This window comes from Phalangium opilio, unplaced genomic scaffold, assembly GCF_054372755.1.
Source record: "Phalangium opilio isolate 3A_F unplaced genomic scaffold, DU_Popi_V2 ptg000060l_1, whole genome shotgun sequence".
Lineage (NCBI taxonomy): Eukaryota > Metazoa > Arthropoda > Arachnida > Opiliones > Phalangiidae > Phalangium > Phalangium opilio.
In genome coordinates, this window is record NW_028324177.1 from 3,141,215 (window position 1) to 3,213,040 (window position 71,826).

Below are 71,826 nucleotides of genomic sequence, written 5' to 3' on the forward strand. Positions count from 1 at the left end.
AAAAAGGGTATGTTTCACTTTGCATTATAACAATATCGATATTTTAGTCAATATTCGTGTGTACTTTAGTATTATTCGTATGAAGTTCAGTATTAATTTCTAATAAGGAACTTGTGCATGGTAAAATTGGTGTTTTTTAGGTAGTATTAAGTAAATACCAGTATTTTAATCAATATTCATGTGCATTTTAGAAGTATTCTGCTATAACTTTTGCATGTATCATATATAAATCAAGTGTGATTTAGTATTGTTGATATGAAATTCGGTATTAATTTCTAATAATCCACTTGTGCATGGTAGAATTGTTGTTTTTTTAGCTTGTGTTATATAAATGCCAGTATTTTAATCAATAGTCATGTGTATTTTAGCCAGTATTTTAATCAATAGTCATGTGTATTTTAGCCAGTATTCAGCTATAACTTTTGCATGTATCGTATATAAATCAAGTGTGACTTAGTATTGTTCGTATGAAATTCGGTATTAGTCTCTAATAAGTAACTTGTGCAAGGGTAAAATTGGTGTTTTTTAGGTAGTAATTCCAGTATTTTAATGAATATTCATATGTATTTTAGTAGTTTTCTGGTATAACTTTTGCATGTATTGTATATAAATCAAGTGTGATTTAGTATTATTCGTATGAAAAAACCGGTAGTAATTTCTAATAAACCACTTGTGGTTGGTGAAATTGGTGATTTTTTAAGATAGTATTATGGAAATGCAAGTATTTTAAGCAATATTCATGTGCATTTTAGTAGTATTCTGCTATAACTTTTGTATGTATCGTATATAAATCAAGTGTGATTTAGTATTGTTCGTATGAAATTCAGTATTAATTTCTAATAAGGAACTTTTTCATGGTGAAATTGGGTTTTTAAGATAGTATTATGGAAATGTTACTATTTTAATCAATATTAATGTGTATTTTAGTAGTGTTCAATGTTCTAAACCTAATACAAACTTTGATTCTTCCGCCTATACAACTAGAATAAACTAGCATAAACCTCTCTTTCAGGATCTATCATAGAATAACCTAGCATAAGCCCATCTTTTACAGGATCTAACATAATAAGCTTACATTAGCATAAACCTATCTTTCAAGATCTATTATAGCATAAACCTACCAGGATCTATCATCGATTAAGCCTAATATAACATAAACCTACTCGGATCTACTATAGAATAAGCCTAGCATAAACCTACCAGGATCTACCATAGAATAACCTAACATAAACTTACCAGTAACATAGAATAGCCTAGCATAAACCTATCTTTCAAGAACGAGTATAGCATAAACCTACCACGATATATCATAGAATAAGCATACATGAGCATAAACCTATATTTTTCAGGATCTACAATAGCATAAGCCTTTGAATTTTAGTCAATTAGTATTGTATTTATTCACCAAATCGTATCAAAACTAGTGTAATTCTTAGGTTCTGAGTTTTTTTAGTAATATTTGTTCATTTTAACTAATTATCGGCTACCGATTAGAGTAAAAAATGCCGTAATTCCCCTTTTATGATATTGAAATGTGCTATCGTTTTAACCCTGTAGCTCGATAACCAATACAAAACAGGTGTACACCTAGAACATCATCGTAACTTAATTTGTATCTTTTTCAATGTAAACCATATCTCAATTAAAACTGGTTCTTTAATATAAGAGAAACATAAGCATACATGGAGACCTCAAAATCATACACAGAATAACATTACGGGAAGGGTGTGTGAAGAAAGGGTTTATTGAACCTATGGAATTACCAATAAAGCATACCCTAAATGTACACAATATCCTAAAGATACACCAAAATAATAACAATACAAAACATGAGTACACCTAGAACCGCGTCGTAGCTAAATTTATAAATGTATTTTGCAATGTAAACCATATCTCAATTAAAACTAGTTGTTTGGTATAACATAAGCATACATAGAGACCTCAAAATCATACAGAGAATAGCATTACAGGATGGGTGGGTGTAGAAAGGGTCTACTGAGCCTATAGAATTACCAATAAATTATCCCCTAAATGTACACAATATCCTACAATACCTCTAGAGTTAAGTGACACTGAATGTCGTAATAAGATTACATTGGCATAAACCTATCTTTCAAACTCTAATATAGCATAAACTTACCAGGAACATAGAATAGCCTAGCATAAGACTATATTTTTCAGCATCTACCAAAGAATAAACCTAGCAAAAGCCTATCTTTTAAGAACTAATACAGCATAAGCCTAAAATAACCTAAGACTATCTTTAAGGATCAAACATAGAACGTCTGAACGTGGTTACGTATAAATAAAAAACAGATGGAATGTCTTAACACGTTTGTGTGAGTCATAAATCAATCTAAATACAGATCCATTGATAATACAAATGGTTTAGCCTCGCCCCCTTTTAAGGCCCTTAACCACCTGGTGTGTAGCCAATAAAGGACGATAAAAAAGCATCAGTCAATATACCCTCAGGGGTAATTATCGTTACTTGAACTTGAAAATAAAAATAACCGTTATGGAGGGGAGATAGTATTCAACGAGGGTAGAGTCTTCACTCTAACAAAGGCTGAGGCAGGGAAACTGAACGAGAAATTTCACTACAACCTTTTGAATGATCAAGTTATAAAATGCATGTACGAAGCTATTTTAAAAACGCCTAGGATCTACCATAGAATAAGATAGCATTAGAGTATATTTTTGCAGCAATTACCAAAGAATGTAATACAGCATAAGCCTGCCAGGATCTAACATAGAATAAGGCTAAAATACCAAAAGCCTATCTTTTTCAGCATTTACCAAAGAATAAACCTAGCATAAGCCTATCTTTCACGACCTAATATAGCATAAACCTACCATTATCTACCATAAAATAAGCCTGCAATAGCATAAACCTATCTTTTTCGGCATTTACCATAGACTAGGCCTCTCATAAACCTATCCTTCATGATCTAATATAGCATAAACCTACCCGGATCTACCATAGAATAAGCATCCAATAGCATAAAACTATCTTACAATATCTAATATAGCATAAACCAACCAGAATCTACCATAGAAAAAGCCTACAAATTGTGTGAAAACAGCCGTAATTCCTTTTTTATGATATTAAAATGTACTATTGTTTTAACCCTGTAACTCAATAACCAGTATAAAACAGGAGAACACCCGACTGTAGAACCGCATCGTAGCTTAAACTACGTAAACCATACCTCAATTAAAACTAGATCTTTAGTATAACATAAGCATACATAGAGACCTTAATAAAAAATAATAAAAAATGTACACAATATCCTCAAAATACGCCTAAATAATACCACTATGGTCACTGAATGCCTTCAACACCAATAAATTACGTGACGTCATACCAATACACTAAAAATAAATTCAAAATTCCCGCACACCATCACGTGACACGTGACGTTATCAATTCCTCCCAACCCCCACCCCCTCAGGCACGATACACAATTGGCAGATAGTAATAATCAACCAGATCACCCTCCACCACCAGGGGGTATGACAATGGTTATGCCCCCCTCCTTCCCACCATATTTTCCCCCTAAGGCACGGCACGACCTAGAGAGAGAAGAACGAAAAGGGGGAAGAAATGACCCCCCTCCACCTCACAGGACCACCGTATACCGAGAATCTCATCGGTATACGGTGGGCTATACTCTCTGTCCACCAATGACGAAAGGTATTTTGAAATTTAGAAGGTTCTAAATGTTTTTCTTATTGCTTTGTACTAACTATTCGCGAATATTAGGGTTACTACCTGATTAATCGCGAATAGTTAAGTCTAGTATTCGCGAATATTAGGGTTACCTATTAGCGAATACTACTTAGAATTATTCGTGATTAATTGGGTAGTATAACATTTACCAAGGCCTAACTATTCGGTATTCGATTTGGAATAAACTATTGGATTCGGTATTTGATAAGGAAAATTTTATGGTATTCGATAACCGGTTTGATTCGCACACCCTTACCTTGAAGTAAAGGACATTCTGCCTTCAATTTTTGATTCTCTTCAAAAACTTTGTCGTTAAGTTCCCATCCTCGTAGAGATATGTCACAAAAATTACATTTAACAGCGTCTGTCCCCGAACTTAAATAGTAAAACCCATGACGGGTTAATTCTGACGGTTTTACAAACGTACTCAAAATCCGGCAAACGTTTCGAGACGAGTCGTTTTTAATTCAACTTATCCTTTCGGAGTCTAACAATCCAATGCGGTTTCTGAACAAATCAGACACAATTTATACCCCCAATAAGTCGATGAATGAAAGGTAGGATTAATATAGACGATGTTACTAAGCAGACGTTAATCCTCGAAGCTGTTTCAAAGCCTGGGAAAAGTGTGGTTGGCAATGCAACAACATCTTAAACTTGTTGAAACTTGTTCGGACAATGCATTTGGGGCCGGTCCGCGACAATTTGGTCTCGCCGTTATGGTCTTGCCGATTTGGTCTCGCCGTTTTGGTCTCGGGACAAATGGGTCTTTGGCCAAAAACGACGTCAAAGTCATATTTTCTGACCTATTGACGGTACTCAGTCTATCGGTTCTCTAGTAAAAATAATACGCTACAACCATAAAATATGAACTTTAGAACCGAGTGTGTTCGCTTACTAGATAACTGTTAATATGTAAATATTTTGGAAAAGGTGGCAGCTAATTAATAGGACAATATTTTGGATAAGGTGGGAAATAATATTGGGACCATTGATTTGGAAAAGGTGGGAAATAATATTGGGACCATTGTTTTGGAAAAGGTGGCAACAAATTATTGGGACCATTGTTTTGGAAAAGGTGGCAACTAATTATTGGAACCATTGTTTTGGAAAAGGTGCCCACTAATTAGGTAATTAAATAATGACGAGACCAAACCGTCCCGAGACCAAATAATCACGATGCCAAATAATCACGATAACAAATAGTCCCGAGACCAAATAATCACGGTACCAAATTGTCCCGAGACCAAAAAATCACGAGACCAAATAAATCTGTGAGACCAATTAGTCCCGCGACCAAATCGGCGAGACCATATTTTCCTGTTCCGTTCGGGGCAAACACCTGGAATCAATAAAATGTTTGACCCCTTAGGTTGAATGAATCACCACCCCCCAATTAATAAAGCAATAAATCACTCTAAAAATAAATTCTATTGATAACATAGCAGTCAAAAAGCCAGTAAATTAGGCACGCTTGAACGTGTTTACGTAAAAATAGAAAACAGATGGGAATAAACTCTTTTGTTAAGGTTCAGCCCCGCCCCCTTATTGTCCATAACTAGCTGGAATGTTTACGGGAAATAAAAAAGATGAAACTCGTAACATAAATCAATATACCCTCAGGCTAAATGTCAACCCCGCTCTCAAGAAAACCCCTCGACGATGATCACTCGATCATCAACTTTTAAACTGTTAAGAACACTCGTACCAATGTTGGAGGCCGAGAGTCAGACTAGAAAAAAATGCGATGCCGTTATCGGGGTGAAAGGATACGAGCCTAGCCTATTTCTACAAAAAAGGATGGAACCATTATAACCATCTCGGGGTAATTACGACTGGGGTAATTATCGTTACTTAAATTTGAAAATAAAAGTAAACGTTATGGAGGGGAAGAGGGAAACGTTTTCACGCTAACAACGTCCGAGGGTAGAAAACTGAACGAGAAATTTGGTTTTATAAAATTTCTGTACAATCTTTTGAATGATCAAGCCGAAGTTATTAAATGTATGTACGAAGCTATTGTACCGTGTTAAAAATTTCATAGCCGCTTGTTTTGATCCTTTTAGCATTTTCGAAGATTTTTGTAACTAAGTTCGTGACAAAAATCCGACACGTAAACTACAATTATATAATTTATTCTATATTTGCTTAAATAACGATGCGTACATTCCCAATACTATTGGAATTGCTTGTGCTCATTAATTTTTTTGGAATAAAAAACCAAATCTGATTCTTTTACAACTAGTATAAGCCTATCTTTTTCAGGATCTACCATAGCATAAAATTTGCCATGTGACGTCATCATCAAAAATCCACCACTAGTTGGCGCAACAATGGACAACATTCACCAAGGACGCTAAAATTCAAATTTTTCGCCAACACCGTCAAGTGATACGTGACTTCATCAGCCCCCGCCCCCTCCCAACGCGAGGGTTGTCCCTTTAACCCTAGTTTTACCGTCTAAAAGGGGGAGAAGGAAGGGGGTAAAACTGGGGTTATAGGAATATCCTTACTTTCTGACGCTAGCTCGGGCTTCAAAGTTACCAGTCAACCTAAGTCCTTTTCCATATTTTACGTCTTTGAATCTAAATACCGGATGTCCGATCTGAAGAAAATAAGGTGGTCAAACAAAGAGGCTCTGTTGGCCCTTCTTTTTTGGAACGGATTTATATTATGTCTAATATAACGCTGTTGAATAGTAGCGAATGCTGTTTAACATGTAGGTTGAAAAGCATAATTTCAAGTTAACGTTTAGGCTTCCTGCTTTGTAGTATTGGAGAAAATAATTCCCAAAGTGTTCTACTTATGAAATCCATGTTCCTTTTTAACCAGTGGAAAGTTTTACCTCGTGTTTATGACGTTTCTGATTAAGGCCGATGCGTTACTTGACATTAACAAACTATCGAAGATCAATAAGAAAGGGTCTTTCCCGTAATGCAATGCCTTTTTCTGTTTGTAACCATGAAGACAAAAATATTCCAGGTGAGTTAGAGTGCTCATTAAAACTGCGTTTCCCTTGTTGAAGATAGGATCAAAGTTATTATTCTCCACCTTTTCCAATTCCTTCAATCTTCTTCTGTATTCTTTGAAGATATTCTGACGAGTAGCCTGTTAATGGGGATTTTTTTGTTATCATCATTGAATTTTCCAAATTCATTTCAAGGTAGTTGGACATGATAATGTTTTATGGGCTCGGTCTATGCTCCCTAACCCCAGTAGGCGAGTTTGTCCTTTACCACTGAAGCCTTACTATTGGGGAATTTAAAAATGAGGATGGCAGGCATTATGATTCCTTCATACCCTCACTTCCAAGAAACACAGAATTTAACATGGTACTAAACTTGAAGTCACTTTCTACCTCAACATATCTGGCTACGTCACCATGTAAAAGGAGACTCAAGTCTGGGTATTTCAAAATATCGTCGAAGTTATTTATGTTGCGATCAATGTGCACCGTCAATTTTGTCGACAGGTTGGCCTTGAAGTTTTCTACCAGAAAAAAACAACTGACGAAATAGATCGCAAATACAAACTTCTTTGTAGTTTCGCATTTGTAAGCCAAAATAAGAGAAACCAGTCTTAGACCAGGCACGAATCGACTGGCATACGCAAACACGACATTCCAAAGTTTGAAGTTAAACAAGATGAGGAAAAGATTGACAAAAACCCACACCTAAAAAGTAAAAAATAATTAAATGTGAAATGTTTCGCCTGTTTTTCTATGAAATGTAAAATTCTAGTAATTTTCATCCACCTGATGAAGAGTAATATTAAATTAGAGAACAAACATGCCTTAGGATCAAAGACTTGAAGGACTCCGGTCAATGATATTTGGTATTCGGCTTCGCGGAAATACGACAGCATGTTGTGCTCTGTGTACCAAAATGGGTGCGTGCATGTTTCTTTATGTTTTTCAAAGCAATTAGTGTCAAGTCTATGATAGCCAATTTGAAGATCGAAGAACTAAAACGAAACATAAAATTAATATAATGTTCCACAAGTGTGTGATGAAGAAAAAATTACCTGCGGGTAGTTTTTATTCATCACAGGAATGAACGTAACATTTACCCTGAAATACAGAAAATGTAAGTCCTCTGGTTAAAATTATTAATGTAAACGCTGGAGAAACTTACCTCCCTGCCGCAAACACGAGGAACTCAATGATTAGTTTGCTCCCCGGAGGATAATGATTCAATTCGTACGTTCTCGTAATATAGTTGTACTGGTGCTAAGGAAAGAGACGCATTATAGTATATTGTAAAATATAGCTTATTTCTTGTGATTAAGCCTATCTGTTTAGTAGCGAACGATATTGCAGACAAAAATCGAAATAAAAACAAGGTAAGAAATTACTATAGGGTTGACATAGGCGACACGCATTTAGGCGTATTTCCTAGGTCGTTTGACTCCTATCTTTCGTTGAACGGACTATATAGGTTTTCTGTCGCTTTCCCATTTAGAACACTACGTTTTTATCTGTGAAATATCGGAGACGCCACCACAGGGGCTTTCCAACCACGGGTGCAGAAAGGGCGAAGGCCCTGGTGACTGAGTCAAATTAGTACAATATTTCATTGAAAGCGAAATTTTTCATTACCCAGTGTACAATTGTTGTATAAGTGAGAGAAAGTCAGTTTTAGGAAGTGATTAATAACTTACAGGTCAAAATCGTTGACATGCTTGTATTCTTCAATTTTTACTCTATGTAGTTATGTAATAACCAATGGAGTTATGTTCTGATGCCTAGTTATTTAGTGCTATGCACGCGAATAGGCAGTGCGATTCCATAGATATTGCAATCGTAAAGGGACTGGTAAAAGTGACACCATTGAAGGATTAAAAATCGTCGCGCGAGGACGGTTTTGAAGTGAAGTATAAAGCTCAAGCTGTAAAACGAGTTATGAAACGTATGTTAAAGGAGTGTAGAATCATTTTTAAATTCGTCCTGGAAACGAAAAATTTCGCATTGTGTGATAGTCGTGTATGTGAATATATCGTCCCTGACTTCCACCAGTTTTCCTTTCAATATACATGTATAGACAATGCTATAGCAACCACAGTTTTCTGTGCAGTATACAGTGTTGCATTTCTGTCACATATAACCGTGGCTAATCATAAAGTTGATTGAGAGAAAGGGTGTTGCCGGTAGCGCTTAAAACTATTATAGCTATCAACTTTGAGAAAGAATAGGTTGGCTAAAGACATATTTACTATTTTCTACGATTTACGAAAAGAGAAAAACTATATGCTGAACTAGAAATAACACGTTATAATATCATGGCTACTGTATGCCACGAGTATTGAATTGATCAGGCATCAACTCTCAAGTTTATGCGGCCCTCTTCGTAACTTTATAGTGTATGCGAGACCTTGTACAGCCTTAGGTTATTGTTGGGTACTTAACAACCTTAGCACATTGGTGTATGTACTTCAAAACTAGTATGAGTTTGGAAGGAGTTTGAAGTTGTATACACAAGTAAAAAATATTTTACACAACTTTCTCTACCAGTGTGGGATTTTGAACACGCTCTTGTAGAAAGGTTCGCACGCCCTTGGGAGTCGTAAATCCGGTAATGCATTATGTTTTACACCCGTTATCCCTATTCTTGAAGACATGCACTCAGAAGTAAAGACCAATTTTAACTTGAACCTTTAAATCACCTCGCTTAATTGAGCACTACAATATCTAGCAAAATTTGAAAAATAACTATTTATTTTTGAACAAACAATTATCTTCTAAGGCTCCTTCGAGTGTGCGCACGTATGTGTTTTGCTCCTGAAAACCTCGCGTAATCCTAGGCTTAGCATTAAAGTTACAATAAGAGTGAAGTAATTATAACTTAGTCCAAATTATACCTTGTACTGACTGAATATTGGTTGAATATTCTACTCGAATGGACAATTACTCCCTCAAAAACTGTATTTTTGGCCAGAAAGATGAAAATGCTGGAGTAATGGCTATCTGCGATATATGCCTTGGGTGCTACCACATAGCTTGTGTTGGTATCAAGGCATCTGAAGCAAAACGCTTCTACTGCTGCCCGATATGTAGAAACCGAATGAAACAAGCTTTCAAAACCACCAAGGAATTGGATCAAACAACGGACCAGACTATTAACCCTTAAAATTGAAATACAACAACTCAGAACGGAACATGCCAAAAATAAATGTCAATGCGGAGACCGAATTAATGTTATGGAAGACAAATTTGAGAAAATCTCCCATAATTTTGCCAGTTTACAAAAGATAGTATCCGACACCGACATAAATGGTAAAACCTCGGACGCTCCAGCGTCACCATGGTTTCTTGGTTTATCTGCAAGAATATCAACCCTTGAGGCCCAACAAAACCACAACCCAATCGATGCTAGAATCTCTATTATATCCCGACCACGGCTCCCTGCTGTCCTGGGAAGGATGGAGATGGATAAAAATTAAGGTGTAATACTATCGTGGAACCAGGATAATATATCAACTACAACCACAAACCCCATAAGACTCTTCTCCCAGGCACTACGAGCAGAATTTACCCCGCAACCAGCTGAACTCGTTCCACCAAAGAAGAAGGGGAAAGTGAAAATTATGGGCCAAATGCCACCGGAAATGGCTAACTACTGCGAATTAAGGTCCGCAGAAGAACTTGACGAGTATTTTATTTCGAATTTCTGAATCAAAGCCACGGAGGAAAACATCACTAACTATATAATGAAACACGAGAAGGACACGCAGTTACAACACCGACTGGAGATCCTTCATAGTCAAGTACACGAATGACACACCAATTATATGTGAAGCAAACCTCTGGCCGGCCGGACTTACCGGCTCGAAATTTGGATCTAATCACCGGGTAAAAATCTGGGAACTCGATGCATACTCAATGACCTTGGTCTTATCCTACGTGCCTAACTCGAGGTTCGTGGTCTTGAAATGTCACAAAACTCAATCAACAGCAGACTTAGAAAACCATCTAATGACCTTGGCATAGATTGTGTTAACGTCAAGATCAAGGTACACACCGTTCTACTTCGAGTTTAGCACGAAGTTCGATTCAACTGTCCTTGACATGCTAAATTGGCCACGCCCTATAAGGATAGCAAGGTTTATTTCAAGGATAATTAACGGTGGGCGTGGGATTGCACAAGGTAGGAAGTTTCACAGAGGAAACCCGCTACCACTCAACAATCCAGTTCAATGACGCGATTCAACTGACCCTTCAATTTTACCAACTGTTAATGCAAACCCAAAGGACTGAGAATTTCCCAATAATCATCAGAAGCCTACTTCAATGTGTCACCGATATTGCGCACATACTGACTGAATACCTACTGGACATACTATGTATTTCAGAGACATGGCTGACAGACTCGATTCCGGATGTAGGTGTAAATATTCCAAATTATACTCTTATACGCCGCCAGGACAGATTGGTAAGAAAGGGTGCAGGTCTTGGTGTTTTACTACAAGGATAAATTTAACCGTCGTCTTAGCACCGTCAGACGGCTCCCTTCCAGAATGCATGTGGTGCACCCTGGAAGCAACCAAGTACAAAACACTAGTTATAGGAACCCTGTTACCTTCCCTCAAATTTGAGCCATGCTAACAGCTGCCATGACCTTCAATCTCAAATACAAAGCCTCACTCTGGATGTCAACAATGACGAAATTTTAATCCTTGGTCATTTTTACACCGATCTACTAGTCACAAATAACGTAACAATCAGGAACTTGAAATCTCCTACTTTTGTATTTAACTAGCTAATAACGAACCCTTCTAGAACTACACTAACTATCAAAACTATCTTGGACCAAATATAATATTCCGACACGAATATCATTGACAACCAACATAGCGCTTGGGATATCAGATTACGACATGATACACTGCGTTCACAAAAGAAAGTGTCCTAAAATTCCCAAAATCCTAACTGCATTCAGATTGACACACTAGCACCTAAGATAACAAGAAATATCAGTCATAAGGACCAACCATGGCTTAATAGAGAAATTAAGCATTTGATGCATCTTCGCTATGTCTGTTATTGAAAAGCCGTACTCCGAGTCCAGGCCGACGTCGTCTTGAGACCCAGTACAGAAACCAAGTGACAGTGAACAAAGAAAATTGTTTCATAAAAATATGCCTATTGGGAAACACGGATCAGGATCCGCATGGAAAATATTAAAGCCCTTCTTGAAAATGAAGAGCCCAGCAATAAATACCATAGATCTTTAAGGAAATACTATCGACTCACGTAATGATATTTCTACTGAATTCAATCGCTACTTTTCATCAAGTCATCAAATTACTATCCCTACTAATCTCAATGTCGAACCGGAAAATCCAGAACGTTTTAAGTTATATCACATTCAAAATATCTCGGAGGAATTCGTTTTCAATTACCTTAAGAAAACAAAACCCAAGAATGCCACGGGTTCCAGCAAAGATTGTTCAGTCCCTGGCATGAATTGCCTCACCTTTCATAACTAAAATAATAAATGCATCCTTTAAAGAAGGAACATTCCCAGCGGCATGGAAAACTGCGAAGGTGTAACCCAGTTATAAAAAAAGACGATACAACGAAGATGTAAAACTACAGATAAGTTTCTGTCCTCCCTTGCCTCTCAAAATCACTCGCACACTTTGCGCACAAACAACTTTACGAACTTGTTTCTGACAATAACCATCTACACAGACTACAATCTGGTTTCTGACCAGGTTACTTGACTGTTTCGAGCATCCTCTATCTTCTCGAAACTACAATTAAGCGACTAAGTATGGGCCATTACTTTGGTATTATATTCACGGATCTTAGCAAGGCATTTGATACGTTGATTCACGGACTCTAATTAACAACTCTACAAAGAAAGAATTTTTCTGAAAAATCAGTACAATGGTTCCGATCCTACCTATGCAACCGGAAACAGGCGAGAGCCATTAATGGCCTTGTCTCATTACCAGGAGAGGTCACTAGTGATGTCCTTCAATCTGTTTTACTTAATATAATCTGTTTGTCTTTTGTTTTTGTACTGGTAGCCAAGCTCGTATTGGGAGTTTCTCCTTTACTTGGCTGCCACCATGTTCAAATGGGAAATAAATTTATTATTATTATTATTATTATTATAAGGAAGTATATTGCAAGCAATATTGTTTAATATCTACACCAGCATCATCCATGGGCGACTGAAATCGAGCATCTCCACCGAAAACGCGGATGACAGCGCGCTTATAAATACATCAGAGTGCTTTGGAAAGTTAATGAAAGAAATGAGCTCGGAAGTGGCCATTTTGAAATGGGCACTAGAAAAATGGAATCTTATCTTGAACGAATTTAAGACTGAATATATGATATTATGAACGAATAGTAAATCGCTGCCCACTGACTTGGCTCGCTTGATCCCGTGGATTTCTACTAAACGGGTGTCAACCTAAAAATACCTAGGGTTAATAATCGATCTTGGAAGGATCACATTGACTATGTTTTGAAGAAAAGCACATGTAGGATGGCAATTCTTCGAGCCCTCTATAAATCATTAACTCCAAAAATATAAAATCACCTCTACAAAGCTTTATTACAGCAGATGTTTAATTTTGTTGACCTATTTTATAACTCTGCTAATAATTCCTGCTTAAGCTAGCTTCAAGTAGCCCATAATAGAACGGGGCCCGTTTCGCCGCAAAAAAAATGAAAACGCACCTCGGCCACTGACACTCTGAAATACAACCTGCTAATGTTCATGTTTAAAATTTCTATAGAAAACTGCCTTGAGTACCTACTGGACCACTTCATTAAGCCAGATAATAAACATACTTATACCACCTGAGGGAGCGACTTGAAATTCTGGGTAAACCATTTTCAGAACTCACTACGAAAAAACAGTGTTAAGCATAGTGATATTACACTATGGAACTCGCTAAATAAAGATATCAAACAGTTGGAATCTAGTAAGCTTTTTAAAAAAGAACTTTTGAAAGTCGTTATATTAAAACAGCCCTTTTAATCATAATTGTTTTAACTAAGTTCTTAGATTTCAATTTTCAATTTCTGACAATTTATTCAACGTAATACATAATTTTACTCGTTTAGTTTCTTAATTACAAATAGCGACCGCTTTATAAGTTAGATTTATCTGAATGTGTTAGCTCCCGAATAAAAGAGCCTTTAATTATTATTAAGTTTTTAACAAATTCCAACCTAACATTTAAGTATGATGGAAAGACAAACTAAACAACTTACGTATAGCAACATGACGTTCATTACAGTTTTATTATCCATGAGGTAGGCTATTGTTTATATATCAAACGTCTCGAAGCAAATTCCATACAAGCAACACGTGACTCTGGATTTGGAAAGAAAAAAATGGAAGTTATAAAAAAAGTTCATATATATGAAGTATAGAGCAGTGTCAGCACTACCACTACCCACAAACCTCCGGTTTCATTGGCAGACCAACATTTTAAGTTTCCCCCATAATTTTACGAATGATTTTAAACATAAATCTAAGATAAATTATACTAGACCGAAAATGTTCGTTCTATCCCTTAACACTTTTAACCATCAATCCAATAGTATTTTGAAGTTCCCGAACTTTTCAAAGCGTGAAAATGCTGTCGTTAACTTCAACGCCTTAACAATTTGGATAACCTCAACTTCAGCAGGAGCCCAGCGGTCCTATAATTTCTATAGTTTTGAACCAGTCCTATATTATCCTATAATTTCATGAAAGGTCCTATATTTTTGACGTGTTCGAAGTTTTCGTATAGATTATCTTCAAATTTATCAAAATTAAGCATTTTTTATCGAGATCACATTTAAATAGACACCGAAATGGCGGAACTCGCGTAGGATTTTTATATGTTATATTATATTATATTTAATAATTAAAATCCTCTGAATTTTCGAAGTGAAATCCAATATTTTATTTCTTTTTTTTTCTTTATTGAGATTTTTCTACATAGTTGAAGCCCCAAATTTGTATTATATATGAGGATTTTAGCTCTATATTTTCCTATAAAAACACATTTTTTCTCCTATAGAATCCTATAATTTAGGAAAAAGATTCCCATTTTTCCTATGAGGAATTTAAATTTCTGACTGGGTCCCATGGGATAAATATGCCATTTTTACTTCAAATTGGAAATACCAATATATTTTGAACATGAAATGATGAAATGAATGCAGTGTTTACCAAGGATAAGGATGAGCAAGCTTGTAGCAGGAAACGAAGCAGGCCAAATTTACAATTCCACAAACTAGTAAATAGGTAAATTGACCTGGTAATTAGCTTAGCTTAATAATCTTTAAAGAGCCAAGACACTATAGAGACAATATTACTTAGACTAACTAAAATATATCTTAAGCCTTGGCCGTATAGAACGTCGAAAAACATACTTCAAATGGTATAAAAACCTCTATTAGCAGTAATTATTTAACTGAATTACTTTTTAGACGAAAATTCGACCTGATAGAGAATTTTTTGTTATAAGGGGTGTTATAGTTAAATAGAAAATCCATATAAAGGTGATCAAGCTCGGATGAAATTAATAAGCGTTGCCTTACTATCGTCTACTATAAAATAAGTTATTTTCGGCTTCAAAGCAAACCTTTGAACTTTTTCAACGTAACTTGTTAGCACGCTCAAACCCAGGCTATTCTAGTTATCAAGAACGAAAATGGAGAAATAGTTTTAAGCACGCTATCAGGTTAGACTGACTTCTGACCTGAAAGTAATATTATGACTTACTTTCTTGATTAGTTGAAGTACAACACTTAGACTTCATTAATGTAAAAACAATACAGATCTGGGAGCACGGCAGTGCTCCCCGCTAAGTCGAGCACTGATATCCTTTTCTCGAAGCAACTCACGGCACTTTTAAGACCACTGTAACTTCGTGATGGGTATAGGTAAAAGTCTGAAATTCTGGGTGCCGTGAGGACTGTCAATCCTAGCAATAGTTGCCAAATTTCAAGTTCCTACTATATATACTTTTCGAAATATTGATATTGAAATCTACCTTATTTTGTCACTCACTCACTCACTCACTCACCGATCATCAAAATTCTAAGGTTCTTCTAGGGTAGATAGAAACTTAAAATTCAGGATTTAGTTTTCATTTATTCTATAAAGCACAGAAAAATTGAAACATCCCGAAATGTTTATAACATTGTTCTTTAGTTCTTTATTTTAAAACTAGATGGCGCTGTCGTCTTTTCAACATAAATAGTGTGTGTTCTTGTTGAAAGGACGTAAAGGTCGTAACTGATGCTACATTCTTATATTAGGATATAGCGTACTATATTTTTTGTATATTCTCTAGGGGTCGAAAGGGGTAATTCAGCGTAAATATGGACAAGCGTTAGCAATTATATTGGCAAACGAAGTACAGCGAGAGGGTCTTGTTTTAATATAACTAACGAAGTATAACGAGAGAGTCTACAAAAAGAAGTGAGATCCTATGAAAAACATTAACATGTTAAAAACTGGGCCAAGCCTCGCCTCGTGCCCTTTCCGCCGTAAAACGTTCTAAGATCCCATGTAGAGCCAAGTCTGCCTTTTTGTTCTTATTCAATAGCTAATTGAACAATTATGTTATAAATTAAGTCCTTTTCCTAATTAATAACCAATATTCTTTGACTCTATCATTATTATACATCTTTGTTCGTATCAAAAATATCGTGACTTGGCAATCGCATGTAATTACCTTATAAAATTTCTTATCTTAGTTTTTTTCACCAAAGTTCCTTAAGTAAAATATTTTATCCTTAAACATGTGAATCATTTTAAAAATAGAAAACGTATGCATTTTATTTTGTTTTTAAAATTTAGAGCTAGTTTGAGTATTCGGGCCTATAAGGAGAATAAAATGGGCAGAAAATTGTTGATAGCAGACAAAATAAAACAAGCATGAAAACTTAACAAAACGTGTTCGTTTATTTTAAAGTTTTCGAGGTTTCAAAAATTGACGTGTTGTATATCGCTCAAAGCTACAGATATTTTGACTCTAATAACTACATCACAGTCGAAGGGCGAATGTAATTTTCGGTTCGCAATATTTTCAATTTTGATATATAAAAATAAATACTTCTAGCTCTATTTTTCAGATATCCGAGTATTTGAACTTCCTCGATGCAAATGTTTCTCGAAAATAAACAGTAGTATCAAGGTAGTTTCTCTGAAATTTTTGTGAAAAAAACTAAGATAAGAAATTTTTTCAAATAATTGATGTTTTATAATCACGTCTTCAAAAATGAAAACTTGAATATCTGTTACTTCAAACAATTAATTTTGTACACTTATCTCTTACTTTTTCGCGTCTTTGTGTACAAAGACATATTTTATTAATATCTGTCACTTCAGTCTTAATATGAATTAAAACTTTTTAGAAACTAGTATTTTAAAACTTATACCAGGAGTTCATAATAACCCGAAGTACGAAACTGGTTAAAAAGCCCGTAACAACAAAGTTAACTCCCAAAGAAATAGTTACCCATTTTTTAGCGCCCACGCGCATTAACTTACACACTTCCGGTTTAGCACTATTTTTATCTTGTGATTTTGGGATTGAAAATGGCTCACGTCTGCTTCTGTCGGAACGATGTAATAAGAGGTTGGCTTTTAGTCGGGGTTTCTAGTTTTCTACAAAACATTTAAAGGATCGTCAATGATGTTTTGTTGTGATATGTGTGAGTGAGAATTCCGTGGTCAAATTAAAACGGTTTGGACAAATTTATTCCCAGTATCTTTAATATAAGAATTGCAACGTGTTTCTAGGTCCACCATATCGCCATTTTTCTTTTCGACGGAGATCTCAGCCAACGAAAACCAAGGAGCATAGATACCACTACGATATACTGTAAGGTTGTATGCCCATAAACAGGCTAATCCTTTATATGCGCAACGACAGAATCTTGTTGTTCGCGATTTTTACCATTATCTCTATGGCCAGTTTCATACTCCCCCCCGAAGGGGGGTTATTATGAACTCCTGCTTATACTGAAAAGCAGGCGCTCCATTTAAGTCTTGTGGTGTTGCTCGTTCAATAGTTACCGCGTTTGAACTAACAAGGCCCTAACAAGAAGAAATTTACTATAAGAAGGCCTAAAAAGGCGTCCGGTGTGCGCGTGATGGTCGACAATCTCCCCTCATGGGTGGGGGGGAGGCTGGAAACCAAGGCGGGGCTTAATATTTTATTATTACTCTATGTTTTCCACCATCTCTTTTACCTTCTCGTTAAGCCTTGGTTTGGTTTTTGGAACTCACGAAATCATAAGTATAGTACACTTGATTCGATTTTGAAACAATTATAGAACGAACGATTTTCACGTATTCAAAATCCATTAAGTTAGGTTCAAAACCTTCAACTAACTTGTTAATGGCAATTTAAAACCATTCCCTAACCGTTTCAGCACCGCTGGCAGCCTCCATTTTCTGTTTACTTTTGCTCGAGGTTATTTTTTCTCTATTCGGAATACGTCAATCGCGTGTGTATGACCTATCCCCACGGGATCCAATAGGAAAGCGCAGAGCAATGACGGACACGAAAGGGGTGGGGCTTACTTGTTCACTAACACCGGCGTAAGAGTAGAAGCGTAAAATCTAGTGACTTAGGCATTCTTATAGTAAATACATTCTTGGCCCTAACCATCAATTATAGAAGTATTAATCTTGATTGCTTCAACGCCCAGTCCAACTCAAATTGCCTTCCCGTCGTTTTCACGTGCAAAGCACAGTGGATGCAATAATACAAATAGATTCCGAAGACTTAGGCTAAAAAATTATTACGTGGACCTGTGTACAAAAACAATCTATACACCTGTGCACAAACATATTCCATAGACCTGTGCTGGGTGACCACATTTCCTAAATTTTATAATTTTTCCTATTTTTGGATGTCTTCCTATTAGTTCCTATAATTTCGATAATTTTCCTATATTTTCCAATTTTTTGAAATTGTAGATATTTTGCGCGCTCTCACTTTTGGTTTTGTTATATATCACTCAAAACAGAAAGTAATGCCGATTTCCACTAGCTAATAGCAATCAGCCACCGTGGATTTACAATACAGGCTAACGCTACTGTGATTCAGATATTCCGATCGTGTTTTAAGTTTAAGTTTATCTATATAAACATGAGTGAATCATATACTAGCTTGTATATGATTCACTCATGATATAAATCAAAGTCCTGACTGACTGACAGACTGACTGATAATAATCGCCCAGCCCAAACCGCTGGCCCCAGAAGGCTGAAAATTTGGAGGAATGTTACTCGTAAGTAGTAGGCGCGTACTAAGAAAGATTTTTCCAATCCGCCACCATCTTAATAAATGGCGCCCAGAAATGTAGCAAATCTTCTCTTTGTAAGAAAGTCCGCGCGTTTCAACCGATTTCACAAATATTTAGTACACTGGATTCCTTTAACCTATAGACGGGCTGAATGGTCTTTAGGGATCGATTTGTTGCCATCATTTTAAATGGCGGTCAGATATTAAAAACCCTTCTTTATAGAATGTCTGCGTGTAAATAATAAAAAATGTCCCGACGAGCTGATGGGCGACGCCGAGTGCCTTCGCTCCTAGGATGCTACAAAAAGATTAGTCGAATCAGTAAAATGTACCCATACATGATGGAAGTTCTCACTACACTCAAGCGATGCCGCGGGTAACAGCTAGTCTCCTATAATTTCCTGTAAATCAATTGTAGATTTCTTATTTTCCTATAACTATTACCAGGCTTTGTTGTGGTCGCCCTGCCTGTGCACAAACAAATTTCGTAGAGCTGTACACATACAGATACCATACACTTGTGAAAACACATGTCATATAATTGTGTACAAACAGAGCCCGTAGACTTGTGCACAAACAGATCCCGTAGACTTGTGCACAAACAGATCCCTTAGAATTGAGCACAAACTGATGTCATAGACTTGCGCACAAACTGATGTCATAGACTTGCGCACATACCGATGTCATAGACTTGCGCACATACTGATGTCATAGACTTGCGCACATACTGATGTCATAGACTTGCGCACAAACAGATGTCATAAACTTGTGCAAAAAGAGATGTTATATACCTGTACACAAAAATATTCCATGGACCTCTGCACAAAAACATTCCATACCCCTATGCTCAAAAATATGCTCAAGAATATCTCGTACACCAGTGCACAAAAATACTGCATATCCATTTGCACAAAAATATCCCGTATCTATTTGCAGAAAAATGCTCTTTAGACCTGTGCACAAACAGATGCAATGGCCTTTGCAGAAACAGATTCCTTAGGCCTCTGCACAAACCTATTCAGTGAGCCTGTGCACAAAAATATTCCGTAGATCATAGACTTGCGCAAAAAGAGATGTCATGGATATGTGCACATTAGATTCCATGGACTAGTGCAAAAACAGAAGTTTTAGACTTGTTTACAAACAGAAGTCATAGACCTGTTTACATAAAGATTCCATAGACCGGTTTACATAAAGATTCCATAGACCTGTTTACATAAAGATTCCATAGACCTGTTTACAAAACGATTCCATACCCATTTGCACAAAACAATTCCATACCCATTTGCACAAAACGATTCCATAGACCTGTGCACAAAAATATTCCATAGACCTGTGCCCAAAGAGATTCCATAAAACTGTGCACAAAAAGATTCCTAGCCCTGTGCTCAAAAAATATGCCGTAGGCCTGTGCTCAAAAAATATGCCGTAGACCTGTGCACAAACAGATGCCGTAGACCTATAAAGAAACAGATTCCGTAAACCTGTGCACAAACAGATGCCGTAGGCCTGTGTACAAACAGATTCCGGAGATCTGTGTACAGATTCCGTAGCCATGTGCACAAACAATTTCCGTAGACTTGTACACAAGTGGAGTCACAGGCTTGTGCACAAGTGGAAGTCACAGGTTTGTGCACAAGTGGAAGTCACAGGCTTGGGCACAACAGATGTCATAGAGATGTTCAAACCAGATTCCAAAGTTTTGTGCACAAACAGAAGTCATAGACCTGTGCACAAAAAACATTGTATAGACTGGTGCACATCAAGTTTCCATAGACCTGTGCACAAAAGATCTCATGGAGATGTGCACAAAAGATTTCATGGAACTGTGCACAAAACATTATATAGGCTTGTGCACAAAAAGATTCCTTGTGTACATAAAGATTTCATACCCATAGCACAAAACTATTCCATAACCATTTGCACAGAAATATTCCCTAGACCTGCGCACAAAAATATTTCATAAAACTGTGCACAAAAAGATTCCATTGACCTATGCACAAAATATTCTATTGGATTTTGTATAAACATGTGACATAGACCTGTGTACAAAAATATTCCATGGACCTGTGCACAAAAACATGCCTTGGACCTGTTCAGAAATATTCCATACCCTATATGCTCAAAAATATTCCACACCCATTTGCACAAACATTTTCCGTAGACCCGTGCACAAACAGATGCCGTAGACTAGCGCATAAACAGATTCCATAGATTTGCGCACAAATATATTACGTAGACTCGTGCACAAATAGATTCCACAGACTTGTACACAAACATAAGTCACACGGTTTTGCACAATACGATGTTATAGACTTGTGCACAGACAGATATCATATGCTTGTGTAAAAACTGATTTCATAGACTTGCTCAAAAAGAGATGTCATCGACATTTGCACAATTGATTCCGTAGACTTGTGCACATAAAGATTCTTCAGACTTGTGCACAAACATATTTTGTAAACCTGTACACACACAAATACCATAGACTTGTGCAAAAATAGATGTCAAATATTTGTGCAAAAACACATCCCTTAGACTTATGCAAAAACTGATGCCATAGACTTGTGCAGAATCATATGTCCTAGACCGGTGTACAAAACATTCTATAGATTTGTGCACAAACATGAGTCATATACCTGACACAAAAAATATTTCACAGACTTCTGCGCAAAAACATTCCATATACCTGTACACAAAAATATTCCATTGACCTCTGCACAAAAACATTCTGTAACCCTATGCTCAAAACTTTTCCTTACCCATTTGCACAAAAATATCACGTTCACCTGTGCACAAAAATATTCGGTATCCATTTTCACAAAAATATTCGGTATCCATTTTCACAAAAATATTCGGTATCCATTTTCACAAAAATATTCGGTATCCATTTTCACAAAAATATTCCGTACACCTGTGCACTAAAATATTCCAAATCCATTTTCACCATAATATTCCGTACACCTGTGAACAAAAATATTCCAAATCCATTTTCACCATAATATTCCGTACACCTGTGAACAAAAACAGTTCGTACACCTGTGCACAAAAATATTCCGTACAATTGTGCATAAAAATATTCCGTATACCTATGCATAAAAATATTTCGTACACTTGTGCACAAATAGAAATCACAGGCTTGTGCACAAAGAAATGTCGTAGACTCGCGCAAAAAGAGATGTTATAGACATGTGCTCATCAGATTCCATAGAGCTATGCACAAACATTTTCAATACCCCTATGCTCAAACAGATTTCAGACCCTTATGCTCAAAAAGATTCCATACCCATTTGCACAAAAATAACCCGTAGACCCGTGCTCAAAAATATTCCGTAGACCCTTTCTCAGACAGGTCACTCGCGTGTGCACAAACAGATGTCATAGACTTGTGAATAAACAGATGTTATAGACTTGTGCACAAAGAGATGTTATAGACTTGTTCATACACAGGTGTTATAGACTTGTTCACAAGCAGGTGTTATAGAATTGCTCACAAACAGGTGTTATAGAATTGCTCACAAACAGATGATTTAGACTTGTGCACAAACAGATGTTTTAGACTTGTGCACAAACAGATGTTTTAGACTTGTGTACAAACAGATGTTTTAGACTTGTGCACAAACAGATGTTTTAGTCTTGTGTACAAACAGATGTTTTAGACTCGTGCATAGACAAATGTTATTGACTTGCGCAAAAAGAGATGTCATAGAAATGAGCAAATCAGATTCCAAAGGCCTGTGCACAAACAGAAGTCGCAGACCTGTGCAAATAAAGATTTTTCACTTGGGCACATAAAGATTCTTCAGACTTGTGTGCACATAAAGATTCTTCAGACTTGTGTGCACATAAAGATTCTTCAGACTTGTGTGCACATAAAGATTCTTCAGACTTGTGTGCACATAAAGATTCTTCAGACTTGTGTGTACATAAAGATTCTTCAGACTTGTGTGCACATAAAGATTCTTCAGACTTGTGTGCACATAAAGATTCTTCAGACTTGTGTGCACATAAAGGTTCTTCAGACTTGTGTGCACATAAAGATTCTTCAAACTTGTGCACATAAATATACCATAGACCCATGAACAAAAAAATCCATAGACCTGTGCACAGAAGATTCCATACTCCTATACACAAAAGGATTCCATGCAGATTTGCACAAAAACATTCCGTAGACCTGTGTAAAACAATATTCCATAGGCCTGTGCACGAAAAGATTCCATAGACCTGGAAACAAAAATATTCCACAGACCTGTGCACAAAAAGATTGCATACGCCTCTGCACAAAGAGATTTTATACCCCTTTGCACAAAAATATTCTGTAGGTCTGCGCTTAAACCGATTCCGTAGACTTGTACACAAACAGATGTTATAGTTTAGACTCGTGTAAAAATTTAATTACCTATAATTGGTTATTATCTTCAATTCCTTATTTTGTTTATTTAAGTTCGCAATTAAATTGGTTGGACGCGCAAAAGTTATAATGACAATTGAGCTAGCTAATTGCCCTACTATTTTGATTATCCGCAGTAAAACGACGTAAGTCCTAGAATGCCTTTCTTTATTACTTAACCCAAGCAAAAAAGTCTTAAGTTCCACAGTTTAAAGGTAAACCACGTAATTCGGAGCAGGTACTTAAAACTATTAAAAACAATACTTAAACTTTGTTTTTCTTAATGAAACAAAAATTGGCGCCCACTTTAAAAATGGGGCTTTCATTTAAGACCGTTTTCAAATCTATCAAACGTATAGTTATTTTTGTAAGGGTAGTTACAAAATGGGTAAGTTTGGAAAATTTCCCATGTTATTTCTATGGAGATTCTCTAGTTTTTCGCCAAAATCTGTGATTAATTTTATGGAAATGAAAACCACCCTTAGCAACTTTATGCTTTATAAAATAAACTGTTAGGTGGATCATCTTGAAATTTTTACCACATACTAAGGGCCCGGATTTTAGTTCAGTAGAAAAATTTCGAAACAATAAACTTAATACGAAAAAAGTTAAAACCAATCCAAAAACCTTCCTTATACATTAAAGCCGTCATCAGGCCTTATCTAAGGGAGCTACCGCTCCCTTAGAATTCCTATAAATGTGTCTTTAAGTTTATTCTTCAAAAGCGGTACAAAAGCACTCGCTCCGGTACCGGGAATCGAACCCGGGCCTTCTGGGTGAAAGCCAGATATCTTAGCCACTAGACCATATCGGACTGGTTTAAGCAACCCTAGATATTATTCCTATAAATGTGTCTTTAAATTTATTCTTTAAAAGCTGTACAAAGAACAGTCTCCGATACCGGGAATCGAACCCGGGCGTTCTAGGTGAAAGTCAGGTATCCTAGCCCCTAGACCATATCGTATTTGCTCAGCCAAGTCTTAATTCTATTCATAAACCTATATCCTTAAGTCTATTCTTAAAAAGCGGTACAAAAGCACCAACTCCTTTACCGGGAATCGAACCCGGGCCTTCTGGGTGAGAGCCAGATATCCTAGCCACCAGACCATATCGGACTTGCTTAACCAAGTCTTAATTCTATTCATAAACCTATATCCTTAAGTCTATTCTTCAAAAGCGGTACAAAAGCACTCGCCCCGATACCGGGAATCGAAATCGTGCCTTCTGGGTGAAAGTCAGGTATCCTAGCCACTAGACCATATCGTATTTGCTCACTCAAGTCTTAATTCTGTTCATAAACCTATATCCTTAAGTCTATTCTTGAAAAGCGGTACAAAAGCACTCAATCCGATACCGGAAATCGAACTTGAGCCTTCTGGTTGAGAGCCAGATATCCTAGCAAGTAGACCATATCGGACTGGTTGGAACAATTCTAAATATTATTCCTATAAATGTGTCTTTAAGTTTATTCTTCAAAACCGGTACAAAAGCACTCGCTCCGATACCGGGAATCGAACCCGGGTCTTCTGGGTGAAAGTCAGGTATCCTAGCCCCTAGACCATATCGTATTTGCTCAGCCAAGTCTTAATTCTATTCATAAACCTATATCCTTAAGTCTATTCTTCAAAAGCGGTACAAAAGCACTCGCTCCGATACCGGGAATCGAATCCGTGCCTTCTGGGTGAAAGCCAGATATCCTAGCCACTAGACCATATCGGACTGGTTTCAGCAACCCTAGATATTATTCCTATAAATGTGTCTTTAAGTTTATTCTTCAAAAGCGGTACAAAAGCACTCGCTCCGACACCGGGAATCGAACCCGGGCCTTCTGGGTGAAAGCCAGATATCCTAGCCACTAGACCATATCGGACTGGTTTCAGCAACCCTAGATATTATTCCTATAAATGTGTCTTTCAATTTATTCTTTAAAAGCTGTATAAAGAACAGTCTCCGATACCGGGAATCGAACCCGGGCCTTCTGGATGAAAGCCAGATATCCTAGCAACTAGACCATATCTGACTTGCTCAACCAAGTTTTATTTCTATTCATAAAGCAATATCCTTAAGTCTATTCTTCAAAAGCTGTACAAAAGCACTCGCTAAGATACCGGGAATCGAACCCTAGCCTTCCGGGTGAAAGCCAGATATCCTAGCCACTAGACCATATCGTATTTGCTCACCCAAGTTTTAATTCTAATCATAAACCTATATCCTTAAGTCTATTCTTGAAAAGCGGTACAAAATTACTCGCTCCGATACCGGAAATCGAACTTGAGCCTTCTGGGTGAGAGCCAGATATCCTAGCAAGTAGAAAATATCGGACTGGTTGGAACAATTCTAAATATTATTCCTATAAATGTGTCTTTAAGTTTATTCTTCAAAAGCGGTACAAAAGCAATGGCTCCGATACCGGGAATCGAACCCGGGCCTTCTGGGTGAAAGCCAGATATCCTAGCCACTAGACCATCTCGGACTGGTTTAAGCAACCCTAGATATTATTCCTATAAATGTGTCTTTAAATTTATTCTTGAAAAGCTGTACAAAGAACAGTCTCCGATGCCGGGAATCGAACCCGGGCCTTCTGGGTGAAAGCCATGTATCCTACCCACTAAACGATATCGGACTGGTTGGCACAACCCTAAATATTATTCCTATAAATGTGTCTTTAAGTTTATTCTTCAAATGCGGTACATAAGCAGTCGCTCCGATACCGGGAATCGAACCCGGGCCTTCTGGGTGAAAGCCAGATATCCTAGCCACTAGACCATATCGGACTGGTTTCAGCAACCCTAGATATTATTCCTATAAATGTGTCTTTCAATTTATTCTTTAAAAGCTGTACAAAGCACAGTCTCCGATACCGGGAATCGAACCCGGTCCTTCTGGATGAAAGCCACGTATCCTACCCACTAGACCATATCGGACTTGATCAATCAAGTCTTAATTCTATTCATAAACCTATATTCTTAAGTCTATCCTTCAAAAGCGGTACAAAAGCACTCGCTCCGATACCGGGAATCGAACCCGGGCCTTTAGACTTGGTTGAGCAAGTACGATATGGTCTAGTGGCTAGGATACCTGACTTTCACCCAGAAGGCCTGGGTTCGATTCCCGGTATCGGAGCGAGTGATTTGTACCGCTTTTGAAGAATAGACTTAAGGATATAGGTTTATGAATAGAATTAAGACTTGGCTAAGCAAGTCCGGTATGGTCTAGTGGCTAGGATATCTGGCTTTCAACCAGAATGCCCGGGTTCGATGCCCGGTATCGGAGCGAGTGCTTTTGTACCGCATTTCAAGAATAGACTTAAAGACACATTTATAGGAATAATATTTAGGGTTGTGCCAACCAGTCCGATATGGTCTAGTGGTACCTGGCTTTCACCCAGAAGGTCCGGTTTCGATTCCCGGTATCGGAGCGACTGCTTTTGTACCGCATTTGAAGAATAAACTTAAAGACACATTTATAGGAATAATATTTAGCGTTGTTCCAACCAGTCCGGTATGGTCTAGTGGCTAGGATATCTGGCTCTCACCCAGAAGGCCCGGGTTCGATTCCCGGTATCGGAGCGAGTGCTTTTGTACCGCTTTTGAAGAATAGACTTAAGGATATATGTTTACGAATAGAATTAAGACTTGGTTGAGCAAGTCCGATATGGTACAGTGGCTAGGATACCTGGCATTCACCCAGAAGGCCCGGGCTCGTCTCCCGGTATCGGAGCGAGTGCTTTTGTACCGCATTTCAAGAATAGACTTAAGGATATAGGTTTATGAATAGAATTAAGACTTTGTTGAGCAAGTCCGATATGGTCTAGAGGCTAGGATACCTGGCTTTCACCCAGAAGGCCCGGGTTCTAATCCCGGTATCGGAGACTGTGCTCTGTACAGCTTTCAAAGAATAAATTTAAAGACACATTTTTAGGAATAATATTTAAGGTTGTTCCAACCACTCTGATATGGTCTAGTGGGTAGGATACCTGGCTTTCACCCAGGAGGCCCGGGTTTGATTCCCGGTATCGGAGCCTGCTTTGTACCGCTTTTAAAGAATACATTTAAAGACACATTTATAGGAATAGTGTCTAGGGTTGCTCAAACCAGTCCGATATGGTCTAGTGGCTAGGATATCTGGCTCTCACCCAGAAGGCCCGGGTTCGATTCCCGGTATCGGAGTTAGTACCTTTGTACCGCTTTTGAAGAATAGACTTAAGGATATAGGTTTATTAATAGAATTAAGACTTAGTTAAGCAAGTCCGATATGGTCTAGTGGCTAGGACATCTGGCTTCCACCCAGACGGCCCGGGTTCCATTCCCGGTATCGGAGCGAGTTCTTTTGTACCGCATTTCAAGAATATAATTTAGGATATAGATTTATGAAAAGAATTAAGACTTGGTTAAGCAAGGCCGATATGTTAAAGTGGCTAGGGTATCTGGCTTTCACTTAGAAGGCCTGGGTTCGTTTCCCGGTATCGGAGCGAGTGCTTTTGTACCGCATTTCAAGAATAGACTTAAGGATATAGGTTTATGAATAGAATTAAGACTTGGTTAAGCAACTTCGATATGTTCTAGTGGCTATGATATCTGGCTTTCGCCCAGAAGGCCCGGGTTCGATTCCCGGTATCGGAGCGAGTGCTTTTGTACCGCATTTCAAGAATAGACTTAAGGATATAGGTTTATGAATAGAATTAAGACTTGGTTAAGCAACGCCGATATGTTCTAGTGGCTATTCTAAGGGAGCGGTAGCTCCCTTAGATAAGGCCTGATGACGGCTTTAATGTATAAGGAAGGTTTTTGGATTGGTTTTAACTTTTTTCGTATTAAGTTTATTGTTTCGAAATTTTTCTACTGAACTAAAATCCGGGCCCTTAGTATGTGGTAAAAATTTCAAGATGATCCACCTAACAGTTTATTTTATAAAGCATAAAGTTGCTAAGGGTGGTTTTCATTTCCATAAAATTAATCACAGATTTTGGCGAAAAACTAGAGAATCTCCATAGAAATAACATGGGAAATTTTCCAAACTTACCCATTTTGTAACTACCCTTACAAAAATAACTATACGTTTGATAGATTTGAAAACGGTCTTAAATGAAAGCCCCATTTTTAAAGTGGGCGCCAATTTTTGTTTCATTACGAAAAACAAAGTTTAAGTATTGTTTTTAATAGTTTTAAGTACCTGCTCCGAATTACGTGGTTTACCTTTAAACTGTGGAACTTAAGACTTTTTTGCTTGGGTTAAGTAATAAAGAAAGTCATTCTAGGACTTACGTCGTTTTACTGCGGATAATCAAATTGGTAGGGCAATTAGCTAACTTAATTGTCATTATAACTATTGCGCGTCCAACTAATTTAGTTGCGAAGTACGGATTAAACTTAATTAAACAAAATAAGCAATTAAAGATAATTAAACAAAATAAGCAATTAAAGATAATTACCAATAATGGGTAATTAAATTTTTACACGAGTCTAAACTATAACATCTGTTTGTGTACAAGTCTACGGAATCTGTTTAAGCGCAGACCTACAGAATATTTTTGTGCAAAGGAGTATAAAATCTCTTTGTGCAGAGGCCTATGCAATCATTTCGTGCACAGGCCTATGGAATATTGTTTTACACAGGCCTCTGGAATATTGTTTTACACAGGCCTATGGAATATTGTTTTACACAGGCCTATGGAATATTGTTTTACACAGGTCTACGGAATGTTTTTGTGCAAATCTGCATGGAATCCTTTTGAGTATAGGAGTATGGAATCTTCTGTGCACAGGTCTATGGAATTTTTTGTTCATGGGTCTATGGTATATTTATGTGCACAAGTTTGAAGAATCTTTATTTGCACAAGTTTGAAGAATCTTTATGTGCACACTAGTCTGAAGAATCTTTATGTACACACAAGTCTGAAGAATCTTTATGTGCACACAAGTCTGAAGAATCATTATGTGCACACAGTCTGAAGAATCTTTAGTTGCACACAAGTCTGAAGAATCAATATGTGCACACAAGTCTGAAGAATCTTTATGTGCACACAAGTCTGAAGAATCTTTATGTGCACATAAGTCTTAAGAATCTTTATGTGCACACAAGTCTGAAGAATCATTATGTGCACACAAAAGTCTGAAGAATCTTTATTTGTCCAAGTGAAAAATCTTTATTTGTCCAAGTGAAAAATCTTTATTTGCACAGGTCTACAACTTCTGTTTGTGCACAGGTCTACGACTTCTGTTTGTTCACAGGTCTACGACCTCTGTTTGTGCACAGGTCTATGGAATCTGATTTGCTCATTTCTATGACATCTGATTTGCTCATTTCTATGACATCTCTTTTTGCGCAAGTCAATAACATTTGTTTATGCTCAAGTCTAAAACATCTGTTTGTACACAAGCCTAAAACATCTGTTTGTGCACAAGTCTAAAACATCTGTTTGTACACAAGACTAAAACATCTGTTTGTACACAAGACTAAAATATCTGTTTGTGCACAAGACTAAAACATCTGTTTGTGCACAAGTCTAAAGCATCTGTTTGTGCACAAGTCTAAAGCATCTGTTTGTGCACAAGTCTAAATCATCTGTTTGTGAACAAGTCTATAACACCTGTTTGTGATCAATTCTATAACACCTGCTTGTGATCAATTCTATAACACCTGCTTGTGAACAAGTCTATAACATCTCTTTGTGCACAAGTCTATGACATCTGTTTGTGCACACGCGAGTGACTTCTGTCTGAGCAAAGGTCTACGGAATATTTTTGAGCACGGGTCTACGTATCATTTTTGTGCAAATGGGTATGGAATCTTTTTGAGCATAAGGGTTTGAAATCTGTTTGAGCATAAGGGTTTGAAATCTGTTTGAGCATAGGGGCATTGAAAATGTTTGTGCATAACTCTATGGAATCTGATGTGCACATGTCTATAACATCTCTTTTTGCGCGAGTCTCCGACATTTCTTTGTGCACAAGCCTGTGATTCTATTTGTGCACAAGTGTACGAAATATTTTTATGCATTGGTGTACGGAATATTTTTATGCACAATAGTACGGAATTTTTTTGTGCACAGGTGGACGGAATATTTTTGTGTATAGGTGTATGGAATATTATGGTGAAAATGGATTTGGAATATTTTTGTGCACAGGTATACGGAATATTTTTGTGAAAATGGATACCGAATATTTTTGTGCACAGGTGTACGTGATAGTTTTGTGCACAGGTGAACGTGATATTTTTGTGCAAATGGGTAAGGAACATTTTTGAGCATAGGGATATGCAATGTTTTTGTGCAGAGGTCCATTGATTTTTTTGTGTACAGGTATATGGAATGTTTTTGTGCAGAAGTCCGTGGAATATTTTTGTGTACAGGTATATGACTCATGTTTGTGCACAAATCTATAGAATGTTTTGTACACCGGTCTAGGACATATGATTGTGCACAAGTCTATGGCATCAGTTTGTGCAAAAGTCTAAGGTATGTGTTTTTGCACAAATATTTGACATCTATTTTTGCACAAGTCCATGGTATCTGTGTGTACAGGTCTACAAAATATGTTTGTGCACAAGTCTGAAGAATCTTTATGTGCACAAGTCTACGGAATGTCTTGTGCAAATGTCGATGACATCTCTTTTTGAGGAAGTCTATGAAATCAGTTTTTTACACAAGCATATGACATCTGTTTGTGCACAAGTCTATAACATCGGATTGTGCAAAACCGTGTGACTTCTGTTTGTGTACAAGTCTGTGGAATCTATTTGTGCACGAGTCTACGTAATATATTTGTGCGCAAATCTATGGAATCTGTTTATGCGCTAGTCTACGGCATCTGTTTGTGCACGGGTCTACGGAAAATGTTTGTGCAAATGGGTGTGGAATATTTTTGAGCATATAGGGGTATGGAATGTTTCTGAACAGGTCCAAGGCATGTTTTTGTGCACAGGTCCATGGAATATTTTTGTACACAGGTCTATGTCACATGTTTATACAAAAGCCAATAGAATATTTTGTGCATAGGTCAATGGAATCTTTTTGTGCACAGCACAGTTTTATGAAATGTTTTGTGCGCAGGTCTAGGAAATATTTCTGTGCAAATGGTTATGGAATAGTTTTGTGCTATGGGTATGAAATCTTTATGTACACAGGTCTATGGAATCTTTATGTGCACAAGCATATATAATGTTTTGTGCACAGTTCCATGAAATATTTTGTGCACATCTTCATGAAATCTTTTGTGCACAGGGCTATGGAAACTTGATGTGCACAAGTCTATAGAATGTTTTTGTGCACATGTCTATGACTTCTGTTTGTGCACAAAACTATGGAATCTGGTTTGAACATGTCTATGACATCTGTTGTGCACAAGCCTGTGACTTCCACAAGTCTACGCAATTTGTTTGTGCACATGGCTACGGAATCTGTGCACAGATCTCCGGAATCTGTTTGTACACAGGCCTACGACATCTGTTTGTGCACAGGTTTACGGAATCTGTTTCCTTACAGGTCTACGGCATCTGTTTGTGCACAGGCCTACGACATAGTTTTTTGAGCACAGGTCTAGGGAATCTTTTGTGCACAGTTTTATGGAATCTCTTTGGGCCCAGGTCTATGGAATATTTTTGTGCACAGGTCTATGGAATCGTTTTGTGCAAATGGGTATGGAATCGTTTCGTGCAAATGGGTATGAAATTGTTTTGTGCAAATGGGTATGGAATCTTTATGGAAACAGGTCTATGACTTCTGTTTGTAAACAAGTCTAAGACTTCTGTTTGTGCACTAGTCCGTGGAATCTGATGTGCACATATCCTTGACATCTCTTATTGCGCAAGTCTATGATGTATTTTTTGTGCAAGTCTATGACATCTGTTTGTGCACAACCCTGTGACTTCCGTTTGTGTCCAAGTATCCAGAATCTGTTTGTGCACATGAACGTAATCTTAGAAACATATGCTATAACTTTAAAACATCACAGACTTCCCCGACAAATATTTTTAGAGGCTTCCATAGCTTTGGTGATATATAACAAAACCAAAAGTGAGAGCGCACAAAATATCTACAATTTCAAAAAATCGGAAAATATAGGAAAATTATCGAAATTATAGGAACTAATAGGAAGACATCCGAAAATAGGAAAAATTATAAAATTTAGGAAATGTGGTCACCCAGCGCAGGTCTACGGAATATGTTTGTGCACAGGTGTATAGATTGTTTTTGTACACAGGTCTACGTAATATTTTTTTAGCCTAAGTCTTCGGAATCTATTTGTATTATTGCATCCACTGTGCTTTGCACGTGAAAACGACGGGAAGGCAATTTGAGTTGGACTGGGCGTTGAAGCAATCAAGATTAATACTTCTATAATAGATGGTTAGGGCCTTGTTAGTTCAAACGTGGTAACTAATATACGCGCAACACCACAAGACTTAAATGGAGCGCCTGCTTTTCAGTATACGTTTTAAAATACTTGTTTCTAAACAGTTTTAATTCATATTAAGACTGAAGTGACAGATATTTATCAAAACTGTCTTTGTACACAAAGACGCGAAAAAGTAAGAGATAAGTGTAGAAAATTAATTGTTTGAAGTAACAGATATTCAAATTTTCATTTTTGAAGACGTGATTATAAAACATCAATTATTTGAAAAAATTTCTTATCTTAGTTTTTTTCACAAAATTTTCAGAGAAACTACCTTGATACTACTGTTTATTTTCGAGAAACATTTGCTTCGAGGAAGTTCAAATACTCGGATATCTGAAAAATAGAGCTAGTATTTATTTTTATATTTCAAAATTGAAAATATTGCGAACCGAAAATTACATTCGCCCTTTGACTGTGATGTAGTTATTAGAGTCAAAAGGATCTGTAGCTTTGAGAGATAAACAACACGTCAATTTTTGAAACCTCGAAATCTTTAAAATAAACGAACACGTTTTGTTAAGTTTTCATGCTTGTTTTATTTTGTCTGCTATCAACAATTTTCTGCCCATTTTATTCTCCTTATAGGCCCGAATACTCAAACTAACTCTAAATTTTAAAAAGAAAATAAAATGCATACGTTTTCTATTTTTAAAATGATGCACATGTTTAAGGATAAAATATTTTACTTAAGGAATTTTGGTGAAAAAAACTAAGATAAGAAATTTTTTCAAATAATTGATGTTTTATAATCACGTCTTCAAAAATGAAAATTTGAATATCTGTTACTTCAAACAATTAATTTTCTACACTTATCTCTTACTTTTTCGCGTCTTTGTGTACAAAGACAGTTTTGATAAATAATATTTAGAATTGTTCCAACCAGTCCGATATGGTCTACTTGCTAGGATATCTGGCTCTCAACCAGAAGGCTCAAGTTCGATTTCCGGTATCGGATTGAGTGCTTTTGTACCGCTTTTCAAGAATAGACTTAAGGATATAGGTTTATGAACAGAATTAAGACTTGAGTGAGCAAATACGATATGGTCTAGTGGCTAGGATACCTGACTTTCACCCAGAAGGCCCGGGTTCGATTCCCGGTATCGGAGCGAGTGCTTTGTACCGCATTTCAAGAATATTCTTAAGGATATAGGTTTATGAGTAGAATTAAGACTTGGTTAAGCAAGTCCGATATGGTCTGGTGGCTAGGATATCTGGCTCTCACCCAGAAGACCCGGGTTCGATTCCCGGTATCGGAGTTGGTGCTTTTGTACCGCTTTTTAAGAATAGACTTAAGGATATAGGTTTATGAATAGAATTAAGACTTGGTTGAGCAAGTCAGATATGGTCTAGTTGCTAGGATATCTGGCCTTCATCCAGAAGGCTCAAGTTCGATTTCCATTATCGGGGCGAGTGCTTTTGTATCGCTTTTCAAGAATAGACTTAAGGATATAGGTTTATGAATAGAATTAAGACTTGGTTGAGCAAGTCAGATATGGTCTAGTGGGTAGGATACCTGGCTTTCATCCAGAAGGCCCGGGTTCGATTCCCGGTATCGGAGACTGTGCTTTGTACAGCTTTTAAAGAATAAATTGAAAGACACATTTATAGGAATAATATCTAGGGTTGCTTAAACCAGTCCGATATGGTCTAGTGGCTAAGATATCTGGCTTTCACCCAGAAGGCCCGGGTTCGATTCCCGGTATCGGAGTTGGTGCTTTTGTACCGCTTTTTAAGAATAGACTTAAGGATATAGGTTTATGAATAGAATTAAGACTTGGTTGAGCAAGTCAGATATGGTCTAGTGGCTAGGATATCTGGCTTTCACCCAGAAGGCACGGATTCGATTCATGGTATCGCAGCGAGTGCTTTTGTACCGCTTTTGAAGAATACACTTAAGGATATAGGTTTATGAATAGAACTAAGACTTGGTTGAGCAAGTCAGATATGATTAGTGGGTAGGATACCTGGCTTTCACCCAGAAGGCCATGGTTCGATTCCCGGTATCGGAGACTGTACTTTGTACAGCTTTTCAAGAATAAATTTAAAGACACATTTATAGGAATAATATCTAGGGTTGCTTAAACCAGTCCGATATGGTCTAGTGGCTAAGATATCTGGCTTTCACCCAGAAGGCCCGGGTTCGATTCCCGGTATCGGAGCGAGTGCTTTTGTACCGCTTTTGAAGAATAGACTTAAGGATATAGGTTTATGAATAGAATTAAGACTTGGCTGAGCAAATACGATATGGTCTAGGGGCTAGGATACCTGACTTTCACCCAGAAGGCCCGGGTTCGATTCCCTGTATCGGAGCGAGTGCTTTGTACCGCATTTCAAGAATATTCTTAAGGATATAGGTTTATGAATAGAGATAAGACTTGGTAAAGCAAGTCCGATATGGTCTAGTGGCTAGAATATCTGGCTCTCACCCAGAAGGCCCGGGTTCGATTTCCGGTATCGGAGTTGGTGCTTTTGTACCGCTTTTTAAGAATAGACTTAAGGATATCGGTTTATGAATAGAATTAAGACTTGGTTGAGCAAGTCAGATATGGTCTAGTTGCTAGGATATCTGGCCTTCATCCAGAAGGCTCAAGTTCGATTTCCATTATCGGGGCGAGTGCTTTTGTATCGCTTTTCAAGAATAGACTTAAGGATATAGGTTTATGAATAGAATTAAGACTAGGTTAAGCAAGTCAGATATGGTCTAGTGGGTAGGATACCTGGCTTTCATCCAGAAGGCCCGGGTTCGATTCCCGGTATCGGAGACTGTGCTTTGTACAGCTTTTAAAGAATAAATTGAAAGACATATTTATAGGAATAATATCTAGGGATGCTGAAACCAGTCCGATATGGTCTAGTGTCTAGGATATCTGGCTTTCACCCAGAAGGCCCGGGTTCGATTCCCGGTATCGGAGCGACTGCTTATGTACCGCATTTGAAGAATAAACTTAAAGACACATTTATAGGAATAATATTTAGGGTTGTGCCAACCAGTCCGATATGGTCTAGTGGGTAGGATACCTTGCTTTCACCCAGAAGGCCCGGGTTCGATTCCCGGTATCGGAGACTGTGCTTTGTACCGCTTTTAAAGAATAAATTTAAAGACACATTTATAGGAATAATATCTAGGGTTGCTCAAACCAGTTCGATATGGTCTACTGGCTAGGATATCAGGCTTTCACCCAGAAGGCCCGGGTTCGATTCCCGGTATCGGAGCGAGTGCTTTTGTACCGCTTTTGAAGAATAGACTTAAGGATATAGGTTTATGAATAGAATTAAGACTTGGCTGAGCAAATACGATATGGTCTAGGGGCTAGGATACCTGACTTTCACCCAGAAGGCCCGGGTTCGATTCCCTGTATCGGAGCGAGTGCTTTGTACCGCATTTCAAGAATATTCTTAAGGATATAGGTTTATGAATAGAGATAAGACTTGGTAAAGCAAGTCCGATATGGTCTAGTGGCTAGGATATCTGGCTCTCACCCAGAAGGCCCGGGTTCGATTTCCGGTATCGGAGTTGGTGCTTTTGTACCGCTTTTTAAGAATAGACTTAAGGATATCGGTTTATGAATAGAATTAAGACTTGGTTGAGCAAGTCAGATATGGTCTAGTTGCTAGGATATCTGGCCTTCATCCAGAAGGCTCAAGTTCGATTTCCATTATCGGGGCGAGTGCTTTTGTATCGCGTTTCAAGAATAGACTTAAGGATATAGGTTTATGAATAGAATTAAGACTTGGTTGAGCAAGTCAGATATGGTCTAGTGGGTAGGATACCTGGCTTTCATCCAGAAGGCCCGGGTTCGATTCCCGGTATCGGAGACTGTGCTTTGTACAGCTTTTGAAGAATAAATTGAAAGACACATTTATAGGAATAATATCTAGGGTTTCTGAAACCAGTCCGATATGGTCTAGTGGCTAGGATATCTGGCTTTCATCCAGAAGGCCCGGGTTCGATTCCCGGCATCGGAGCGACTGCTTATGTACCGCATGCGAAGAATAAACTTAAAGACACATTTATAGGAATAATATTTAGGGTTGTGCCAACCAGTCCGATATGGTCTAGTGGGTAAGATACCTTGCTTTCACCCAGAACGCCCGGGTTCGATTCCCGGTATTGGAGACTGTTCTTTGTACAGCTTTTAAAGAATAAATTTAAAGACACATTTATAGGAATAATATCTAGGGTTGCTCAAACCAGTCCGATATGGTCTAGTGGCTAGGAAATCTGGCTCTCAACCAGAAGGCTCAAGTTCGATTTCCGGTATCGGAGCGAGTGCTTTTGTACCGCATTTCAAGAATAGACTTAAGGATATAGGTTTATGAACAGAATTAAGACTTGGGTGAGCAACTACGATATGGTCTAGTGGCTAGGATACCTGACTTTCACCCAGAAGGCCCGGGTTCGATTCCCGGTATAGGAGCGAGTGCTTTGTACCGCATTTCAAGAATATTCTTAAGGATATAGGTTTATGAATAGAATTAAGACTTGGTTAAGCAAGTCCGATATGGTCTAGTGGCTAGGATATCTGGCTCTCACCCGGAAGGCTCGGGTTCGATTCCCGGTATCTTAGCGAGTGCTTTTGTACAGCTTTTGAAGAATACACTTAAGGATATAGGTTTATGAATAGAACTAAGACTTGGTTGAGCAAGTCAGATATGATTAGTGGGTAGGATACCTGGCTTTCACCCAGAAGGCCCTGGTTCGATTCCCGGTATCGGAGACTGTACTTTGTACAGCTTTTCAAGAATAAATTTAAAGACACATTTATAGGAATAATATCTAGGGTTGCTTAAACCAGTCCGATATGGTCTAGTGGCTAAGATATCTGGCTTTCACCCAGTAGGCCCGGGTTCGATTCCCGGTATCGGAGCGAGTGCTTTGTACCGCATTTCAAGAATATTCTTAAGGATATAGGTTTATGAATAGAATTAAGACTTGGTTAAGCAAGTCCGATATGGTCTAGTGGCTAGGATATCTGGCTCTCACCCAGAAGGCCCGGGTTCGATTTCCGGTATCGGAGTTGGTGCTTTTGTACCGCTTTTTAAGAATAGACTTAAGGATATCGGTTTATGAATAGAATTAAGACTTGGTTGAGCAAGTCAGATATGGTCTAGTTGCTAGGATATCTGGCCTTCATCCAGAAGGCTCAAGTTCGATTTCCATTATCGGGGCGAGTGCTTTTGTATCGCTTTTCAAGAATAGACTTAAGGATATAGGTTTATGAATAGAATTAAGACTTGGTTGAGCAAGTCAGATATGGTCTAGTGGGTAGGATACCTGGCTTTCATCCAGAAGGCCCGGGTTCGATTCCCGGTATCGGAGACTGTGCTTTGTACAGCTTTTAAAGAATAAATTGAAAGACACATTTATAGGAATAATATCTAGGGTTGCTTAAACCAGTCCGATATGGTCTAGTGGCTAAGATATCTGGCTTTCACCCAGAAGGCCCGGGTTCGATTCCCGGTATCGGAGTTGGTGCTTTTGTACCGCTTTTTAAGAATAGACTTAAGGATATAGGTTTATGAATAGAATTAAGACTTGGTTGAGCAAGTCAGATATGGTCTAGTGGCTAGGATATCTGGCTTTCACCCAGAAGGCACGGATTCGATTCCCGGTATCGGAGCGAGTGCTTTTGTACCGCTTTTGAAGAATACACTTAAGGATATAGGTTTATGAATAGAACTAAGACTTGGTTGAGCAAGTCAGATATGATTAGTGGGTAGGATACCTGGCTTTCACCCAGAAGGCCATGGTTCGATTCCCGGTATCGGAGACTGTACTTTGTACAGCTTTTCAAGAATAAATTTAAAGACACATTTATAGGAATAATATCTAGGGTTGCTTAAACCAGTCCGATATGGTCTAGTGGCTAAGATATCTGGCTTTCACCCAGAAGGCCCGGGTTCGATTCCCGGTATCGGAGCGAGTGCTTTTGTACCGCTTTTGAAGAATAGACTTAAGGATATAGGTTTATGAATAGAATTAAGACTTGGCTGAGCAAATACGATATGGTCTAGGGGCTAGGATACCTGACTTTCACCCAGAAGGCCCGGGTTCGATTCCCTGTATCGGAGCGAGTGCTTTGTACCGCATTTCAAGAATATTCTTAAGGATATAGGTTTATGAATAGAGATAAGACTTGGTAAAGCAAGTCCGATATGGTCTAGTGGCTAGGATATCTGGCTCTCACCCAGAAGGCCCGGGTTCGATTTCCGGTATCGGAGTTGGTGCTTTTGTACCGCTTTTGTACCGCTTTTTAAGAATAGACTTAAGGATATCGGTTTATGAATAGAATTAAGACTTGGTTGAGCAAGTCAGATATGGTCTAGTTGCTAGGATATCTGGCCTTCATCCAGAAGGCTCAAGTTCGATTTCCATTATCGGGGCGAGTGCTTTTGTATCGCGTTTCAAGAATAGACTTAAGGATATAGGTTTATGAATAGAATTAAGACTTGGTTGAGCAAGTCAGATATGGTCTAGTGGGTAGGATACCTGGCTTTCATCCAGAAGGCCCGGGTTCGATTGCCGGTATCGGAGACTGTGCTTTGTACCGCTTTTAAAGAATAAATTTAAAGACACATTTATAGGAATAATATCTAGGGTTGCTCAAACCAGTCCGATATGGTCTAGTGGCTAGGATATCAGGCTTTCACCCAGAAGGCCCGGGTTCGATTCCCGGTATCGGAGCGAGCGCTTTTGTACCGCTTTTCAAGAATAGACTTAAGGATATAGGTTTATGAATAGAACTAAGACTTGGTTGAGCAAGTCAGATATGATCTAGTGGGTAGGATACCTGGCTTTCACCCAGAAGGCCCTGGTTCGATTCCCGGTATCGGAGACTGTACTTTGTACAGCTTTTCAAGAATAAAGTTAAAGACACATTTATAGGAATTCTGAGAGAGCGGTAGCTCTCTTAGATAAGACTTCATACTGCCCTTAATGTATTAGGGTGGTTTTTTGATTGGATGTAACTTTTTTTGTATTAAGTTTACTGTTTTGAAAAAAATCCACAGAACTACAGTTCGGGCCCTAAATATGTGGTTAAAATTTCAAAAAGATCCATTTATTAGTTTTTCTTATAAAAAATAAAGTTGCTAAGGGTGGTTTTCATTTCCATAAAATTCATCACACCTTTTTATGAAAAACAGGAATTTTTCCCATAGAAATAACATGGGAAATTTTTGAAAAAGAACCGTCCGGTTAATCCGATGTTAGAAAATCTATTCGTTTGTTAGTTTTGGGAACGGTCTTAAATGAAAGGTACAACATTTCTCATTCCGCTAAGCGATTTTCATGGAAAATAATTAAGTTTAAGTATTAATTTTGATAACATTTAGAACATAACTCGATTTGCGATTTTATATCATGGATACGCTAATTTACTAGAAAATATCAGCGCGACCAAAATTGGCGTATTTTAACGTTTAGTTGCCTCATAATAGTTTGAGAGTTTCTTCATAATGCTTTTTGGATGAAATGGCCTATAGAGAGCGGGATAACACGGCTTTAATAATGCCGCGCAGCCGCCGTGACGTTGAAACGGCGATAGCTTAAGTCGGCGACGCCATCAAAGACTCGAGTCTAAATCGTCGCCTTAAATAGCGTTTATAATCTTTGTGAAGCTTTAGGAAAGTAATTTGGTCTAATTTTAGTATTTTGGGTTGCTAAAACTTAATATTATTTAAATATTAAACGCTTAAGGTAAGAATTATCATTAAATTTGAAAGTTATTGTAAATTAATCTATTTCATTTCACTAAGCCTTGGTCAAAACAATTTCCGTAGCACCGTGCTAGGAGCCTAGGATATCCTCTGTTCCTAACTTCGAAGTCGTAATTTATGCTATGATTTTATGCTTTGTTTATTTCGTCAACATAGGTAACAGTAGCGCTAGTTAATTCAGGATACCGTTATCTAATTTGCTCAAATCAGGGTAGAAAAAACCATGTAGTCGTGTTCTTTAGTACACATCTGCTTTTATCCGTTACGGCTATTTTCATATCTCCATTGTATTAATTAAAAAATGGCATTTCTACCCAAATAATTGAAATATTTAATTAGATTTTGCTTTTTGAAAGACCACGCTTACTACAGAACAACCAACGTAACATCTTTGTTTACATGGTAAACTATTAAACACAAGAAATAGCACTGCCTTTAACGGCGATTTTCCAATGAAATAAGTAATGACTGCACACCTAACTTTGTTAACTAATAGTCCTCATTTATTATAATTTTAGCTCAAAGTGCTTTAATTGACACAATTTTAACAAGATTTATTAATTTTGATTGTATGAATGTAACGCTTGATTGATGAAGTTCAGTTTGGTACGACGCCACTTAACGCGAGCCAACCAACGAACAATGGTTTCTAACCAAATAGACTATTGTGAGTAAATAAAAAATAGTAAATAATTTCCTAGAATGCTGCTAGTATTTTTCTTTTATTTCAACAAAATACTTACATCAGTTTGGTTGAGAAAATTCTGCGTTAGCGTTAACATAGTTTTCTGAACAACGAATAATGGAATGTTGAAATCAGTATTTAATGCCCAACATTTGTTATTAGGTAAAAATTTAATTATAAATAAATTGTTTGCGTGTCCAGTCACTGCCCATAACTCAGTTTAAAAAAACCAATGTTCCTAATGTTGTAAAATTATTGATTTGCAGAAAAACAGTTTATTTTGCTACGGTTAGCGGAGCATCTAGTGCCGTCGGGTTAAATTAACCCTAACAGAAATTTTTTTTATTTGAGATGTGTGGAAATTTGTTATATGGACAAAATTGTTAATGCTAATTTATAAATAAATTGACAATTTTTAATAGATATTATTAATATTAGACAACAGTAGCTAAATGACTCCATTCATTCATTCATTCATTCATGACATGATTCATTTATGTCAGTATACATGTTTGTTCATTATTTCCAGTATAAATGATTCATTTATGTCAGTGTAAATAATCGTTTATGTCAGTGTCAATAATTTATTTATTGAATGTGTTGTTCACAAAGTCAACAATATGACGTATGTGTGATCATCGGAATTCAATACATTAGGCAATTTGCGGAAAGACAATAAAGGAGTAGAGTAATACGAGAAGAAAAATGGATAATGTAATATAAAAAAATAATAACAATAAAAACAATGTCAGTTAATTAGGAATTCCCTGCACATTAATGTAATTTTTTAAAGTAATCATTTAGGTTGAAGGGTGAAAGAAGTATAATGCTTACAATTTAATAATATACCCACGAGTTTTTTACCTCGAGTGCACGGACCTCTAGGCCTTAGTCTCAAATGCGTGTTAATTTACCTACAGCCTACTACACGAATTTGAAACTAAAAGGCCTAGAGGTCCGTGCACTCGAGACAAAAAACCAGACTTAGAAATAAGGAAATTTTTTAAACTAGTCCTTGGGACCAGTGACCCCCCTAGTGTCCTAAATAATAAACTGGTCTCCGGAGTGGTCCCAGCCTTTGTTCTCCTATAGATTTGCAATTAATAAACTGGTCCCGAGAACCAGTTAACCCCCACTTTTTGAATTAAAAAACTAGTCCAAGCAATTAATAAACTGGTTTTGGACCAGAGGAAGTGTGCTATTTCTAAGTCTGCAAAAAACTCCCGGATATTTTAAATCCTGAAGATCAGACGTTTTTCGCCTCTTGACAGCACGTACAAATCTAAGTCTCTATGTAATCTAGCTTTGCGAGTGCTGACAACCAGGGCCTGAAATAAGCACAGGACACTGGACATTGTCCAATAAAATTTTAAAATGTCCTATAATTTTTTCAAAAACTACGGGGGTCACTGGACGTTTTGACCAATAAATTTTCCGAAGTTTTGATAGCTTGACTATGATGATGGGACACTGTTTTTGCACACTCCAGTGGACAATGTCCTATAAATTTTCCAGTCAAAGGGGGGGATCACTGGACACATGTCCTATAAGAATTTTTTCTTATTTCTGGCCCTGCTGACAACCGATGCTGTAACAGAGTATATACAGATTAAGCTCTCATTCGAGACAGGGCCGGAAATAAGCACAGGACACTGGACATTGTCCAATAAAATTTTAAAATGTCCCATAATATTTTTGAAAAATAAGGGGGTCACTGGACAGTATGACCAATAAATTTTCAGAAGTTTTGATAGCTTCATTATGGAGATTCGACGCTTTTTTCACACTCCATTGGGCAATGTCCTATAAATTTTAAGTCAAACAGGGGGGTCACTGGACGCATGTCCTATAAGAATTTTTTCTTATTTCCAGCCCTGGTTCGAGATAGGGAGTTGCCGATCCTATAGGTGAAAACCAACCGCGAGATACCAGCCAGCGGGAAATAAGGCGTTGGCACAGGGCAAATGACCAGGGCCAGAAATAAGAAAAAATTCTTATAGGACATGTGTCCAGTGATCCCCCCCTTTGACTGGAAAATTTATAGGACATTGTCCACTGGAGTGTGCAAAAACAGTGTCCCATCATCATAGTCAAGCTATCAAAACTTCGGAAAATTTATTGGTCAAAACGTCCAGTGACCCCCGTAGTTTTTGAAAAAATTATAGGACATTTTAAAATTTTATTGGACAATGTCCAGTGTCCTGTGCTTATTTCAGGCCCTGCAAATGACCAGTTTAAAAATTGCGTGGATCAGTTTAAAAATTAAATTGCAGGGGGTCAGTGGTCCACAGGACCACTAAGAAAATTCAAAGGTTTCCAGAGTCCAGACATTAGCTAATATATTGTAATTATCCACTTCTTCAATTTAGCAGACGACGCGCCCTGGTCAGTGGTCATGCAAATAGAGCTTTAAGGACCTTGGGCTAGAGCGATCGCTGGCCCAATGTCCAGTTTAAAAAAATCCTTATTTCCCACCCTGATACCAGAAATCTTGTTTTCCCAGTTACGACGTCATAAAGGGGACTTAAATTCCTTTTTTGATTGGTTGTTTGGTAATAGGAGAATAGGGAGCTAACAGTTCTGACCCTGAAACGTCACACCCTTCTATCTCTTAGTGTAGTTTCATCCCCCCTAACGGTTGGAAACAGTATTCTACGCGCAAAAATGCCAACCAGAAGGGGGCTGCGTGACGTCAGACTATCTCTTCCCCCTTGCCAGCTGTTAGCTCCAGACTTAGAAATAAGGATAATTTTTAAACTAGTCCTTGGGACCAGTGACCCCCCTAGTGTCCTAAATAATAAACTGGTCTCCGGAGTGGTCCCAGCCTTTGTTCTCCTATAGATTTGCAACTAATAAACTGGTCACGAGGACCAGTAACCCCCACTTTTTGAATTAAAAAACTAGTCCAAGCAATTAATAAACTGGTTTTGGACCAGTGGACGTGTGCTATTTCTAAGTCTGGTTAGCTCCCTATTTAGGGAACTCTCGACCAGTCTGGGAAGTAAGGATAATTTTTAAACTAGTCCTTGGGACCAGTGTCTCCCCTAGTGTCCTAAATAATAAACTGGTCCCCCCACTTTTTGAATTAAAAAACTAGTCAAAGCAATTAATAAACTGGTTTTGGACCAGAGAAAGTGTGCTATTTCCCAGATTGCTCTCGACGACTGTCTGTATAGTAGTTTTTCACTCGTACTGGGAAGCAGCGCATATGTGAGAACACTTTTGTAAACAAAATTATGATTTTTCGTGATTATTATTCATTGTTCTCTTAACTCTTGGTTTCGTTGTAGAATAAGGATGATAGAGATTTGTCCAATTTGTTACCTTACACTTATGGGTCTTGATTCTGGTTTTTAAGAGAATCCCATTCTCAGGCTTTTTATTTTATAACGCTGTTTAAGGAATTTCGCTAAGCCTCGGTCAAAATAGCGTTATGATAATCATGTTGATGTTGTTGTTATACGATAGGCAACATCAACTTCTCTTATTTGGGATAAAAGCCAGTCATTAAGATTACTGTAGGTAGGTTAAAAAAAATTATAAACAAATTAATTATTAATCTTACTGGTAGATGAATCAATTACTACATTGTTTTCTGTGACAGCTACGACACATTAATATAAGCTGTAAAGGTTACACCTCCGCTGCCGAAACTTTGGCGATAACTTCTCAAGGGAATTTATGACAAACAGAACTGTATAGATTATTTCATTTAATAACATTTTACATTTGCATTATTTACATTAAAATTCTTCATTCAAGGTAAAAATTATTGCGGTTTATTGAGTTCCCAGTTAGTTTTATACTCAGTGCCACCACACGGAATAAAATCAAGTAAATGAATTTTTATTTTAAATACAATTTTAAGTTTTTAACGGTAGTAAAAAGCACATTATAGCTTGGAAATTACGCATGACGTTCATGATGGATTTCCTATAAGCTTAACGATAAAAACAAATATAACATTTCTACTCAAATTTTGGTGTTGAATATCAAAGATATTGTAGTTTTCTAATTAATCATTAGAAACACATTATATTTAAGAACATGTTTTATTAAATATTACAATGATTAACTAATGTTGAATTAATATATCAAATTGGAGTAAATCATTATAAAACTGCACACCATTCCCCCCCCCGCGTATGAATTAAGAAATTGGAATGATAGACCAAATTTAAATGATTAATAGAAAACGAATTTAGTAATTTTTCTAATTTTAATACAATGTAATTTTTTTACAACAATGTAATTTTAATAATTTTAAAACAATGGAATTTTAATGATTTTTACAAAATAAAATTAAAAAAAAAAACAGGTGAATAATGATCCTATATAAAACAAGAAGAAAAATTATAGTCTAAGAAGAATTTTATTGGAACACAGGAAATTAAATTAACCATATAATACTGGTAGAAAAGCCGGTAACAACTAATTATAAGGCTAGTTTGAAGTTTAAATTTTCACGCATGTTAGCAACAGGTCCCTTCATTGTCACCCACAACGTCCTGGTTAATCCATAACTATGAGACTTTACTCATAATAATACATTTTAGCCCTAACCAAAGTTTTGCCTATTCTGTAGAAATATGCTCAGAGTTTTAGGGCTTAAGGAGCTATATTTCGTCATTCATTATATTTGTACCTAAATTTTTTAATATGTTATATGATATTCATGTCTAACACATTAAAAACTGTTAACATTTTTTCCAGTGCCCCAGTTTAATATAATTCTTTACATTATTTCTAAGAACTTTAATTATTTGAAGAGTATTTGATGGCACTTGTGTGTGTTAATACTGATAGAAAACTCACTAAACCACGTTAATTCACACAATAAAACAAAATTTTATTTAAAAAATTAAATAAAAACGTTTATTTATTAAACGTAAAGATAGGGTTCGAAAATTATCGAATTTTTGGAAAATGGTAAATTACGCCGTAATTTACCGCGTAAATTACCGTTCATGGTAATTTACGAAAATTAAAAAATTAAATTATATTGATCGTTTTTAAGCTAAATAATGAAAATATCACTTGAACACAGCTATTCTTTTTATAGCATAGTGTTTTACAATATTTAAACACCGAGTTTTGATGTTTGCAGCTCAAAATACTTTTGAACAACTTTCTTCTTCTTACCAATTTTGCGAATTTTTGCTATTTCACGTTTTTAAAACAAAATTCTAGAGAAGGGCCGATAACAGTTAAGTCAAATTTCGGTGCCGATATATCAGTTTAGTCAAATTTCGGTGCCGATATTGGTATCGGTATGGGCCCATCTCTAGAAAATTCTAACAACTACAGCTTTCCAGCTAAAGCAAACGAACTCGACAACAAGAATAGACGGAAAATCAAATTTCATTTCCTTAATCAAATTTTTCCCACGCTTGCCGTTCAACCTTTTATGACTTACTCATATATCATGGGAAGAAATAAGTGTGTATGCACGGGTAGAGCAAAATATGGAGCTTTTAGACCATTTTCCAAGTGTTAGAAATGAAAATTCGGTGGTAAATTACCATCGTGGTAATTTACCAGCGTAAATTACCACGGTAATTACCAGGGTAATTACCGTTTTCGTAATTTACCCGAGAAAATCGTAAATTACAGTTACCCTGGTAAATTACCGTGTAAATTACCATGGTAATTTACCGATTTAGAACCCTACGTAAAGAGCTTTTAGACCATTTTCCAAGTGTTAGAAATGAAAATTCGGTGGTAAATTACCATCGTGGTAATTTACCAGCGTAAATTACCACGGTAATTACCAGGGTAATTACCGTTTTCGTAATTTACCCGAGAAAATCGTAAATTACAGTTACCCTGGTAAATTACCGTGTAAATTACCATGGTAATTTACCGATTTAGAACCCTACGTAAAGACGACTAGTTTCGCCTCTATTCAGAGGCATCTTCAGGTCTGGTCTGGTTTCTCGTACCGTGCGTTAGTTTACGACTACGTCGGCCCCCCCCCGTCCAATTTGTCGTTTCCACCCCCATACCAAAGCTCAGTTAAATAGCTGGCAAGGCCATTGTCTTTATTTAATGATGTTTTTTGTGTTCTTTTTTTATTAATATGGAGCGACTCCCTAAGGTTTAATTTTAAGTAGTTGTCTACTACGGTGATAGACTTTGCCTTTTCAAAAAGTATTTTGTGGTCTCTGTTTTCGTTGATATGTTCGGCTAGTGCAGATGAGGCGATTTTATTGTTTTTAATATCATTTTTATGTTCGTTAAATCTAAATCGGAAGTTACGCCTCGATTGTCCCGTGTATGATTTACCGCGAGAGCAAAATATTTCGTAGACACCATGTTTATCTAGTAGGCTTATCTTGTCTTTCAGGGATCCAAAAATTGTTTGCAGTTTGTTGGTGGGTTTAAAAACTGGCTTTATATTATTGTTGCTAAAGAAGTTTCAATCCGCTGGCTTCGAGCGTTAAACGGAAGTATCACGAAATCGGATTTTTTGTAATCGGATTTGAGTTTTGTATTGCGATTAATTTTGTTTCTGTTTAGAATTCTATCGAAACCTCTATTGAGAGTAGAGCTAGGGAAACCCCTGTTGTCCGCTATGGCTCTGATAAAATTTATTTCTTTCCCAAGGGAAGTGGAATTAGAGCAAACATTTACTGCTCTTGTCAGAAAGGTGTAAAAAGCTGTAAGTTTTTGGTTAGTAGGATGGCACGACTCCCAATGTGGTGGGATTGATACCGAGAAAGGTTTACGGTATACTGAAGTGTTAATTTGGTTACCAGTTTTTTCAATAAGGACGTCTAAAAAGGGGATAGAGTTATTCGATTCGATTTCTAAAGCGAATTTAATGTTATGGTCTATAGAATTAAGGAATTGTAAGAAAGTGGTTAAATTCTCGTTTGTATGTGACCATTTGCACAGTATGTCGTCGACATAACGTTTCCAAAAACAAATGGTGAATGGGGATGTGTTGATAATCTGGGATTCTAACTTATTCATATAAAGATCACAGAGGAGCGGAGACAGGGGGCTGCCCATGCCAAGACCTGATTTCTGGGTGTAGATTTTATCATTAAATTTCAAAAAGGGGTTTATAGTGCACAGGGTAACAGGTAACGCGACCCCACTAGAACTTTCCACACACGGGTTAAAGCAACAGTGAAAAACTGCCTAACATTAGAAGATAAACAGAAAAAATCTCTCATTCCAAGTAACTTCATAACCCCAAGAATGTATGCGTTGCCAAAAATACATAAAACCCCTCTTAAATTCAGGCCTATAGTCGATAGCATGGGTTCATCGACGCACAGAATAGCTAAATTCCTTTCTAAAAAACTATTTTTCTTATGTAAAGAACACCCACATACCTTGAGAGACACCAAACATCTAATTAATGAGATTAATAATCTAGCTTTAGAACCCAACGACCTACTGGTGTCGTTCGACATAGTTAGTATGTTTACGAAAGTCCCAGTAGACGGAGCCATAGCAGAACTACGCCATTGCCTTTTAAAAGCAAAGTTCAACCCCTTAGAACTGGAGGATATTATAGACTTAGTTACCCTGTGCACTATAAACCCCTTTTTTAAATTTAATGATAAAATCTACATCCAGAAATCAGGTCTTGGCATGGGCAGCCCCTTGTCTCCGCTCCTCTGTGATCTTTATATGAATAAGTTAGAATCCCAGATTATCAACACATCCCCATTCACCATTTGTTTTTGGAAACGTTATGTCGACGACATACTGTGCAAATGGTCACATACAAACGAGAATTTAACCACTTTCTTACAATTCCTTAATTCTATAGACCATAACATTAAATTCACTTTAGAAATCGAATCGAATAACTCTATCCCCTTTTTAGACGTCCTTATTGAAAAAGCTGGTAACCAAATTAACACTTCAGTATACCGTAAACCTTTCTCGGTATCAATCCCACCACATTGGGAGTCGTGCCATCCTACTAACCAAAAACTTACAGCTTTTTACACCTTTCTGACAAGAGCAGTAAATGTTTGCTCTAATTCCACTTCCCTTGGGAAAGAAATAAATTTTATCAGAGCCATAGCGGACAACAGGGGTTTCCCTAGCTCTACTCTCAATAGAGGTTTCGATAGAATTCTAAACAGAAACAAAATTAATCGCAATACAAAACTCAAATCCGATTACAAAAAATCCGATTTCGTGATACTTCCGTTTAACGCTCGAAGCCAGCGGATTGAAACTTTTTTAGCAACAATAATATAAAGCCAGTTTTTAAACCCACCAACAAACTGCAAACAATTTTTGGATCCCTGAAAGACAAGATAAGCCTACTAGATAAACATGGTGTCTACGAAATATTTTGCTCTCGCGGTAAATCATACACGGGACAATCGAGGCGTAACTTCCGATTTAGATTTAACGAACATAAAAATGATATTAAAAACAATAAAATCGCCTCATCTGCACTAGCCGAACATATCAACGAAAACAGAGACCACAAAATACTTTTTGAAAAGGCAAAGTCTATCACCGTAGTAGACAACTACTTAAAATTAAACCTTAGGGAGTCGCTCCATATTAATAAAAAAAGAACACAAAAAACATCATTAAATAAAGACAATGGCCCTGCCAGCTATTTAACTGAGCTTTGGTATGGGGGTGGAAACGACAAATTGGACGAGGGGGGGCGACGTAGTCGTAAACTAACGCACGGTACGAGAAACCAGACCAGCTGCAGCTGGCAGACCTGAAGATGCCTCTGAATAGAGGCGAAACTAGTCGTCTTTACGTTTAATAAATAAACGTTTTTATTTAATTTTTTAAATAAAATTTTGTTTTATTGTGTGAATTAACGTGGTTTAGTGAGTTTTCTATCAGTATTAACATAAGTTAATTATGCCTCTAAGTACACAAATCGCTTCCACTTCTATGGCAATAGTGTTTGTCTGGCTCCCTTTAATGAAACCCTATACTCTCTCCGTATCATTTATCACCTCAACTTCAATACCAAATTGTACCGCCTAGCCTAGCGTTTCTTTTATCCCTTTTAGAATATTTCAGGACTGAAACCGCCTCTATCTCACGAGAGAGAGAGGGATTTGGGGTTGCTCAAGTAAAATTCGTTCCCCCCAGTGCCTGCCTATACGAAACGTAAAAATCTCCTCTATTCCACTGGATGATTTTTTTTCGTCTCGACCGCTTGGTGGCTGCACCGCGACAGAAATTTCAAAATTTTCTCTCTTCGGATCTCAGCGCTATACGAGTTCTGACGTCACAGAAGCCTGCAGAAGATGCCCAGTTTTAACCCGTATTTGTGTACTTAGTGGCATTATTAACTTATGGTATTAACACACACAAGTGCCATCAAATACTCTCCAGTTCATGTAAATTCACTCATTATTTTACAGAAGAAAAACTATTAAAACTAGCTACTCTCAAATCTTAATGCAATTTCAACATTGAGATAAGCGATAATTTTACTTCTTTTACCTATTTTCAAACATAACATATTCTTGTCTAGAACTGTAGAACACTTAATATTAATTAGCAATGTTACTGTATATAAGTAAGACATTAATTATACAGTGCCTAAATATAATTTTTGTAATAATTATCCTTTGCTATTATATCAATATGGAGTTCATTATACATTGCTAAAATACATTAGAAAGCGCGACATAATTGTAAAAGTTTCCCTAGGAACCTCTTGTTAAATAACCACACGGAGTAAAGATCCACTATAAAAGTCATCAGAGGTAAGTAAATTACGGAACAACGCAATTTTTGCCATAGTTATATATTCATGTATTACCATCGTTTTCCAATCGTCCACGTCGCAGATTTTTTTAATTTCGGTGCTCAAAATTTTTGCGAATGCTTTAAGGTGAAGACGCAGTTTTAATTTTACTTATCTATAAATTTGAATGTTAATTTTTTGTTTAAAACACTTTTTTAATGAGAATAAATATTTACCCGATTGTACCAAGGCAACAATTTTCCCTCATTAAATATAATCAAGAAGGGATTTGCTATAAGAAGGCATAAACCGCGAGATTTTACGCTACTACTCTTACGCCGGTGTTAGTGGACAAGTAAGCCCTACCCCTTTCATGTCCGTCATTGCTCTGCGCTTTCCCATTGGATCCCGTGGAGATAGGTCATACAGACGCGAATGACGTATTCCGAATAGAGAAAAATAATAACTCCAGCAAGGTAAACAGAAAATGGATGCTGAAACGGTACGACAGTTGTTTTTAACTGCCATTAACAAGTTAGTTAAAGGTTTTGAACCAAACTAGATGGATTTAGAATATGTGTCTCTACGTGAAAATCATTTTTACCTCTCCGAGTGACGTATGTCACGGAGAGGTTCTAAAATCGACAGGCATGTCTGTGTGTGTGTGTGTGTGTCAGGCTGTTGTTATTGACTTACACCCCAGGGGACCGCGTTCGCAGTTTCCGAATCGAAGCAAATGTGTTCGCCATTTCCGGACCGCATTCACAGTTCCCGGAAAATTCAAAACTTGAGGCTATCCACAATTCAACTGGCCACTACTATTTCATCTGACTAGTCAATTGTCCATTCCACATGAACACCAATCTGTATTCACTGGCTTCTAACACCACGACCTTCTGGGCGTTGCTTTTGTCCATCCCACAAAGACACCAGTCTGTACTTACTGGCTTCTAACACCACCATCTTCTGGTCTTTGTTTTTGTCCATCCCACATGGACATCAGTCTGTACACCTGGCTTCTACACCACCATCTTCTCGTCTTTGTTTTTGTCCATCCCACATGGACACCAGTCTGTACACCTGGCTTCTACACCACCATCTTCTGGTCATTGTTTTTGTCCATCCCACATGGACACCAGTCTGTACACCTGGCTTCTACACCACCATCTTCTGGTCATTGTTTTTGTCCATCCCTCATGGACACCAGTCTGTACACCTGGCTTCTACACCACCATCTTCTGGTCATAGTCTTTGTCCATCCCACATGGACACCAGTCTGCACACCTGGCTTCTACTCCATCATCATCCTTAAGGTTAAGACATACGCGGCGATCGGCCAGGGTTACGAGAAACGTCCGGCCTCCCAATGGCGGGGCTTCCACCAAAGGTTCACGCAATTGCGCTGTTCTTATCCATAGCTGCGATTCGAAATCCTTATATACTACCTATTAGAATAAGGTGAAGCAACCGGCGTATGCTTCATTTTAAACGCCAATATTAGTCAAGTCTCTCAAGAATGTTTAATTGTTCTTTATCAAGACGATGTAACGCTCAATAAGGCGAACAACTAACGAAGAAAATATTTAATATTAATTATATTTATTTTAATATTTAAGATAATCTTGTTTCTAAACTCAAAATTAAAACGGAAAGAGTTAAAAAGCAGTCTATTTTTTTGTCTGTGTGTGTCTGTCCGTTGTCACACTAGTGCGCCGAGTTAGCAGTTCGCTTTGTTTTGATGTGTTAAGAAATCCTACAGAACCTTAATATTCACTTTTTCATAATATAAAGTGAATATGTGGAAATCTTTTTCGTAATTACGATGCATTTAGTACTTTTGTAGCTTTAAAGCTCTGTTTCATTTTGATATTCAAAGAATGTTTTTTAATATTGTTATTTGAAATGGATGTTTATATATTACTTAAGCTATACTACATCTGTTTATAGCATAATCCTTTCTACAGTGATTTCGAAACGAACGCAACGATATTGGTCAAATGTACTTTTATTTGTCAATAGGCCTAGTGAACCAAAAAGTAAACGCTTGGATTTGGTTTTCGTTTCTGTAATGCAGAGACATTAACGGTTCAGAGTGAGCCGAAAGTTAAATACACTGTTAAATAATTAGGCTTAGATTTTATAATCATGGTGGATATCTGGGCCGCGTTCAGCAGAGCTCAGCGCTGTTAGCAGTGTCGTACAGGACGGGATTTTGCTTTTGAATTTGACGTCACGGTGCTCAGCGCTGAGCCAGCGCGGTCTTCAAAGAAAATAGTCGGGTTTTGGGAAAACGTGACGTAAAACGCGTAGTTCTCAGCTTGGCGAAAAAACATGGAGGAGTTAATACAAATAGCTCTTGCTGATTCTGATGGGACTATAGCTATTTAATTGGCGTGAAACCATTTGATGACGCGAGAATTTTAAGAGACATGTTACTTTCTAATTTTAATTATAAAAGACGTTGTTATCTATCTCTTTAAATATGTTATCTTACAATTTTTGTTAAGCCTTGGTACCTTGCACGCTTTATTGCGCCAGCGTCATTTTTAAAACACCGATGACCGGAAAAAAGCTATGACGACAGATCTCACCGGTAACCGTTTTCCAAAATCCGCTGTCATTTTGGGGAGCTCTGCTGGACGCAGCCCAGACCAGTGAAAGGTCTGATCGTAATCGGATTATCGCTTCGTGTTTTCATGCTATTTATGGTGCGCATTTACTTCCAGTGTGTGTAGCCACAAATAAGCTTTGGTGTTATGTAACGTTAACAGTCATGTTGACAAACTAAGAAAATCGTTGAGGTGAAACGAGAGGATAGTGTTTACATGGCAACCCTGTTGTGAATATGGCTTTGAACATAGAGGGTATACAGTTGAGGAGTAGAAAATTCGGCCTTTACAAAAACGTAAAGGTAATATCCCTCCAAAGGTTTAGCTCTTCATTTCCCGTTTTTCCCCCATCGGATGATTTTAATGTGTACAAGTATATCCTTATTGGATGTAAAATGTCGTCTGATTTACAGTATATTTGCTATGCTTTGTATACTGCTTTAATATTTCATAAATTTTAACTTCAGTATTTGTTCTTAAAAAAAGAAACATTTCCATATCTGGGTAAGTAAGTTTGTAAGTAGTCCTCCTCGGAGAGGTAATATTTTGGTTTTCCCAACTTGTTTAATTATTAATTTAATCGAATCAAAGTGTACTAATGATTTCGTGAGTTCTAAAAACATAACCAAGGCTTAATGAAAAGGTAAAAGAGATAGATGATGGAAAACAGAGTAAGATAAAATATTAAGTCCCGCCTCCGTTTCCACCCCTCCCCCACCCATGAAGGGGGTATTGTCGACTATCACGCGAGCACCTGACACTAATTTATGCCTTCCTATAGTATACTCCTTCTTGATGTAACTAAGTAGGTGAGAAAAATCTGATTTGTCCTCAAAACACTTGGAGAATGGAAAGTCTGAGCCGACATTGGAAAAAAGCAACATTCATTGGATTACATTTAGGCACAAGTACTTCGGCAAAACTTAAAATTTAAGTTTTTCTTTAACAATATTACAATTTCAACAGAAAGAAAAAAAACCATGTTTTTCGGTTATCTTCACTTTAGTTGTTTTGTAGGTTGATATTTTTTTTAAAAAAAAGAAGTAGCCCATGCTCTTCTTCAGTGTTAAAGCTACATGTAAGACAAATTTCATCCAAATCTGTTTCGTAACAGACAGAAAGAATGACTGAGTTTTTGTTGAATTTCTAATATTTGTATGAATTGAGATATTTAAATCATGATCCTGAACCGAAATCCCTGTTTTTAAAATGTTGTTGGACGAGCATAAATTATTTTGTAAATCATTACACCATATGAAATAGTCGGGGTAAAATAGTGTTTTGTGTTTAGTCACCTTGTTGTCTTAAGACAATTTGTGGATGCAACGAATTTACAAGTTGGGAAACCAAAATAAACCTCTCCGAGTCGAGACATAATTTGAGGTTTTTCTTAAATAAATATAATTTATATTAATTATTGTAATGGTCATTAATTTAGCCTAGTTATAGTAGTTAATTCGCTTTATGAAACTTTATTCCAAAAATCATTTTTAAACATAGCTATTGTTCCTCGTTTGAATTCAAGCGTATGCCTCGTTAACAATTATTGGAAATTTGGGGTATATAAAGGGATTGATTCTCAATAAATTATGAGAATTTAGCAAATGCGAACGCGGTGACAGACACACGCACACAGACACCTCCAGTATAATACCTCTCCTTGTCGTCAACGTCACTCGGAGAGGAAAAAGTTACCAGTCTTTATTGTTTAAAGCCCCATTTAACGTCTTTGAATCCACATACCGGATATGTACCGCTTAGTACACGATAAGGCAGCATGGTCTATAAACCTATTAAAATGGCATAGCACGTTTACTAACTCAAACACAGCAAAACGCAATTGATTTCGTTCCTTTGACGCTTTAGCCCATGTTTTAGGTTTCCCCTAATGTTTATTTATTTATTTATTTATTTATTGGAGGGATAGGGTTGCTAAGCCAAATTGACTTATGTGCAACCCCCCAAAAGCATTAAGGTACAACAAATGAACCGAAAAATATTAAATTAATTGTCCAGGATCCAAGCCGTTAAACTGTGACGGAAATTGGTAGAAGATTCCAATGATAACAACTCCTCAGGTATCGAGTTCCAATCATTGATGACCCTTGAGGTAAAGTGACTAGCTTTAGGAAATGACTTCGCCACAGGTTTCGCCAGTTTAGCAGGATGTCCTCTGGTGCGTAGATTAGTTGACGGGAGAAATAGCGAAGACATGTCAGTATGCACATTGCCTTTATAAATATCAAAAACGTAGACCAGGTCATTAACACGTTGTCTAAGAGACGGGGAAAGTAGGCGGAGTTGCTCATCACGCGTAGCAGGGGAGTGGTGGCTAAATCCCTTTGTGACCTTTGTGAATCTATTGTGGGCCTTCAAGATTAGAGATTGCTGCGTAATTCGAGGAGGGCGCCAGATGACAGAAGCGTAGTCAATTAATGGTAAAACCAGGGAATTATAAATTGTACGCATGATAGTTGGCGAATGGTGGCAAAAATTCCGTCGCGTTAGCCCAGTAATGCTATTTATACGATTGGCGGTGCGTTGAGCATGGGTGCTAAAGGCAAATGTTTCATCCATAAAAACGCCTAGGTCCCGCACTGAAGCCACATTAGACAGAGAGATACCGTTGATATTGTAAGAAAACCTAGGGTTTTTTGTTCCTAAATGAAGCACCGTGCACTTTTCCACGTTGAATTGCATCCCATAGGAGGACGCCCATGCGACGACGTTGTCTAAATCACTCTGCAATTGAAGGCATTCATCCTCGGTCTTTATGGCATTGTAGAGTTTCGCGTCATCCGCGAACAGAAGCATTTTAGAGTAGGTGACATCGTTAGGCAGCGAGTTTATAAATATGGAAAATAGCAGTGGTCCAAGAACGGAGCCTTGAGGAACGCCACTTTGTAATTCGCGATAGGAGGAAGCGAAACCCTTATAGACCACACGCTGACGCCTATTCGAGACAAAATCGATTATCCAGGCAAGGGCATTCCCGGTGATACCAGCACCCATCAAGGAGGAGCGAATGGCGGAAATTGGAATGGTGTCAAAAGCCTTAGTGAGATCAAGGTATATGATGTCAACTGAAGTTCCATTTTCAAGCCATTCCACCCAGTCGGTTGTGGCAGTCAGTAAATTAGTCACGCATGATTTTTTACGCAGAAAACCATGTTGGGAGGAATGAAAGAACTGAGTAGCTTCAAGATAGTTGTCAATTTGAATTTTCGCGATCCGTTCGCAAGTTTTGCCGACTTGACTTGTAAGGCTAATTGGACGAAAGTTCTCCTTTGCAAGACGACTCCCTTTTTTATGAATCGGAGTGATATCCGCGGTTTTCCAGCCCATCGGAACAGTACCCGTAGAGAAAGAACGATTGAACAATATGGTTAATGGGCCGCAAAGGAGAGTAGCCGAATTTCTCAAAAGATACGGATGTAAGTCATCGGCGCCGGGAGATTTCGAGACATCGAGTGAAGAAAGCTGAGAGAATACATCCTGTTCAGTACAGATGAAAGTGTTTAAGGCACAGCGATCGAGTGACTGCGCCCGTTTGGAGGTCACGGCGGATACTTCCACGACGTTAGACGAAACCCCCGCGAAGTAAGCGTTTAATAATTCCGTGATCTCCTCCTGGTTGGACGTCAGTGAGCCATCAGGACGCCGTAATTGTGAGATGGAGAATTTGCACGAACGTTTAGTGTTAATATAACTGTAGAAAGCTTTAGGGTTGGATTTTATCATGGAGGTTAGCCGCATATCCTTTTTTCGCTGGGCTTTCCTGGCAGCATTTGTATAGCCATTACGAGCCTTCTTATAGCAGTTATACGCTTGGTCAACGAGAGTATTATTAGCTTTCCGCTTCTTTAGTCGTGAATAGCGTGCCCAAGTTTGTCTCTTATATTCATATGATTTCGTCGAACGAACATGAATAGGTGGCCTTGCCGACGATATTTTGCGGTAAGGAACGTAATACGAGATTCCACGCTGTAGAATTAAACAAAACTTCGACCAGCATTCATCGAGAGTGGGATTGTTGAAAATGGCTATCCAGTCTTGACTTGATAAATAAGCGTAGAAGTTTACATAGTCGCCCTTGAAATAGTCTCGTGTGAGTCGAGGAGTGGGACTGGACGAAAACACCGGAAACGCGCAATTAAATGTTAAAACATCATGGTCGCTGGACGCGATGGGCGACTGGTGAGAAAGATTGTAAACAAGCAAACAATCAGACACTAGTAAGAGATCCAAGATGCTTGGTGTGGTACTAGTGGTTCCCGCGCGGGTGGGTTCAATGACTATTTGATAGAGATTTAAATCCTGAACCCGTTCTAAAAACGCTTTCGTTGCCAATGTAGCTCCGCTGAGTGAAGTAAAGTTTGACCACTCAATTTTCGGATAATTGAAATCGCCCAAAATCAAAAGTTTACATTTCTTCATCAAACTGTAGTCGTTGGCAATGGTTAGGACAAGGCGGACTTGCTCGTGGTTATCAAAGGAAGGAGAGCGATATAAAACCAATAATAATAGACTGTCCTTGTCATTACTGCAAAGCACCGTTAAAAAATCAAGACCAATAGTTGAAGACCATAAATCATCTTGATCCGATGGAACAATAGAAATTGATTCGGCAAGATAGTCGTGGTGTACATAAAGAGCTACACCGCCACCATTGGACGCGGCAACACGATCCCTTCGAAACAAGTGAAATTTGGGAATTGATCTTTCACTATCCAAAATGTCCGGCTTCATCCAAGTTTCAGTTATAGCTACTATTTTCGCGTTGTGCAAGCAAATCAGAGAGGACAATTCAGCGAACGCATATTGCCCACGTACACTTCGTATATTTGTATAAAGGACGATAGAAGATGCCCGGAGATTGTTTGTGGTATTGATTGAGTTAATGTTATTCGGAAGCAAGGCATTAGAGTGGTTGACAGGTGGAGAAGAGACTGACTTAGAAAACTCAGTTGACTGTGTAGAAACAGGTATTGGAGCCTCAAGAACGGCTAGTTTTTTTGTTGAAAATGTGATACGTGGCCGAAGGGAGCAAGGAACGGACGGATTGGATGAACTAGCGGCGGAACGTAGAGCGGTGTAGGCATGCTTGCTGGTAAAGTGCAATCTTGATGAGTAACGCGTTGAGAAGATTGTATTGGCAGAACAGGTATTAAAGTAGGTGATTTCGATACATCACACGCTGGATGACTCGAGTCAGGAACAAGTCCGGTACGGCGTTGAGTAGATGGCGGCAACTGAACAATTTGGCCTTTCCGAATTCCAATATTAGACTCTCCTTGGTCTCTTCGACGACGAAGTTCAGAAACCAGGTCCCTATTACGTTGGCGCTGGGCTTCTGTCCGATCGGGGATTGCGATGAAGTCTGTTTGGGCTCGAATACGCATTTCAGCGACTCCACTACAAAAATATTGACGATCCGTAACTGTGCTGAAGCGAAAGAGTATCGGACGTGGTTTCGTAACCGAAGGGTCAAAACGACCGAGGCGCCGGTATTCGATCAAACTTATTTCGCGCCTGGAGAATCCTAGATCATGCAGAAGACCACGACAGAATCCACCGAGATGGACATCAGACGAGTCCGGTATATTAAAAATTAGGGCATTCTTCTTCCTGTATGAAATTTCATCTGTTCTGCGAGAATGATCGTGCTCTGGGCGGTCACGAGACACTGAGGAAAATATCCGATCCTTGTGCCTGGGAGTCGTACGCTTAGGGCTTTGAAAAGCAGCTTCGTGGCTAGGTTCAGGGTTTGCGCGCACATCGGAGGAAGAACGCGAATTTTCAGATTTCCCACGAACATCAAAAGTGTGCTGCGCAGAAAATGACTGAGAAGTCGCGACATCAGCTGGCAGGTGGGAGACATTGTTCATTAACTTTTCCATCTTCTCTTGATTTGTCAAAAGTTCGCGGATGGCGTTGGAGTTGGACTCGCATTTCGATCCGACCGAATGGAGTTCGTGTTTGAGGGAAACAGCCAGGGAACGAAACTCGGAAACCTTAGTGGTGGTGGCGATGGTTCGGTCGTGATGGGCGTGGTCCTCCACAAAGCGAGTGTTGGAATTACATTGATTTTTTAGCGCAGAGAAATCGTTCTGAAGAGAGTGAATGTCAGATGAGATTGTCCGTAGGCGCTCCAAGAAATCAGATTGAAACGTGTCCAGGGTCTGTCGTAGATCTTGAAAATGAGTATTAGACTTGTCTTGTGAAGGTGGGACAACTGTTGAGAGAAGTGCATCAATACGCATAATTTCCTCTGAATTCCGGGTGATTAAACGTCGAAGGTTGGGTGCTATTGTCAAGCACGTAGGGCACATGAACTTGAAATGCTTAGCTTGAGATTCGTCTAGATGTATCAGTGTTAGAGACAGTGAACCAGGTAGGTTCACGCAATTGCTGTGACATAGGTTTTCGCATAGGCCACAGGAGAAATTAGGTTGATCAGTTGACACTACATCGTTACAAACGCAGCATAGGGAGTTCAAGGTACAAGACTCGCTGACCGTCGAGTTGAGAACATCGCTGCAAAAGTCGTCTGTTTTTGGTGCATCAAAAACTTTCGAGGAATCGTCATCCACAGTCGTAGTAAGGGTAGCTTGAGGGAGACAGGAATCGGCACAAGATGAAGCGGATGTTCCAAATGGCACAGAGGTCTTAAGAGGGAGTAGTAGTAGTGCAGACTGACTAGTATCACCAGAACAAACGCCAGGATTGTTTAGGATTCGAGAACGACTTCTTGTCAATATGTCAAACTCCGGGCGAGAACAAACCGTATCATCAAGGGAGGATGTATCCGGGAGGGATAGGGAGCGTCGTGTCCGAGGCATTGAAAATGAGTAAATTACGGATTTACTAAAAAATAGCTAAGCCTTGGACTTCAAAAAGTCGAAGTTTGAAAATTGCATTAAAATTTAAATAGAGCACGAGGTTAAAAAAAACGCGACCGCTTCACGTGACACCTATTACTATATCAATATATATTTTTGTTTTTGTTTTCAGGAAAAGATTCCTTGAGGAGTCAATTAAAATTTTCCTGCAAAAGATAATGGAAGAATTATATAATCCGAACAAGTTGGGAAAACCAAAATATTACCTCTCCGAGTTTAGAGGAGGACTACTTACAAACTTATTTTCCCAGATATGGAAATGTTTCATTTTTTTATGAACAAATACTGAAGTTAAAATTTATGAAATATTAAAGCAGTATACAAAGCATAGCAAATATACTGTAAATCAGACGACATTTTACATCCAATAAGGATATACTTGTACACATTAAAATCATCCGATGTGGGAAAAACGGGAAATGAAAAGATAAAACTTTGGAGGGATATTACCTTTACGTGTTGTAAAGCCCAAATTTTCTACTCCTCAACTGTATACCCTCTATGTTCAAAGCCATATTCACAACAGGGTTGCCATGTAAACACTATCCTCTCGTTTCACCTCAACGATTTTCTTACTTTGTCAACATGACTTTTAACGTTACATAACACCAAAGCTAATTTGTGGCTACACACACTGAAGGTAAATGCGCACCATAAAAAGCATAAAAACACGAAGCTATAATCCGATTACGATCAGACCTGTCTCTGATCTGGGCTGCGTTCAGCAGAGCTCACCAAAAAAGACAGCGGATTTTGGAAAACGTTTACCTGTGAGCTCTGTCGTCATAGCTTTTCTCCGGTCATTGGTGTTTTAAGAATAACGCTAGCGCAATAAAGCGTGCAAGGTACCAAGGCTTAACAAAAATTGTATGATAACATATTTTAAGAGATAGATAACAACAACTTTTATAATTAAAATTAGAAACTAACATGTCTCTTAGACTTCTCGCGTGATCAACTTGTTTCACGCCAATTAAATAGCTATAGTCCCATCAGAATCAGCAAGAGCTATTTGTATTAATTCCTCCATGCTTTTTTCGCCAAGCTGAGAACTACGCGTTTTACGTCACGTTATCCAAAAACCCGACTATTTTCCTTGAAGTACGCGCTGGCTCAGCGCTGAGCACCGTGACGTCAAAATTCAATAACAAAATCCCGTTCTGTAGGTCACTGCTAACAGCGCTGCCTATTGACAAACAAAAATTGATTTGACCAATATAGTTGCGTTCTTCTTGAAATCACTTTAGAAAGAATTATGCTATAAACAGATGTAGTATAGCTTAAGTAATATATAAACATCGATTTCAAATAATAATAATTAAAAATATTCTTAAGATATCAAAATGAAACAGAGCTTTATAGCTACAAAATCACTAAAGGCATCGAAATTACGAAAAATATTTCCAAATATTAATTACACATTATGAGAAAACCAAATTTTAAGGTTTTGTAGGATTTATTTCCACAAAACAAAGCGAACTGCTAACGCGGTGCACTAATGGACGGACACACACAGACTAAAACATAGGCTGCTTTTTAACTCTTTACGTTTTAATTTTGAGTTGAGAAACTAGATTATCTTAAATATTAAAATAAATATAGTTAATATTAAATATTTTCTTCGTTAGTTGTTCGCCTTATTGAGCGTTACATCGCGTTTATAAAGAACAATTAGACATTCTTGAGAGACTTGACTAATATTGGCGTTTGAAATGAAGCATACGCCGGTTGCATTACCTTACTCAAATAGGTAGTATATAAGGGTGTCGAACTACAGCTAAAAGCAAGAACAACAGCAATTGCGAAAACCTTTGGTGGACAACCCACCCTAGGGAGGCTAGACGTTTCTCGTAACCCTAGCTGATCGCCGCGAATGTCTTAAACCCAACGATGACGATGGAGTAGAAGCCAGGTGTACAGACTGGTGTCCAAGTGGAATGGACGAAGAGCAGAAGATGGTGGTGATTAGAAGCCAGTATGTACAGACTGGTGTCCATGTGGGATGGACGAAGACCAAAAGATGGTGGTGATTAGAAGCCAGTATGTACAGACTTGTGTCCATGTGGGATGGACGAAGACCAAAAGATGGTGGTGATTAGAAGCCAGTATGTACAGACTGGTGTTCAAGTGGAATGGACGAAGACCAGAAGATGGTGGTGATTAGAAGCCAATGAATACAGACTGGTGTCCATGTGGGATGGACGAAGATCAAAAGATGGTGGTGATTAGAAGCCAGTAAGTACAGACTGGTGTCCAAGTGGGATGGACAAAGACGAGAAGATGGTGGTGTGAGAACTCAAGTAAAGGAGCCATTTCCGTGACTGTGAAAGCAGTTCGGAAATGGCGAACACGTTTGCTCCGATTTGGAAACTGCGAACGCGGTCACGTGGGTGTAACAACAGACACACACACACACAGACACACACACACGTCGAAATTAGAACCTCTCCGTGACATACGTCACTCGGAGAGGTAAAAATCCCTACACCTTGACTTTTGCATTTCCACATGAGGTAAAAACAAGTTGGGAAACCAATTTTAACCTCTCCGAGTCGAGGCGCAATTAAGAGATTTTTCTTAAATAATTAAATAAATATAATCATTTTAATCGTCAGTTATTTAGCTTAAATCTGTTTAAATCGTTTTAAGAAACTTTATTCCTTTCACCAACTGCGAACGCGGTGACAGACACACAGAACGTTCAGTGTAATACCTCTCCGTGACGTCATAGTCACTCGGAGAGGTAATAATTACTCACATCAAATGTGGATGAGAGGGAAAGTATGACAATGGCTATAGAGCCTGTGTTAAAAAACGCGGACATCAAAGTTTCGCCAATAACTATTTAGTTTACTAGTGCCTGATGGACTTGCAAACTCGCGACTGAAAGTAGTTCCGACATTTTTGCTCCTAACCATAGCCCACTCGATCACGCGCATCACGACGCAAGCTGCTCGCGCTATAGCTAAATTACCGAGATTTGTTTTAAACGTATCTAGTTTTATGTGCTCTTCTATTGCTTCGATAACCTTACTTAAATCCATATTATACCTTCAAATACCTTTTAAAACATTACCAGCTACTCTGCCCTGACTACAAACACAAATCGAGGAAGTTCTAGCATGCACAATAGCAGACGACGGTAACCGCGTAACCGCGAATTAACACAAGACCTATTTTAAGGGAGTGAACAGGCCCAGTATAGCTACGCCAATAAAACGGTCAACTACGGCGAAACTCTGATGACTCGCCACTTTTGGCCATTTTCATACTTTTCCTCTCGTCCACTTTTGCTCACATTGATGAAATGTAGTTGTGTAGCATCTAGTATGGAATTTAGCTTTCCCGGTTTTCAAACGTGCTTTGAACTTTAATATTCTCAGAATTTCCCAGGTTTTTCATGACCTATGACAACCCTGCTGACCTTTTCTTAGTAAGAGTAAGGTGAGGCGGGCCTACAGATAGTTCAAAAATCGTGGCACGAGTACGGTTTTGAAGTTCAGTATAAAGCTCGGGTTCTAAAAGGAGTTGTGAAACGTATCTTATAAGAGTTTGAGGAAGTGTAGAATCATTTTTAAACTTGTCCTAGAAATGAAGAATTTGGCATTGTTTGCTAGTCCCGTATAAGTTTATATTGTCCCTGGCCACCCAGGTTTTTGACTTCAGAACCAGTTTTTGTATACATATACATGTACTAGCTGTTACCCGCGGCGTCGCTCGCGTGTAATAAGAACTTCCATCAAAATGATGTAAAGAATGGGTAGATTTTACTGATGACTAATATTTTTGTAGCACCCTTGGAGCGAAGGCACTCGGCGTTGCCCGTCAACCCGTCGGGACATTTTTTTTATTATATTTCACACGGACATTATTCCATAAAGAAGGGTTTTTACATTTCTGGCCGTCATTTAAAAAGATGGCAACAAATCGAACCCGAAAGACCATTCAGCCCGTCTATAGGTTAAAGGAAACCAGTGTACAAAATATTTGTGAAATCGGTTGAAACGCGCGTACTTTGTTGTATAGAGAAGATTTTTTACATTTCTGGGCGCCATTTATTAAGATGGCGGCGGATTGGAAAAATCATTCTTAGCACGCGCCTACTAATTACGAGTAACGTTCCTGTAAATTTTCAGCCCTCTAGGGCAAGCGGTTTGGACTGGGCGTTGATTATCAGTCAGTCTGTCAGTCAGTCAGGACTTTGATTTATATAGATATAGATAGATAAACAGTCTTGCCTCACTGCGAGAAGATTAGACAGGGTGGGGTTGGCTTCGAACTTTCTAAGATATCGGGAACACCTTCAATTGACCAGTATGTTGATGGATTTAGTGTTTTGGCAAACGAAATTGTACAATTAGTTAATGCAAGGGTTTTTTTCTGATTGTGAAGATTTTCTACGATTTACGGAAAGAGAAAAAAATGTATGAAATGGCACCTTATGTATTGTCATGGTTACTGTATTTCGCGTATATTGAATTGGGCAAGCATTTCTCAATTTTATGCGGGCTTGCTGCACTCTTCGTAACTTTATAGCATATGCTTATGTTTATAGTGTATGCCAGCCACTGTTTAGCCTTAGATCATTGTTGGGTGCTGTACAACCTTAGCACATTGTAAACCACGTGGAGTAATTTAAAATTATTTTGGCCCCTGTTTTAATTTGAACCATGAGTGAATCATATACTAGCTCCCTATAAGTTACTCAGCCACACTGGCCTAATGTATCCAGCATTTTCTTCTTCGCGCCAAAAAGTATTACCTATATGCGACCCCCAGTGAGAGAAAATAACACAACTCTCGGCGGTTACGTATTTCCGGAAAAAACCGGAAAAGGGGATCAATCAATGAAACTTCGAACTGAAAGGTAGTTAGTATAAGCAGTTGTGATTGTTTGCGGACGGTTCAGACTTCAGAGTCGTATTTTATCTTTGAAATTATTTTAACGGGTTAGGGTTGGCGCAATAGGAAGTTTTATTTTTTCGCATTAAAATGGCAGAATTTTGGATGTTTTTTGACAAAGCCCAAATGAAAGAAACTCATTTAAATTCAGAGCGTTGCCTACGGAATTAAAATTTTTATTCCGTAGGCAACGTTCAGATTTCAGAGGCAGAGCTAAACAACAACTTAATAGTCATCTCGAAAAGTACCTTACTAAAATTTATAATAACGCGTCTAAAGAACTAATAGAAAAACTTAAAGAAAGGCCCAACCCATTTTTAGCGAAGCCTGTTGTGAAACCCAAATTATTTTTAAATAAGCAGAAGAATGAATGTGACGCAAAGAAACCAAACCTCCAAAACCGTAAATACCATTTGGAACTATTTCACTTTCAAGTTCTCGATATATTAATTTCAAAGCCCTAAGAGAGGGCGCCGTCTACTATCACTTTCACCCGCCTCCCCTCCTCTCGAGTATTCGGAAGAAAATGCTGGATACATTAGGCCAGTGTGGCTGAGTAACTTATAGGGAGCTAGTATATGATTCACTCATGTTTGAACTGATAAGGCAGGAGATTTTAATGTTAGTGAATGTATTTTTCAGTGGCTGGATCCTAAAGTGAATTTCTTCATGACGACGCCTTATAATCCGTTTCACGAAATGGGGTTTTCGTTCGCTCGTTATGTGCTTTTCAGTCTAAAAAATGTGAAGTAGGACTGACCTTTTTTATTTTTCTCCAGAAAACATAATTGCAACCTGTGTAACATTTTGCATTTATATTGCAGACTTGTATTTATGAGCAATAAATACATCGAATTTCGTTTGAAGGAGATCAATGTCACGCACAGTGGCGTCGGAACCGGGGGGGGCAGGGAGGGCTCAAGCCCCTGCTATAACAAAATGTGAGGGGGCGCAGCCCCCTCATATTTGGTTTTTAATTTTCTTAGTTTGTATTCATTTAGGTATTAAATTTTAGATTAAAAATAAAACATTTCTATACAGGGTGTTTCTGAAAAGTCCATCACAAATTAAGGGGCGTGTTTATGGGACCAAACTGAGCGGAAAGTACCAAAGAACATGGGGTGTACAACATTTTGTTACGGAGATATGGCCTTCCAAACATTCGCCCCTAAAACAAGGAAATATCCAAAAATGAGGAGTAACACTTAAGACCGACTAACCAGCTTGTTTAAAATTACTAGACAATTTCAATAGCCTTTAATCGAACAATTGATTTCTACCTTTACTAATCAGAAGCGTATAAATGAGTAGAAGTATGCCTACGGTGGTAATGTAAAATTAATCCCAAGTGACATGATGTTTCAAGATCTTCCCAGCACCAAGTAAAATGGTTCTGATTGAAGGGACTTTTATTAGCACAGCGTAAACAACGTTATTTTCAGGAATTAGTCCAAATGTCCACGGGCGGCATTACAAAAACGAGGCAGTCTTTCGAATGATACTTGGACATGTTGGAAGATCCCTGGCTTGTTCCTGTTATCTCAAACCGTAAAAAGCTACGCAAATCTTCATCATCACGGACAACACTCTTGTACGTTAGGTATGACCTTGAGAAAACCTAAAAGGACATCTCGAATGTATTTGAAAAACCCATCTCCAATTAAGGGGCGTGTTGTTTGTTTCCAACAGAGTAAACTCGCCCAGAGAACAATTACAATGCAGAGCCACGTTTCGGCGTTAATGGCCCACAAAGGTGGTCCCAAAAACAAGAACAAACTTTAATTTGTTTCGTTCAGTAAGTGTTTCATGTGTCATAGATAAAACGCCATGATTAATGCACGAAGAAAATGAATTTATTGACAAGTTTTAACATTTAATTGCAACTAGTTACAAAAATTGTTCAAAGTGTTCACCACCCGCGTTAAGGCACACATTAGCACGTCTTACAAATGATTCCCTTACACGTTGAAAAATGCCTGGAGTTTCGCGAATTGTTTGACAGCCGTGAATTATTCGTCGACGTAGCTCTTCAACATCGGGCACTTCAGTCTGATAAACTAAGTCTTTCAGGTGGCCCCAAAGAAAGAAATCACAAGGGTTCAGATCGGGTGATCGAGCAGGCCACTCCACAGGTCCACCTCGACCTAACCACCGCAAAGGGAAGGTCGCGTTAAGATAATTTCGGACCGCGATGCTGAAATGTGGTGGTGCACCATCGTGCATGAACCACATTCTGTTTACCAAACCTAAGGGTACGTCTTCGAGTAGTTCCGGTAAATCGTCCCGTAAGAACTGCAAGTAAGCCACACCGTTTAACCTGGGCTCTAGGAAATATGGCCCAATTAAATTGTCACCCACAATACCACACCACACGTTTAAACTGAATTGTACTTGGTGACTTCTAACGCAAGTTGCGTGGGGGTTTAGCTGGGACCATTGATGTTTATTATGTAAGTTAATAATACCATCCCGTGAAAAGTTAGCTTCGTCAGTAACCAACAAATCCCGTGGGAAATCGATATCGTTTACTTTAGCCAGAAACCACTGACAAAACGCCGTGCGTCGTGGGTAGTCCGCTGGATTCAAACCTTGAACTTTTTGAACATGGAAAGGATGAAACCGGTGGCTTCTGAGGATTTTCCACACGAGCGTGTGGTTTACGCCTAATCGGCGACCAACTTGGCGGGTACTTGATTCAGGCTCGTCCTCGAAAATGGTGAGAACTTCGTCTTCTACGGCCTCTGGGATGGCTCTCGCTCTAGGTTGAGGTCCAGCCGGTTGGATTCGTCCATCTTGCCTCAAACGTCTGTCCACAGCCTCGAACGTCAGTCGATTTGGTAGTCGCCTCTGCGGAAATCTTTCCTGATACAAGCGTACAGCTGCAGCGGCATTCCCCTCGGCTAGTCCATACATTAGGTGCATATCCGCATATTCGGCATTTGTGAAGAAAGGCATTGTAACAGACTTCGTTGAATTATGAGTTTAATAAAACAAACACATGTACGTGAAACCTCTTTTATTCCTTTCTTAAAAAACATAGTGCTCTGTTTTAGTGCTCTGTTTTTTAAGAATAGGCGAAGTTCTCACTATTTTCGAGGACGATCCAAAAACAAGCAGCCGCCAATTGGTTTGCTGATTAAGAAAAAACCACACGCAACTTGCGTTAGAATTCACAAAGTACAATTCAGCTTAAACGTGTGGTGTAGTATTGTGGGTGACAATTTAATTGGGCCATATTTCCTAGAGCCCAGGTTAAACGGTGTGGCTTACTTGTAGTTCTTACGGGACGATTTACCAGAACTACTCGAAGACGTACCCTTAGGTTTAATAAACAGAATGTGGTTCATGCACGATGGTGCACCACCACATTTCAGCATCGCGGTCCGAAAACTTGTCAATAACATTTTCTTTGTGCATTAATCATGGCGTTTTATCTATGACACATGAAACACTTACTGAACGAAACAAATTAAAGTTTGTTCTTTTGTTTGGGACCACCTTTGTGGGCCATTAACGCCGAAACGTGGCTCTGCATTGTAATTGTTCTCTGGGCGAGTTTACTCTGTTGGAAACAAACAACACGCCCCTTAATTGGAGATGGGTTTTTCAAATACATTCGAGATGTCCTTTTAGGTTTTCTCAAGGTCATACCTAACGTACAAGAGTGTTGTCCGTGATGATGAAGATTTGCGTAGCTTTTTACGGTTTGAGATAACAGGAACAAGCCAGGGATCTTCCAACATGTCCAAGTATCATTCGAAAGACTGCCTCGTTTTTGTAATGCCGCCCGTGGACATTTGGACTAATTCCTGAAAATAACGTTGTTTACGCTGTGCTAATAAAAGTCCCTTCAATCAGAACCATTTTACTTGGTGCTGGGAAGATCTTGAAACATCATGTCACTTGGGATTAATTTTACATTACCACCGTAGGCATACTTCTACTCATTTATACGCTTCTGATTAGTAAAGGTAGAAATCAATTGTTCGATTAAAGGCTATTGAAATTGTCTAGTAATTTTAAACAAGCTGGTTAGTCGGTCTTAAGTGTTACTCCTCATTTTTGGATATTTCCTTGTTTTAGGGGCGAATGTTTGGAAGGCCATATCTCCGTAACAAAATGTTGTACACCCCATGTTCTTTGGTACTTTCCGCTCAGTTTGGTCCCATAAACACGCCCCTTAATTTGTGATGGACTTTTCAGAAACACCCTGTATTTTTAGTTACACATTGACATCGTTATCGCGTAATTCGTGCCGTTAATGTTAGATGTGTGAATACACTGATTCACAGAACCAGTGGCGTAGGAACGGGGGGGGGGTACAAGGGTACATGTACTCCCCTAAAATTCTACTAGGGCGCCTAAATGGGTCAGAAAGGGCGCCAAATTTATATTCAAAGGGCGCCAAAATGATACTGAAGTGAGAATATTTTAGAAAGTATCCCATTTTATCCTATAATTTCACTAATCTTCCTATATTTTGGGGATTTTGGAATAATTATTTATAATCCCAGCTGTATGACGTTTGAAACGCCGAATTAGCGACATCTCATTTGGTCAGATAAAAAAATCGCGGAGCTCGCTTCGCTCGCTCAGGAGATTTTTGCCTTCCATTTTGGCATAATTAAAGTTAAAGAATTTTTGGAGATTTCATTTGAAATGATAGCAATTACTTTGAATTCTGAGCTGCACTTCAATATAATTTCGCCTGAGACTTTTCATCTGAAATGTCAAAGCTCACAGATTAAGTACACAGACCTTTAAAATATCTTTAATTATAAAAATCGGTTTTCCTACCTGACCCTTTTAAATAGCTTGTTTTGGTAAGTTTCAGTCACTTTTAAGGTTTTTTTGTTTATGGTTTTTTTATTATTAGCCTATTTGCCTTCTGCGTGAGCCCTTCAGTATTTAATTAGATCAAGGTGCGATGTAACGCACTTTCAGGAATCTTACATTCACACTGAAATAGAATCATCCACACTTCAGGTCTTATCACTTATGAGTCCTATCAGGGGGGGGGGTTATTATGAACTCCTGGTCCTATAAAATCCTATAATTTTACAATGGGAATCATATTTTTCATATTAAAAATTCTCTTAAAGTGTTTGTGCCCTGACTATACGGGCAACAATGACTTGAAAAAACCTAAATCACTTAGCAATTATCTAAACATATCCAGAAAGGATTGATAAGATTGAATAAAATTTCATGTGCAGAAATGTTTCCACAACCAACACCTATCGGACACCGATTTTTGGAAAATCATAATAATTCTCAATTTCACTGTGATTAAATTACAATGTTTCAACCGTGTTCAATGTATTTTTCAGCATTTTTCTTGTCTTTGGGGAGGGGGCGCCCAAATCCATGTTTAGACTGTACCCCCCTAGATTCGAAACGTTCCTACGCGCCTGCACAGAACAATGTCTAAGAAACAGCTCCGGAGCAGGTTTGGGGCGTCATCCCATACATCCTCCTTGGTCTTCATCGGAGCCCGAGTCCCCCCCCCAACTTCAAAACACTTCCGACGCCCCTGGTCATGCAGTGGACATCAAGTCACTTAAAACATAGCTTAGCCATCTCAAACGGTGTAAGTATGCAGCGTATTCTCCGAGGGGTCGGTCATTCACGAAATTCCGTACGTTACCCGCGAAATCCAAATTAAGAAATCCGAAATCAATAACAAAATCAGAAATCCCGAAAGAAATCTAACGTATTTTTGCTCATTTCGAAATCCCATAAAAAATCAGAAATCAGTAACGAAATCACGAAATCCGTAAAGAAATCAAACGTATTTTTGCTCATTTCGAAATCCCATAAAAAATCAGAAATGAGTAACGAAATCACGAAATCCGTAAATAAATCACAAAATCAATAAAGAAATCACAAAATCAATAAAGAAATCACAAAATCAGAAGCGAAATCGTAAAATCAGAAACGAAGTCAGTACAGAAATGGCGAAATCCATTACAAAATTTACGAAATACAAAATGAAAAAAGAAAATTACAAATCAGATGAAATCACGGGAAAAATCTCAAAATCCTAGGAAATCACGGGAAATACCTCAAAATCCAACGAAATTAACTGAACTTTCGCAAAATTCGTCGAAATCACGAGAAAAATCCGAAGAAATCAAATTGGATTTCGAAATCCCGTACACTTTTTACAAAACGTCCGACCCCTCGATCGATATTCTCTCATTACCATAATGCACAGCTAACATATTAACAGGAAATTAACCTTTCTTTTTCTCGAAATGTTAATGAAGATTCTGATCATTTTTCGAAATCTAGACTATTAGATTACGAATTTTAGAGACATAGCTAGTCTTAAAGGAGTTGTACCCTTAAGTAGAATCCCATTAAAGGGATCAAGTGATTTTTTATCGATTCTTCCACTAATTATAAGACCAGTCTGCATAGTGAAACATTCAGGAAATACAGTCTTCGAAGGATTTTAAAATTCAAATTATGTTCGGATTTTAAGGATAATTTGAAATAAGGACTTC

The 71,826-nt window shown here is 38.1% G+C and overlaps 1 long non-coding RNA gene and 22 other non-coding genes across 23 annotated transcripts; 19 read left to right on the forward strand and 4 right to left on the reverse strand.

Annotated features, from left to right (window-relative positions):
• Positions 1–24,144: 24,144 nt before the first annotated feature.
• Positions 24,145–24,216, reverse strand: TRNAE-UUC (transfer RNA glutamic acid (anticodon UUC)). The gene has a single exon. It is a non-coding gene; the product is annotated as a tRNA-Glu (tRNA).
• Positions 24,217–25,200: 984 nt separating this feature from the next.
• TRNAE-UUC (transfer RNA glutamic acid (anticodon UUC)) lies at positions 25,201–25,272 on the reverse strand. Its single transcript has one exon. It is a non-coding gene; the product is annotated as a tRNA-Glu (tRNA).
• A 531-nt stretch (positions 25,273–25,803) lies between these two features.
• On the reverse strand, positions 25,804–25,875 carry TRNAE-UUC (transfer RNA glutamic acid (anticodon UUC)). The gene has a single exon. It is a non-coding gene; the product is annotated as a tRNA-Glu (tRNA).
• A 229-nt stretch (positions 25,876–26,104) lies between these two features.
• Positions 26,105–26,176, reverse strand: TRNAE-UUC (transfer RNA glutamic acid (anticodon UUC)). Its single transcript has one exon. It is a non-coding gene; the product is annotated as a tRNA-Glu (tRNA).
• Positions 26,177–26,603: 427 nt separating this feature from the next.
• On the forward strand, positions 26,604–26,675 carry TRNAE-UUC (transfer RNA glutamic acid (anticodon UUC)). The gene has a single exon. It is a non-coding gene; the product is annotated as a tRNA-Glu (tRNA).
• Positions 26,676–26,899: 224 nt separating this feature from the next.
• TRNAE-CUC (transfer RNA glutamic acid (anticodon CUC)) lies at positions 26,900–26,971 on the forward strand. The gene has a single exon. It is a non-coding gene; the product is annotated as a tRNA-Glu (tRNA).
• Positions 26,972–27,351: 380 nt separating this feature from the next.
• On the forward strand, positions 27,352–27,423 carry TRNAE-UUC (transfer RNA glutamic acid (anticodon UUC)). The gene has a single exon. It is a non-coding gene; the product is annotated as a tRNA-Glu (tRNA).
• Positions 27,424–27,499: 76 nt separating this feature from the next.
• On the forward strand, positions 27,500–27,571 carry TRNAE-CUC (transfer RNA glutamic acid (anticodon CUC)). The gene has a single exon. It is a non-coding gene; the product is annotated as a tRNA-Glu (tRNA).
• Positions 27,572–27,650: 79 nt separating this feature from the next.
• On the forward strand, positions 27,651–27,722 carry TRNAG-UCC (transfer RNA glycine (anticodon UCC)). Its single transcript has one exon. It is a non-coding gene; the product is annotated as a tRNA-Gly (tRNA).
• A 6,262-nt stretch (positions 27,723–33,984) lies between these two features.
• On the forward strand, positions 33,985–34,056 carry TRNAE-CUC (transfer RNA glutamic acid (anticodon CUC)). The gene has a single exon. It is a non-coding gene; the product is annotated as a tRNA-Glu (tRNA).
• Positions 34,057–34,436: 380 nt separating this feature from the next.
• On the forward strand, positions 34,437–34,508 carry TRNAE-UUC (transfer RNA glutamic acid (anticodon UUC)). Its single transcript has one exon. It is a non-coding gene; the product is annotated as a tRNA-Glu (tRNA).
• Positions 34,509–34,887: 379 nt separating this feature from the next.
• On the forward strand, positions 34,888–34,959 carry TRNAE-UUC (transfer RNA glutamic acid (anticodon UUC)). Its single transcript has one exon. It is a non-coding gene; the product is annotated as a tRNA-Glu (tRNA).
• A 229-nt stretch (positions 34,960–35,188) lies between these two features.
• Positions 35,189–35,260, forward strand: TRNAE-CUC (transfer RNA glutamic acid (anticodon CUC)). The gene has a single exon. It is a non-coding gene; the product is annotated as a tRNA-Glu (tRNA).
• A 380-nt stretch (positions 35,261–35,640) lies between these two features.
• On the forward strand, positions 35,641–35,712 carry TRNAE-UUC (transfer RNA glutamic acid (anticodon UUC)). Its single transcript has one exon. It is a non-coding gene; the product is annotated as a tRNA-Glu (tRNA).
• Positions 35,713–36,242: 530 nt separating this feature from the next.
• TRNAE-CUC (transfer RNA glutamic acid (anticodon CUC)) lies at positions 36,243–36,314 on the forward strand. Its single transcript has one exon. It is a non-coding gene; the product is annotated as a tRNA-Glu (tRNA).
• Positions 36,315–36,694: 380 nt separating this feature from the next.
• On the forward strand, positions 36,695–36,766 carry TRNAE-UUC (transfer RNA glutamic acid (anticodon UUC)). The gene has a single exon. It is a non-coding gene; the product is annotated as a tRNA-Glu (tRNA).
• Positions 36,767–37,596: 830 nt separating this feature from the next.
• TRNAE-UUC (transfer RNA glutamic acid (anticodon UUC)) lies at positions 37,597–37,668 on the forward strand. Its single transcript has one exon. It is a non-coding gene; the product is annotated as a tRNA-Glu (tRNA).
• Positions 37,669–37,746: 78 nt separating this feature from the next.
• TRNAE-CUC (transfer RNA glutamic acid (anticodon CUC)) lies at positions 37,747–37,818 on the forward strand. Its single transcript has one exon. It is a non-coding gene; the product is annotated as a tRNA-Glu (tRNA).
• Positions 37,819–38,198: 380 nt separating this feature from the next.
• TRNAE-UUC (transfer RNA glutamic acid (anticodon UUC)) lies at positions 38,199–38,270 on the forward strand. Its single transcript has one exon. It is a non-coding gene; the product is annotated as a tRNA-Glu (tRNA).
• A 379-nt stretch (positions 38,271–38,649) lies between these two features.
• On the forward strand, positions 38,650–38,721 carry TRNAE-UUC (transfer RNA glutamic acid (anticodon UUC)). The gene has a single exon. It is a non-coding gene; the product is annotated as a tRNA-Glu (tRNA).
• A 229-nt stretch (positions 38,722–38,950) lies between these two features.
• Positions 38,951–39,022, forward strand: TRNAE-CUC (transfer RNA glutamic acid (anticodon CUC)). Its single transcript has one exon. It is a non-coding gene; the product is annotated as a tRNA-Glu (tRNA).
• Positions 39,023–39,413: 391 nt separating this feature from the next.
• On the forward strand, positions 39,414–39,485 carry TRNAE-UUC (transfer RNA glutamic acid (anticodon UUC)). Its single transcript has one exon. It is a non-coding gene; the product is annotated as a tRNA-Glu (tRNA).
• A 1,080-nt stretch (positions 39,486–40,565) lies between these two features.
• On the forward strand, positions 40,566–41,621 carry LOC149666578 (uncharacterized). Its single transcript, XR_016368276.1, has 4 exons — positions 40,566–40,980; positions 41,038–41,186; positions 41,268–41,366; positions 41,471–41,621. It is a non-coding gene; the product is annotated as an uncharacterized LOC149666578 (long non-coding RNA).
• Positions 41,622–71,826: the final 30,205 nt, after the last annotated feature.